Source organism: Pipistrellus kuhlii, unplaced genomic scaffold (assembly GCF_014108245.1).
Source record: "Pipistrellus kuhlii isolate mPipKuh1 unplaced genomic scaffold, mPipKuh1.p scaffold_m20_p_13, whole genome shotgun sequence".
NCBI classification, from domain to species: Eukaryota; Metazoa; Chordata; class Mammalia; order Chiroptera; family Vespertilionidae; genus Pipistrellus; species Pipistrellus kuhlii.
This window is the reverse complement of record NW_023425438.1, coordinates 30,394,927-30,467,015: the sequence shown is the minus strand read 5'-3', so window position 1 is coordinate 30,467,015 and position 72,089 is coordinate 30,394,927. Positions and strand designations below refer to the sequence as shown.

The following is a 72,089-nucleotide window of genomic DNA, read 5'->3' as shown; positions in this document are numbered from 1 at the left end:
ACATGGGAAAGGAGACAGGTTTTGTTTTTTTTTAAACCTGTGAAATAGCTGGTAATGACAGGTATGTGTTAAGCACATGTAAAATAGATATTTCTACCATCGTGGGAGGATATGTCAAATATCTTAAACTCCATAATCAAATTGGAATAATATCAAAAGTGATTTTAATCGGAGGCCGTAGGATTCCATTTCCCTGCATTATGGAGATTCCTCTGAGCAGACCCAGGTTAAATGATTGCTCTGAGGCTGATAACACACTGATTCCTACTGCCAGCAATGACTTCAGTCTGATGGCAACCTTTCCAAATTGCTTCCTGTAAATTCTTTGGGAGAATAACAAGCGACTCATTTCGCTTGAGAGTGACTTTTAGCGGCTCCACCCAACAATCTAGATCTAATAAAACAAAATACAGTTTGGTATGACACACATCTTTTCTGATATGTATGTATCCCACATAAGGTTTTGGGGGGCGGGGGGAAAGCTTTTTTTTTTTTTTTTTCCCCCATTTTCTATTCAGTGAAAACCAGATGGATGGATCCTTATGCCTAGTCAAGATTACTGAGTTTATCTGATGAGTTTGTGGGGAAGGATGGAAGGGGAAGGAAGGTCACTGAAAAGCTACATATGTGTGTGTGTGTGTTCATGTAAGATATACAGGTCAGTATTTACAGAAGACTTTTTTTTTTTTTTATTGATTTTGTACAGAGAGGAAGGGAGAGAGATAGAGAGTTAGAAATATCAATGAGAGAGAGTCATCGATCAGCTGCCTCTTGCACACCCCCTACTGGGGATGTGCCCGCAACCAAGGTACATGCCCTTGACCGGAATCGAACCCGGGACCCTTCAGTCCCCAAGCCGACGCTCTATCCATTGAGCCAAACCGGTCTTGGCTACAGAAGACTTTTTTGCCACAAACAGAGCAATGTTTGGTTATTCAATCATGTATTCATTCACTTATTCAGCACAGTATTTACTGAGCGCCAGGGACTGTTGTAAGCTCTGGGGAATACCATAGTTGAACAAAACAGACAATACTTTTGCTCTCATAAAACTTACATTCTAGTGAGGGAAAACAGATGATAAGCCAAAAATTACCTAAAGAAAATGTTTCTAAAGAGGACTCTATTTAATGGGCATGGTAGAAGACTTAACTGCTTACAGAAGAATGGACAATGGGAGGATTTATGTCTTTGTGACTGGTAGTCGATAAAATCATATTAGTAAATATTTAAGCTTGGCAATACTCAGGCACTGTATATAATTTATGACCTAGTTCCTGAGCTCAAAGAAGTTTACCATTCCAACTTGCAAGATGTTCCTGGACATCACTCAGGCAGAGAGGAAAGGAAGAACCGTCAGATAATTTGTATACCATTTGAATCAGAGCTGCATTGCCTTCCTGGTTACAATCAGTGGGAAGGTTAAGAATCCTTGGGCTTTTAGGATTAAAATAGGAATAGGAATTCTTTGATATTGTGTGTCTGTTCCTACTTGGTAAAAAAAGAAAATCAATGTAGTCATTGGCAAGACAGAGAAAGTATGTGTGTATATGTGTTAGAAAGAATGTCCAATCCACTTTGTTCATTCCAATTAACTCACTATTAAAGGAGATAGAAACAAAAGAACCTGTATTTTTCTTTTAAAGCAGCCATAAAAAAAAGAAGGACCTTGGGACTTATGAGGGAAAAATCATTAAGACTTCTTTGAGGTAACATCTCTGAAATTTCTCTTATTTCTGTTCCCACTTACTCTTTCTTCAACTTTTCTCTTTTCAATGTTCTTTGCCAGCTATAATCTTAAATCAAGGTTTTGGATTGTTTTCATAATCTCCAGACATATTGGCCTCAGAGCTCATCAAATCAAAACCACCTTATGCTCTGCTACCCTTCCGGAGCCCGTCAGAACTACAGCAATCACCTTCTTAATGTGGCAGAAGGATCCCTTTCTTAAGCACAACCACCTTAATATCCCCACGTTCAGTTGCTTGTTGTTTGAAACTGCCTTCCAAGTCTCTTGTCTCCTTGCTCTTGCAGGAACATTTGTTCACCTAACACACATACATTGGGCTCCCCCTGTGTGGCATTGTGTGGGCACCTGGGGCCTACAAAGATGTTGCAGATATGCAGTTGCTCCCTTTACGGTTGAGAAGGAGGCCAGGTTCTCAGCTACAAAAGAAGGTGGAAAGACAGCAGCAAGATGCAAGGTGGAGGGAAACAAATAAAGTACCGTGTTTGCTCAGCAAAAGCTTCTGGCTAGGAATTGTCACAATTTGGAAATAACCCAAATAGTCATCAGTAGATGAGTGGATAAAAAATGCAATACTACAATACATGGCTGTAAAAAAAAGAAGGAACTCCTACCCTTTGACACAGCATGGATAGACCTGAAGATTATTATGCTAAGCACAATAAACCAGACAGAGAAAGACATCTGGAATCTCTTATATGTGGAATCTAAAGAACAAAATAAATTGTCAAACAAAATAGGACCAGAGGCATGGCTACATGGCACAGACTGACAGGTCTCAGAGGGGAGGAGGATAGAAAGGATGAGAAGAGATCAACCAAATTATATATATATATATATATATATATATATATATATATATATATACACACACATAATCCATGGACATAGACAATAATGTGGTGAAGACCTAGGAAGGAGCAGGGTAGAATGGAGGAAGACAAAGAGGGGGAAGTGAGGGACAGTTATAATAGAGTCAATAATTTTTTAAAAAGCATGCTTAAAAAGTAAAAATAAAAGAAAAAATGAAAGAAAAAAAGAACCTTAGAATGGCAGCATTGGAGCAAGACTTTAAGGGATAGATATGATTGCAACAGATAAAGGACAGGTAAGCAGATGTGAGTTTACCTTTTTATTTACCACTTTTTATTTTTAATATATTATACAGTCCTTCCCATTTTTATGTATAGTCTTCAAATGAGGCTTTCCAAATTAAAAAAAAAATCCCTTTTAACCTCACAAACCTCTCTTCATTTTCTTGCGTTAATGTTGCTTTAAATCTTTAATATGTTTGCTTTTAATTCGGTATTTAATCAACTTTACAGTGAAAGTTAAATAAAAATATTTAAATCCCAATAGCAGCATGAAGTTCCTAAGAAAGAAATCACTTCAAATTTCTATGTTTTCATAAACCCTGCAGATTTTTTCCATTCTACTGTTAACACAAAAACAATTGTGCATTATTGTTATAAGCCAGTATTTGTCATGAATTATATATACTTTTTCTCATCTGCTATTGTTTTCTATAGTCCTTTACGCATTTTATATGTTTCTCATTATGCCTGTTTTAATGTATCAATGTATCCTACTTACTATCTTCTTATTTCCCTAAAGGTATATATGTGAGCTTTTCCTAGTTTTTAGATATATTAATGAGTGCTACACATATACATACACCTTTTCGTTCGTTTGAACTATCTCCTAGTTTTTCAAGTTAAATAAGGTAATACATGGTTAAGGCTGTGAGCACTGGCATGCTGCCTGTGTTTGAATCCTGGCTCTATCACTTGCCATCTGTGTGAACTTAGGCAAATTACTTAACCTCTCTGAGGCACATTTTGCTCACCTAAAAAAAATAGGAATAATAACAATAGCCACATCATACGATCAGTCTGAGAATTCCATGCAATAACATATACATATAAACCCTGAGAACTTAAAACATCATAAGCTTTCAATACTGTGATCTATTTATTATGTGTGGTTCTTAGTCTATTTGTTGTATTTTAAAACTCAATAAACACCAATTTCCTTTTTCTCATCCCAAGTTATTATAGCTTGGACAAAATGGTTGATAATTTCTATTAATCATGGAATTATAAGCTCATGGTTGTGAGAAACTTTGAAGTTTTAGTCTCTGATTCATGTCACGTGTGTCCAAGATGCTTTCCAAAAAAAGAGCATTAGCATCATCGGGTGCCTCCAAACTTTCATTTTTATGTATTGTTTTGGTTTTATTGGTGCAAGGATCTTACCTTGCTTTTATCTGCATTTGTTTGATACCTGTAACAGATGGAACCCTGGGTTTCAAGTAAGAAATCTCAGCCTTTAACAGGAACGAAAGGTAGAAGTTCAGCTGGGTAATATTTTTTTCCCTCTGCCTCTGGTCTCTGTTTTTCTGTGTGCGTTAGCTTCATTTTCTCAGCCTGGCTCCCTCCACATAGTAGGAAACTTGGCCATCAGGATCCTCATGCTTCATGTAAATGGTGACTGCACATCTACCAACTCCACATTCCCAGAGAAGAAGTCTTCTTGGACTGCCTTGGATAGTTGCTCAGGCCTAAACCAATCAGCTGTGACCAGGAGAGTGGGTGCTAAACTGGTGTTTCCTGTCACAGCCATTTGTCTTGAGTGGGAGAAAGAGCAATAATCCAAAGACAGGATACCAAATGAAGTTCTGATCAGACCAAACAACAGAGTCCACCACATCAAGCTATTAGAGGAGCTTGACATGTTTCACATCCTGTTTATTGTTCTGGTGTGAACCTCCTTCTCGTGTGTGAACTACTCATATCTTTGACCATTTGTCATCAAAATTAATTTTCCCTTATAAATTTATGTTATAGAAATACTACTGGGCTACTATTGAGGGAATTTAGGATGGCATCAATAAGGTCATTGTAGAACTACTAAGTTCAAGTTGTGCTGGGTGCCATGAAAAGTTGAGAGACCTGCATCACCATGGACGGTTTAGTTTCTCAGGGGGTTGAACAATAGCAATAAAAAATGAAATAACAAAAGGCTGTACAATCGTGGCTCCTCAACTATGGAGACCGTATTCTTCAGAATGCTGAGACAGAAGGACCTGTGGTTCAAGAACTTAAATCCCTAAGGTGAAAATCATGTTGGGGAAATGAGGTTTGGAGTAAACCTTCAAAAGCCATTAGGATTATGTTTTCTTATACTAAAATGAATGACTTTTATACATCTCAATTTAGTAATCATGATTACTATATAGATATTCGTTTTATACTCACTAGCAGGACCTTCTCTTCTGTAGTTCCAATAAAATGTTTACAAATCATTTTGTAGGATTGTAATAAAATATCCATAGTAAGAAAAACACTTTCTGGGATTGGCCCTCCTCTGACCAAAATCTGTCTTATTTTATGATTTCTAACAGACCCACTGCTTTCCTTTCCATATGACTTACAGGCCAGGGACTTCCTACTATAGGTGTCTGTGGCTCTGCCAGAAGGCTTCTTTCAACTGCTGGGGGGTTGGCGGGTGAGGGAAGGTGGTGGGGAGGAGGGAGGGTAGGAAGCAGGCTGAAAGCCTGGGACATAAAGTGTACCAGATCTCATGCCTCAGGAGGGATGACTCATGTGGGGCCTACAGGATATCCAGGATTTCTAGAGGGATTGGCCTCAGCTGACCACAGCAGGAATGTGGTCAGTAACACTTTGTATTGACTTCCTGGGATTGCATCTAAACAAACTTCTCTCATTAAAGCCTTTGTTTTAAGTCTGCTTTGGGGGAGAACCAAGTCTAAGATGAAGTTTAACTCCAGATTGGGCCCTGCCTCTTAAATATCTGGGTCCCCAAGAAATGTTGGAGGCTTGAGATGAAAAAGCCTTTGAGAATTGGTCTCCCCCCAATACCCAGAGTTTTGCAGCCCTGGATCTGCCTATGGTAACTCTATGCCAAGTACAAGCATATCTCTCTGTTTCCTCCCCACTGATGTCACATAAAGTGCTTCCAAAGCCCAGGATTATTCCTGCTGGTCTTGGACCTGTCCAAATCTTCATTTCACAAATCTCGACTTTGTCTCTGTTTTAAGACCTTTTCTATGTTCAACCTCCATTTCTCTCTTTTTCTAGCTATCCCTGTCCCCAGAAAGAATGACCTGAAATTTATATATCCCAGGACTGAAATTTTGCAGTTGCTGATAAAATATAAATCTATATGCATTGAATAAAAATGATGCCTAAGACAATGTCATGGTTAGGGAGTTTTAAGTAGTGCATTGAAAAGGAAGCAGAAATACAATCCAAGTAGTCGGGGGAGGCCTCTCAGAGAAGCTTGGAACCCCTGATCTAGTCCAGTCTCCCATTTTACAGATGTAGAGACTGAGACCCATGATTCAGGATCCCAAGAGTTTAGGAGTGGCGAGCTGCCCCCATCCCTCACCCCTCAGCTCCCTCTGGTCTCCACTCCATGCTGCCTACTCACCATGGGTCCCGGGCAGCCTTGCCTCTGCCTTTGCCTTTTGTCGGCCTTGAAATTTGCCAGGAGAATGAGGACCGGAAAAGGATGAAAACGAATAGCACCTTCTCCTAAGCACTCTTCACACTGTACACGACCAGTTGTCCTAAGAAATGGAGTTGTCCTTTGAAATGGGTTGAAAATATTGTTTGTTTTGTTTTAAATCTTGGAAAACATTCTAGTTGCATGGAATTTTTCTCCCCAGAATTAATCACGAGTAGCATACTCTTTAGCTTTGTTCTTCTGTGAAGCAGAAAACAACATAGCCATTGTAGGCCCCTTTGTTAAACCCAGGGCCTGGTGACGTGTGCACTCCTCCCATCGAGCAGCCCTCGGATATTGGTCTCTCTGGAGAGCACTGGGCACCCAGGGTGGCGGAATGCTGCTGAGTAAGCCCTTCCCAACCCAAACTTGGGACAATTCCTCTGTCTGTTCTTCAGCTTAGCCATATCAAATATTCTCAAAGAGTTCTTCCAATGTCTGTTTTTAAAATAAAAATAAAAAGACCAGCACATTCCTTTTATGTTTGTGCAAATGAAGCAGAGGCAAGAAGCTGGGGAAACTAGCAAAAAAAAGAAAACCACAAATCTTTTGATATGCAACCGGAGCGATTTCCTACTGAAGTCCTGAAATATGAATTAAAAAAAAATGTTTACTTTGTTTCAGATTCCAAGATTGTATTTTTGGCATTTTTCTACAGACTGCAGGATCAATATGCTAAGCACAAGTCTGTCTTTACCAACCTCCATTAATAGTAACTCGGGTGTACTTGGGATCCATCAAAAGAACTTCCTCTTCCCACGTTATATTTTGTTTTAAAGGAGGGAGCATCATTAGCTCACATAGTGTTCACTGTAGAACAGTGCTATTCACCATGAAGTCATTTAATTAAAAAGATAATTTCCCATCATGTGAAATTTCAGGCAACTCAATGTCAGTTGAGCGATACACTGACAGTAATATTATGCACACTGTACTGCTCTCATTTTCGGCATTGATTCGTGTTTGACTCAGATCTAATCAGGAATGTCTCACTACAGAAAACCCTCTTTTTCTGTAAAGATTTTAAGGTCCTGGAGTGTATATTGCTGCCGGGTATGGATGTATGTATTCACGTAAGGCTCCCAGTGGGCCGCAGAACCTGCCTTGTAGCTAGAGGTATGGTCCATAACCAAAAACAAACAAACAGCAAAAGGACAAAACCAGCATTGCATTGTCCCAAGGTCCCTGCTTCTCCTGCAAAAAAAATGATTGGGGGGGGGGGGGGGGGGAGTAGAACCTCTAGAAAAATCAGAGGCACGTACTAGGTAGTAAGGGAGCAGAGGTCAGGCACGTGCAGGAGGCAGCGGAGCCATGTATCACTCTCACATCAATGTTTCTCCCTTTTCTTCCTCTCTCTCTCTCCAAAGTCAATTTTAAAATCTTAAAAATAAATTTTGTTATTGTTCTCTTCTGTCTCCTGTCTATTGAATTAGAGACCAGCCAAAGAATCTTGAGGTAGAGGGAACTTTCCCCCTCCCCCACACTTGTTAAAAGGACCAACAGCAGGTAATTCCAGTGCACAGTAGCCTCTGGAAGTGGGCACAGGTGTGTGCACACAATGAGGGCACAGGACACCTAGAGGCTTAATCACAAGGAACAACAACAGCCTGTAATTATTGGAATCGAGAGTCTAGGTCAATGGTTGGCAAACTCATTAGTCAACAGAGAGGCAAGCCACAACTCGCCAGCCGCAGTTTGCCGACCACTGCCCTAGGAGAAAGGTGTTGAAAGAAGGTTAAAAAAAAATGCCAAAGTAAACATCATTCATTAATTTCAACATGCAGCCTAAGAAAGGAGTTAGCACTGCCCTCTCTCCCTCCTTCTTCATCATCTTCTCCTAAGGCCCTCCCTTCCCCTTCCATTTGAGATTTGAGTCTTGCTCAATCCTTGCTCCCAGGAACAAAAATTTAAACCAACACGACTAGTACAAGAATATTAGCAGCATTATTCATTACATTGGCTCTTCTGGAGTATGCTACCAAGCTACAGGCCCCAGCAAGTAATAATCATATTATTACTAATGACTAACAATAATAATTAGTATTGTCACATAATTATCATTATCATTGTAATTACTCATCATGTAATTATTATCATTCTTTTTCATCTTCTTCCTCATAATCATCATCATCAAAGCTTTCTTTGGGATACTTTGTGCCAACTTCTAAACTTTTGTCTACTGCAGCTCCCCGGTTGAACGACGGGAGAGTGTAAGGACAGCGGGAAAACAGGCAGGGCTACTGCGGACAGACCTGTGCAGGTTGGACCCTGTACTTCAGGGTTGGGCGCAGAAGGTGAGTGGACTCCGATATCTCATCTGTGCTCTGCTTTCCCGGCAGAACGCCTTGGCTCGCAGCAGCATCTGCAAGGAAGACGAGGCATCTCTTCTCCCTTGCACCAAGGCTTCGGGCTGGCCCTGAGCCCAAGAGTGGCCTCGTGCTAATCACCAGAGTCAGGGAAAACAAACCTAAGAAGACGCTAAGCCTTTCAGGAGAAGTTCCAACACCATCACTTGGCAGTGTCAAGGCCAAGGGGGAGAAACACGTGCTTGGGGACACGGTGAGGAGGTGCACAATCTAGTGTTTAGATTCAGGACTGTGACTTCAGCCAAGGCAGTTTTCGTTGCATTACCATCACCTCTTGGTGTCTTCATGGTTTTTCTTGGCTTGGGCCATTAAGACTTTAACCCTAGATTTTTAGAAATTTAATTTGGTCATATGCTGGGTCCTTCCTGTTTTGAAATAGCTCTTGGAATTTCCTCTTTATCTCCATTTACCTCTTTAAAGTGACTAACGTGAAATTCGGTCCTTTTAACACGTAGTCTGATTTGCCTGCTTCTTGATTTAATCTGAGAATATATTTAAGCGAAACTTGTTGGAAAGTGAGTTAACGTGTGGCTCATTAGTCTGGAGCCTGTGAAGGATGTTACAGCTGCTGCAGCGAGACAAGCAGGCTTTGTTTGGATTGAACCGCAGCAGTGTCTCATGCTCTTCCTTGCTCTCTATTTAGCACTCTATCTTTATCTAATCTTTAACAAAGCATAGTCTGTGCAGGCAGTCTGCATTTTGTAAGCATTGTGAATCAGCTGAGCCTTCTGAAAGTTGGCAGCAGTGTCGAGTGTCTAAATACTTATTTCAAATATAACGTATCCTGTGGTCTCCCACATCCAAAGACTTTCCAGTTTAAAATACCTGAGACTGTGCCCAGCCAGAGTGGCTCAATGGTTGAGCGCCGACCTTTGATGAACCAGAAGGTCATGGTTGTTTGAGTTCAGGTCAGGGAACATGCCTGGGTTGTGGACTCAATCCCCAGTAGGGGGCATGCGGGAGGCAGCTGATCAACAATCCTCTCTCATCATTGATGTTTCTATCTCTCCCTCTCCCTTCTTCTCTGAAATGAAATAAAATATATTTAAATAAAATAAATACCCGTGACTAAATAATTCACATGGCGTTTGCAATAAGAGGCCATGCCAATGGACTCAAGGGTCACCATCACTAAGCTAGTGTGAACCACCCAGCTGGCCCTCTTAAGGATGGCTGAGGGGAAGAAGAGCACTCTGCTTTGAGCAGGATGGCCTCGATGATTGTGCATATTGGTAGGGATGCCCTGTGGCATGGATGGCGGCAGATGGGAAGTGTAGTAGACAGAATGGACTAGGTCTATAGTAACAACAGCCCCAAAGTCTCGGTAGCTCAACACAACAGAAGTTGACTGCTTGCTCGTGCTAAATGCATGGCATGGATAGGCAGGGAGGTCCCACTGCACCTCAACATGTGCTTTACAGTTACACCAGCTGGGAGAAACCAAGTGAGCCACACACTGGCTCTCAAAGCCTCTGCTTGCCAGTGATATGTGCCACTTCCCTTTCCACTTTATTAGCTAAAGCAAGTTACATGTCCACACAAAGGAGGCAAGTACATGCAATCTTACCACATATCCAGAAGGAAGAGAGAATGGAAATATTTGGAACAACTCTAATGATTACAACCAGGGGTCACTTAGGAGGACTCCAGTGCCACCTTTGTGCACTAGGAGCTGTCAACAGAGATTAGGAAAAACGATGTCCGCATTTATATGTCAGGTGATTACCCTCACAACTTGGGTGTCTTAAGTCCAGAGATAGGTATTCTCTCTAGAAGGAAAAGCAGTAAGTTCTGACTCTTCCATGTGGGCTCACTATATTTTCATCTTAAGTAAAGAATTTCATAAAACACACAGATACCATTACTGAGAAATAGGATATGAGAGAGACTGATTCTCAGAGACTTCAGAAATGACACTGACTCCAGGTAGCAGATAGGCATTGCCTGAAGGGCCTATTCTTTCTGAGTATCGTCCTTCCATCTACATTTAAGTCACTTGTTAAAACTGGTGGGAATCTGGAAGCAATTCTTTTTAACAGGAGCCTGTATCCAACACAGAGCAGGTTGGATCACAGTAGACATCTGACCAAAGCTAGGCCAGAGTCTCTTCCCTAGGAATGTGGTTTGGACCAATAGAAACACTTCTAAGAAACAAGGAGTTTGACTAATTGGTCTGGGTTGTCTGTTGATTAGAGATAAACTGAGACTGTTAGTGCTCACTAACTATCCATAAGCTCCTCCTGTTCTCCAGTTTCCCTTGCAGGTAGATTGGAGCCATGTGGCTGACTTCTGGCCAATGGGAACTAAATAGGAGTGATTTCAACCACTGTTGGGCTTGGCTATTGAAAATATTCCTGCTATCATTTCACTTTCTGTTTCCAGCAGTGACCCTGGAGGTCTTATGTTCCAGATGGCGTAATTATAAGATGTAGAAGGGCTTCCCATCCCATAGAAAATTGTGACATGAAGAAAGAAGTCTTTTTTTAAAAAATTTTAATATATTGGTATTGAAATTTTTAAAAAAAGATTTAAGAGAGGAAGGGAGAGAGAGAGAGAGAGAGAGAGAGAGAGAGAGAGAGAGAGAGAGAGAGAGAGAGAGAGAAAGAGAGAGAAATATCAATGATGAGAGAGAATAATTGATTGGCTTCTCCTGCATGCTTCACACTGGGGACTGAGCCTGCAACCTGGGCATGTGCCCTGACCAGGAATTGAACTGTGACTTCCTGGTTCAGACGGTCAACCACTGAGCTATGCCAACTGGGCTTTTTTTTTTTTTTTTTCTAAGAAATATTTATGGTTTAGAATTTATTCCTTGTCTCAGCATATCCTAGACTATCCTAACATAGCACCAACACAGAAGCAGCCTCACTCTGCTGAGAATTAAAGATAAGATCTGCAAAGGGGAAGAAAAATTATGTACATGAGCAGAAGGGAACAGAGATAAGAAAAAGAGACCTTGGCTCCTTCCAATTTCTAGTTCTAATATCTTCTTGAAGGCAAATCATACATCTGTCCTTGGTTTCTATGATTCTCTTAAGTCCTTATTATAGTATATTTCTTATTTTTAGTAAGCTGTACCAAAAACATTTTGTCCTTTTAAAATTAAAAAAATTTATAACTAATACTGCTCCTTTCTCAGTGCCTCAGTTTATTCTTTAACTCATCATACCATGAAAACAACTAACAAGTTAATAGGTATGGTTCTGACTTCATTTCCAATTCCATCTAATTCCATGCCAGAAATGCCAAGATCTAGAGCAAAATCTTGTCCAGATGGGATTCCACAATAGTATAGTCAATCCTCAATACACAATTCCAGAATTACAGATCTCTATTTATATAAGATTTAAATAAAGGCAGATAATTTTTTCAGTTTTATTGGTTACAAATGACCAGCTGACAAGTTACTCAGCTTCTACAATTGCAGCAAAAGAGCTATCAAGAAAGGGTTGCTTGTTCAAGAACAGCTAAGGAATTGATTGGCTCTTCAGAATCTGTGCCAGCTTCCTCTCTGCAGGCAGGCTAAATAGTGGATACTTTTTATAGAAAGAAAGCCATCATCTTAGGAGAAAAACTCTCTCTGCTGTGAACAAGCTAAATCCAATAACAGAAATTGCAGACAAAAGAGTTTTTGATGACAGATATTGCTGATGCCTTGTACCTTCAAAGGCATTCCAGGAAAGGTGAAGGCATAATAATGACTAATCACAACTCATGTTTCTTCCAGGATATTCCTCACTGGACCAATGGATCACTTGAGATATATGTCAGTGAGTCAGCTCATATTTTTTGGCAAAAAGATCCCAGGTCCCCAAGCTCTTTGCATCGAACTGAGTAAACCCTAAATGAATACACCCTAATGAGAAGTAATGGCAGTGAAGTTTTGAGAGTAAAAAACAAACAAATTTTGCTCTTTCAGTTTCTACTGCCTCACCCCATATATCTGAGCGATATCAAAATTTAAAAAATTTATAACTAATACTGCTCCTTTGAAGGGTATGCTTGAGATTTTCTTCATTGGCCTTGATAATTTCAGATATCAAGGAGGAAGAAAAATTATGTACATGAGCAGAGGGGAACAGAGATAAGAAAAAGAGTCTGAAACCAAGGACAGATGTATGATTTGCCTTCAAGAAGATATTAGAACTAGAAATTGGAAGGAGCCAAGGTCTCTTTTTCTTATCTCTGTTCCCCTCTGCTCATGTACATAATTTTTCTTCCTCCTTGATATCTGAAATTATCAAGGCCAATGAAGAAAATCTCAAGCATCCCTTTAAAAGATAAAGGATCCAGATGAAGGAGAAAAGCAGAAATACCAGTAGGAGACAAGGAGAGTCTAACAACTCACCAACCTCTGAAATGTGAACTTATAAGTTTATGTTGCAACTTACATGATACAAGGACATAACAAAACCAGTTAAAATAATAATGGTTACAAATAAAAAGGAGGTTAGACTTGATGGCATAGGGGCCTTTATTTGAAATTCCATGATGAAAGGACTATGTGTACTGATGTAGCTCAAGAGCCAAATGTGGCCTTGGATGAAATTTATCCTATTATAATGACATTGATATTCATTTTCTTATATTTTAGTGCATTGTGCATTCAGAAGAGTTTATTAAAACATAGGTACAGTTTAAGAAATAACAATAACACAATATCCATGTAATCACCACCTAGCCTTTATGGTTTTACTACCTATATTTATATACCCAAACAACATATTTTGTTCTGAAAATTTGGTAGCTACATAAAGAAAGATTAAAGTTACACTACTAACTCAGGGATGAACACAACAAAATATCTTGTTGACAACTCCCCTGAGAGTTTACAAGAACCCTTTTTAGGGAAGTCAGTGGGCAAGATTATAAGCTACTCCTTAGTGCAAACAGGGCTCTGCACACTCAGGACATCTGGCAATATGGCCAGGTAAGCCAGGTCCTGGAGTCAGGTAGAAGTATGGTCAGAGGATTTGGGATGCTCCCTATTTTCCATCTTAGATGTAAGTTTAAGCAGAAAGTTTGATGAGATGTATCCTCAGTTGATCCAGGCATTAGATCATGGAAAGGGAGCAGAAACTTGGTCAACAAATAATCGCAAGAATCACAGGTAAGGACCATCCATTTCACTTTCCACAGAGACAAAAGCTTCAGATTTCTGTTAGGATGGGGGGCCAGACAGCCACCCGGTGCCACGAAAAGGGACAAGGCAGCTAGGAAGCCAATTGTTTTTCAAGTAGATTTTTCTTCCTTATTTGAGACCTCTCATTTACCTCACTCCTAGCATACTGAATGCTGCCAGTTCCTGAAACTTCTGAGCCTCTGTGGTTGGAAGCCAGGTGGGGACTCCGCTTTCTTGGGCCTGTTAAGCCAGTTATCAGTGGTCCACCTGCTTTCCAGCTTCCAACATTTAATTGCTCTTACCAACGCTACTATTTTCCTTGTACTCGTGTGTTTATGTCTTTTGTTAAAATCTCTGTAATGTAGTTTTAGCTTGCTTCAGGAGGAAGTAAAATTAATACTTGCATGCAATCCACCATCTAAACCCAGAACCTCCCACCCGCCCCCACTCCCCAGCTTCCTTTAAACAGTCTCCTTTGGAACCTGCTTTTCACTTACTTAAGTGTACTGATGATGATGCTGCTCGTGCATTGGCATGGCAGTGACAGCTAACCCTAAATCCCAGGCACGGCTTCTGCTGGAGGCCTGAGATGGGAAATATCTATTGGATTATCTGTTCAGCACTCCCTCTCCTCCAGCAGTCCTCCAGCTTAGCATCTTAGGAGCTGTGATTTAGGAGATAGTCCTTTTTTTTGGGGGGGGGGGGTGAAATTATTTAGTATTAACATGCAAGTTTTAATAGCAATTAAAATTTTTCATCAGGAACCTCTTAGTGAAGTAGGAAAGGTATTGACTTTGAATTTTAAAAATGTTGAAATCGCTGAAACCGTTTTTGGCTCAGTGGATAGAGTGTCGGCCTGCAGACTGAAAGGTCCCAGGTTCTATTCCAGTCAAGGGCATGTACCTTGGTTGCGGGCACATCCCTAGTAGGGGGTGTGCAGGAAGCAGCCGATCAATGATTCTCTCTCATCGATGTTTCTAACTCTCTATCCCTCTCTCTTCCTCTCTGTAAAAAATCAATAAAATATATATTTTTTAAATGTTGAAATCTATGTTCAAATGCTGTAACTGCTCAAGTTATTTGACCTCTTTCCCCTCAGGTTCTTCATACGTGAATGGGGAAGGAAGGTGCAGGGATGAAAAAAGACCCAGTTTAAAAGATGCCTGGCCTGGGAGGGGTGTCCCCTCTCCACACCCACTTTATCCACCTGCAAATGTATTTTGGAAAATAAACAAAAAGAGATGCATGGCGTATGGTTAAGCTCTATGAATGTATATCCTCCCCCTGTTTTCCCCATCTGCTAGCCAACAGCATCAAGATAGCACAGTTTGTTCTGTGAAGTACATGTTCCCAAGAGCACATGTGTCAAACACAAGGCCCGCGGGCCAAATCCGTCCCGCCAGGCCTTGCAATGTGGCCCGCACCGCGCTGTCATCACTGCACTCTGCTGCGTTTCCATCACAATGACAGTTTATGACTGTTCAGTAAACCATTCGGCCCGCAATTTAGGCTGGATTTTAGATTTTGGCCCCTTCTCTGATTGAGTTCGACACCCCTACCCAAGAGTATCCACAAAGGCAAAAATTATCTATCAGCAGCCTGGGGGAAGTGTTGAGAAGGGTACTCTTTACAGATTTTTATTTGATATAAATAATGATGCCAGCTGCCAAGGTACCTGAGAAAACTGTTCTCTTTTGTTCTTTTCTGACCAACCAATAAGGATATCTATGCTTTGAGCTGTTTATGTATTCCCCTTATGAACTGGCTCTCAGGATTTAAGATTGCAGTCTGAAACTCGATATTGTTTTCTTTTTTGAATTTCATTGGACCTATGCTAAGGGCCTGGCTAACCCATGTTCAAACCTTGTGATCCAACCCTGGCATTACAGACAAATGATGCACACTCCCTTAAAATAAACACAGACGTTAGAGTTACCTTGGGCACTTAACCATCAATTATCCCACTGTTCTGCAGGTACTTAATGAGTACCTCTGCCTTTCCCTGCACCAGTCTACTTTCTCCTTTGACAGTTATTTTTTTCTCAGACTTGGTTAGGGTCCATTTATGACTCCTTTGCATAAAAACCCCCAGAGGTTTCCCACCATCTTCAGGAGGAAGACAAGACTTGTCATATTAAGGGCCCTGCCTGTCCTTGCAGCTCTTGAATTTGGAGTAGAGAAAAAGTGAAACCTCGACATAGAGCCAAGTGTTTTATCCAAGTATGATTCTTGTCCTCAGAGCCTAGGAGAGAATAATCAGGGTATAAAGTATAAATAGCAAATTAAATCCTTCAATGCTTAGCCCACACTTGACCTGAGAGAGTTTGGTGCTCAGAAAGAAATGTGGGCTGCTTTCAGGGAAGTGTTCATGGCTTGTTTCTTTCTTTACTTCCCCTTAAGAGATATAACCTATTCCTGTCTCTTACGGGGAAATGAGCCTAGCCCGAGGAAGCTTTGGTGGAAATGTTAACTAGAAATAGAAAAGCAGGACTAAAGGAAAAGGTAATATTTTAGGTCTAAAGGTCATTATCGTTGCCAGATTCATGCTGGATTCCCTGGCAGCTAGGGCAAAAAGGGAAGCAGGGTATACTAGCACGGTATTATTTGAATTTTGTTGATAGAAAAGAGAAACCAGTTCTTGAAAATAGGAAGGTATTTTATATTTCTTTTCATTGCATTTTAAATTATAAAATTAATGCATGTCTTTTGTAAGACAAAAAAAAAAAACAAACCCTCAAATAATACAAACTTATATATGCTGAAACATGTGTATACTCGCCTTACTGATAGCTCCACTTCCCTTATCCAGAAGAAAACTCTAACCCCTGAGACTGGCCATTCTTTCCTAGAGGTTTATTTTTACTTTTGCAATTAGAAGTACTTACACAGCTTTTGTAGAATGTGAGTTTTATTTGTTTGCTTCAAAATTTTTTATCCAACTAACCATAGTATTTTGTATCTTGCATTTTCACTTTAGAGTGCGTTAGGACCATTCTTCCACGTCATATAAATAAAACTACCACTTCAATTTTACTGTCTATAATATTCCAGTATATGGAGGTAGTATAATTGACTTAATCTCTGTTTGTTTCTGATTTTACAGTCTTATAAGTAATGAACATGCTTGTGTTTACACTTTTGTAAAGAAACCTATTTCTATAGAATACATTTCTTGAAATGAAACCATGGGATCACATGGTTTGCGCATTTAAAATGTTGATGACTTGTCTTTAAAAAGACTGCATCAATTTATACTCTCACCAGCAGTGTTAGAGAGTGCCATTTCCCCATTCCCTTGCCAACATTTGATATGATCAACCTTTTTTCATTTTCTGGCACAAATTTCTAAATGGAATTTCTCCTAGCACGGTCAGTATATTTTAATCCAGAAAAGAGACCAATGAGACAGCCTCGTTTCTCCTGTTCTAGGGCGGTGGTTTTCGGGCTGTGCTCTGTGGAGCCTGAGGAATGCTAACGATGGGAGTGGGAAAGCACCAAAGACAGGACCTCCACCCTCTCAACCAAGGCAACTGAGTTTTAATGTTTTACATGTTGCCCTGTGGGACTAGGTTTTATCTTTAGATAAGATTTTGTTGTTAAACACAAGCTTGCAAACTATGCGTCTGAGCCTTGTTTCTCATCGAACCATAAGCAACGTAAAGAGGAACTGGAAATGTAATCCTTCAGGGCAAAAAAGAAGGGATGTTAAGCAGTGACTTCTCCAGCTGAGCCAAAATAGTCCCACTTACACACTGTGTGTTTGTCTGCGAACGATCTTGTTCACGCGAGGCCTCGCTCTGTTCTGTCCAATTGTCATCCTGCAACCAATCCGAAAGCAGCATTTCTTCCACGATTCGGATTAAAATTCCCCTATGTAATCACCCACCCCTCTCACAACACACACACACACACATACACACACACACACACACACACACACACACACACACACACACATGGATCACATCCCTCTTTATTTGTGTAAACTTGATGTTGCCTGGGCTTCCTTTCTCCTGGCCGGAGTTAAACCCCACGGCCCATGACCCGCTAAGGTTTCTGTGAGTTCCTTCAAGCCTCAGGCTCTCATGGTCTCCTTTGCTTTCTACTCCTTCTGGCGCTCTCTTTGAGTTCCATCACGTGAAACTTAGCTCCTTCTTTGATAGTCACACACATAAATGGTAACAATAAACTACCCCACTACACAATGCCTTCTTGAGAAGAGTTGTATTCACTGTAAATAGCAATGCTCGGAAGGTCAGAGAGAGATGGGTTTAAGCCACAAGGATACAAATAATTTCAAAATGGCACAGGGAGCAATCACTGTTGACTTTCGTGGTCTAACGGCCTTCCAGCAGTCCTTCTTTACCTTGCCAGCTCCTCTCTTCTCCTAATTCTTTATCTTCACTCACTCCCCGCTGGACTGAACCAAGAACTTCCAATTATTTTCCTCTATTCAGCTTTGTAGCTCATTTCTTCCCAGCTTTTACCCCCAAACTCAGGTGGCCAATCTCTTCATAGTGCTCATCTTGTTAAAGGGGCTTTCCATGTAGTGGAATCAGACCTTTTTTAGGAGGCTGTTTTCTTAAAAAATAGCAATAGAAATATTGCTTTTTCCTCTATATCCTGTTATTTCTTCCTCACTGAGACATTGTCACTGGGTTGCTTTTGTCCTCTAATCATTTTGTACGCCTGGCCCCTGCAGCTGAATGCTACGCAGCCCAAGAGCAAGAACTCTGCCCTTTTATAGCTTTAAAATATCCAGTCTTTGGTATATGTCTCACAAATGCATAATCAATAAAGTAAGCACTGATTATGCAATTAAAAGAAGAGTAAACAATAAGTGAATATGAGACCCTTGGATATTTTGTAACATGTTAAAGATATCTCCTTGCAAAGATAATAAAATTAGTAATCTTTAGGAAGTTCATAAAACATTCAGACATATTTTCAAGTTGAATTTATTTTTTTAGGAGACCCGTAATGCAAGATTATCCTACTCAAAATATTCACTACTTCACATTTCTTTTTTATGTTGGCCTTTATTCTCCTAAAATGTCTTCTCTACTTCTCCCATGAACTAGATATTATTTTTGTTTATGCCCACCCCACCTGGCCAGATAGGAAGGAAGCAGAGATGATTATCTGTATATCAGTACAATATCTCATCTTGCGGGGATCTTAAGAATAAAGAATACTATATAAAGTAGCATGCTATGTAAACCAAGGCTTAAAACATTCTTTAGCAAACCATCATAAAATATCACTTGAAATTCCTACAGGATCATCTGCCTGCTATGTTTAATTTCTAAATCTCATGTTATTAAAAGAAGTCTGTTTACTCTTTTATCTACACTCATATTTTACTTTTTTTTTTTTCATCAAAACTGGCTTAGTTTGGTGTGAGGAAGCTGGAGCATATGACAAGTTAGAATTTCTGATATTTGACCCTTTGCAATAAATTAATGTCTAAGAATAACCCAAAGTTCAGAAACCAGACCCAATTTAATTGTGGAAATATACTGTTCTATTCTGCTCATCTGTATGAAAGAATTTTCCCCAAAATATTCAAATGAAAAAAGTTTATCCCAACTATTTGCTGTTTATAAGGACTCATTTCAGATTTAAAGACACATATAGGCTCAAAGTGAAGAGACAGAAGATGGAAAAGGCTATTCTTTGAAAGTGAAAATCAAAAGAAAGAAGGATTAGCTATACTTATGGCAGACAAAATAATTTAAACCAAAATGGTAACAAGAGAAAAAGGTTATTATATCATGGTAAAGGGGTTAATTCATCAAGGAGATATAACAACCATACATATATATGTACCAACACTGGAGTACCTAAATATATTAAAGAAGTATTCACACATCTGAAGAGAGAAATAGACAACAATACAATAATGGTAGGGGACTTTAATGCCCCACTTTCAGCATTCAGACAGAAAACCAACAAGAAAATGTTGGACTTTAACCATATATCAAACCACATGAACCTCACAAATATTTGTAGAATAATTCATCTAATAAGAGCAGAAAGTACATTCCACTCAAGAGCACATGGAACATTCTTCAAGGTAGATCATGTGATAAACCACAAAACAAGTCTTAGCAAATTTGGGAAGATTGAAATCCTACCAAATCTCTTTTCTGACCACAATGGTATGAAACTAGAAATCAACAATAAAAGGAAAACTTGAAAGCTTATGAGCATGTGGGGACTAAACAACACATTCCTGATCAACTGTTGGGACAAAGAAGAAATTGTATTTAATCTGTAAAATAAGTTTAAAAACCTATACTATTCACAATAGCATCAAAACAAATAAAATATTTAGGAATAAACTTAACCAAGAAAGTGAAAAATCTGTACAGTGAAATTTATGAGACTTTGATGAAAAATATTAAAGAAGATGTACATGGAAAGACATTTCATGTGTACGGATCCAAACAATATCGAAAATGCCCATATTACCCAAAGCCAGCTATAAAGTTAATGCAATCCCTATCAAAATTCCTGTGGTACTTTTCACAGAACTAAAAACAAATGAACACATGTGTGGAACCACCAAGATTCCAAATAGCCAAAGCAACCAACAGTAAGAAAAAACAAAGCCAGAGAGGCATCACACTTACTGATTTCAAACTATACTATAGCAGCTATGTATTATTTACTATTGTAGCAACAGTAATTAAAACAGTATGGCACTAGAGTAAAATTAGACATATAGACCAATAAAACAGAAATGAGAACCTGAAAAATAAACCCCACATAAATGGTCTCTTTTCTAATATTTGAAATAAGGGCCAAGATTACTCAACGGGGAAAGAATAATCTCTTCAACAAATGGTGCTGTGAAAACCATAAAACTGCATGAGGGAAATAAAAGTGGATCCCTATCTTATACTACTCAAAAAATAACTGAATGGATTAAAGATTTAAACAGAGACCATAAAAGTCATATAAGAAAACATAGGGGGAAAGTTTCTTGATATTGGTCTTGGCAGTGATTTTTTGGATATGACACCAAAAACATCATTGAACTAAGAGGCTTCTGTATAGCAAAAGAAATAATCAACAAAATTAAAAAGCAACCTACAAATATAAGAAAATATTTATAAACCATATATTGGATAAGGAGTAATATCCAAAATATATATATAAAAAAAAACCTCAAACAACCCCGTTATTGTGTCTTTAAACTTTTTCCCAGAATCGCTCCTGCTTTCAATTTTATTGAAACATCAAGAATACACTCATACCGCGCTCGCTGATTTGGCTCAATGGACAGAGCACCAGACTGTGGATCAAAGAAAGGGTCTCAGGTTCGATTCTGGTCAAGGGCACATACCTTGTTTGCAGGCTCCTCCCCAACCCAGGCCCTGGTCTGTGCTTGTGCAGGAGGCAACCGATCAATGTGTTTCTCTCACATCAATGTTTCTCTCTGTCTTACCCTCTCTCTTTTACTCTCTCTAAAAATCAATGGAAAAATATCCTTAGGTGAAGATACTAAATAAGAGAGAGACAGAATACACTCATACCCTTGAAAATAATATGTTAAGTGAAAGAAGCCAGTCACAAAAGACCAGATGTTGTATGATTCCATTTATATGAAGTTTCCAGACAAAGCAAATCCATGGACACAGACAGTGCATTAGTGGTTTCCAGTGGCTGAGGGGCCTGATCCCTGGGTGGAGGCAGCCAATTAATAATTCTCTCTCATCACTGATATTTCTACCTCTCTCTTCCTCTTTCCTCCTCTCTGAAATCAATAAAAAATATTTTTTAAAAGAAAAGAATATATTTATGTCCTGCCGTACTGATGTCTAAAACTACATTTTTAAAAATTTCACTTTCCTTTTTAAACAATAAAAACAACTGAACACACATAGAAAAATAAATGTATCGACTACTTTAAATTATACCTAAGTTGCCGAAAACCGGTTTGACTCAGTGGATAGAGCATCAGCCTGCGGACTGAAAGGTCCCAGGTTCAATTCCGGTCAAGGGCATGTACCTTTGTTGCGGGCACATCCTCAGTAGGGAGTGTGCAAGAGGCAGCTGATCTTTGATTCTCTCTCATCGATGTTTCTAACTCTCTATCCCTCTCTCTTCCTCTCTGTAAAAATCAATTAAAAATATATATATACATATATATATATATATATATATATGTATGTATATATATTTTAATTATACCTAAGTTGATATAATTTATAAAGTTCAGTTAAGGTTTTCATTTTCTACATGTAAAATAGCCAATATTAAACATAGTCCCCAATTTCAATGAGAGCAGAACTTGAGAAGGTTTGGTCATGGGGATAACGATCTGGCCTCTGTGGTTGGCTGGCACACACGGTGCAGGCGGGAGGCAGAGGAGCTCCTTATGCCCAGGGGTGATGTTCAAAATATTTTAAAACTGGAAGGAATCAGGCTCTCACCAATCAGAACGGATGCCAGCTGGAGGCTGCTTAGCTGCTGGAATTTGGAGGAGCCTGGGGTCCAGGAGGAGGGGCCAGGGAAGCTCAATGGGGAAGAATTAGGAAAAGGGGGCACTTGGAAGCCCAAGCAGGGATGTTAATACGTGATACAGAAGAGGTTAATATTTCAGCAACTGGCTGGAGCTGTTCCGGGCCATATCTGCCTACATTATCTCTGGTGTGCCTTCAGACTGTCACCTGACTCTCCGAACATGGCCTGGAAAATCTTAGACATTTAGTGGTGATCTATTCTACTCCTGACATTCTACAGAGGTTGAGAAAAGGATGGGCTTGTCCACGATACATGAATAGTATGAGTCAAAACAAGGATCCATATCTCTAAATCTCAATCCAGGTCAAATGAAGTAGGGAAAATGGGCAAAACATCCTTATAACAAATTAACTTGCCCAGTCATCATTTTTTAACTATTTCAAAATCAGACTTGAAATTTATTTTTGTTTTTTGCATATGTATTCTTCACAAGAGTAAAAGAACTTGGACATAGAAAACAAGGGGGCAGTAGGTCCAGATTTCTGGATAATTATTTTTTTTATTACGTTAATGGAAAATACCATGGCACACATACATGTAGCTTGTCTCAACAGAACCCATGCATCATTGCCAAAACAAATTTGAAGAGAATAAATCAAAGGCCTTTAAAGCTTTAAAATGCCATCATAGCCTCTAGCCAGTTTGGCTCAGTGGATAGAGCGTCTGCCTGTGGACTGAAGGGTTCCAGGTTCGATTCCAGTCAAGGGCATGTATCTTGGTTGTGGGCACATCCCCGGTGAGGCAGCTGATAGAGAGTTCCTAACTCTCTATCCCTCTCCCTTCCTCTCTATAAAAATCAATAAAATATATATATTTAAAAATAAAGTGCCATCACATAATCTCATTTGGTAACTCTTGTCTTCCTATTGTTATACAGAAAAGACCAAAAGAAAAATAAGATAGACTAAAATGATTCTACTTATGATAAGTTTTGTTTAGAGAATTGCCAATAGAATGATGCAGAATGGCTTTTCTGGGTGCTTGGGTTTTTGTGTGTGTTGAGAAAAAGAAGAATATATACACTCATTCATGTTTTATTGGAGGTAATAATGACTACTGATATTTGAATGACCCTTTTCAATTCTAAAAATGCTTTCCTAAACACATAGGAGAAGATTATTGACATGGGAAATATTTTTCAACATATTTCAATTTACAAAGTGTATGCTATTTTTGTTTAAAAGAATGTGTAGTGTGTGTGTGTGTGTGTGTGTGTGTGTGCATATATATTAAAAAATTGAAGACATATTGAAATACCACATCTTGCCCTTGGTTGGTAAAATTCTGAATACTTTTTTGCTTTCCTTTATCTTTTTTTCTTTTTAATCCTCACCTGAGGATATGTTCTTATTGATTTGTTATTGTTTTGAGAAAGAGAGAGAGATAGAGAGAGAGAGAGAGAGAGAGAGAGAGAGAGAGAGAGAGAGAGAGAGAGAAACATTGATGTGAGAGAGAGAAACACGGATCAGTTGCCTCCCATGTGCACCCCAACAGGGATTGAACCTCAGCCTGGATATGTGCCCTGACTGGGAATTGAACCCACCACCTTTCGGTGCATGGGGTCGATGCTCCAATCAACTGAACCTCCCAGCCAGGGCATCCTTTGTCCTTTTTTGTTCTCCAAGTTTCTTGCATTGAACATGCATTACTTTTGTAATTAAGAAAAAAAAATTAATCTACATTTTATATCCATTATAACTATCATGTGATGCATCATGCTGCATTTTATAGAAAAGGGTATTGAGGCTCAGAAGAACTGAGTGACCTACTACTTGACAGGCAGCTGTAGAGCTTGGGTTTTCTCTTAGCCATCTGACTCTAAATCTTAGGCTTTCCTCTACATGGGACGCTCAGCTCTTAGAACTGGCTTGCGTGGTGACTCACTGCAGCCCATTCAGGGATATCTGTATGCTCTCCTGCAGCAGAGCTCCGTCCACTCATTTGTACCTGCCAGTCATTCTGTAGAATCAATTTTGCAATTAAAATTGGTAGCTGTTTCGAAAGTGGCACCAAAGGCTTGAAGCAATTAAGCTCCAACAACAAATCCCTGCGGCTTTATTCATTTGAGTAACCATTATGGCCAAGCTGTACACCGCGCACTGCTCTCAAATGTTAAACGCTTCCCAGAGTTTCTCCTGGACTCAGTCATCTTCCTCCATATCCAATTTCTACTCTCATCAGTTTTTCAAGGTATGAGTTTTTGTGACCTTTTTCTTAAAAGCTACTTCTTGCTTCCTAATAGGTCCTGTTCCATTATAAAAAAGAAAACAACAACAACAACAAAAACAAAACAAAAAGCAAAGACCATTGTGGGAAGGTAGAGCTATGGAGCCTAATGTGACCACAAGCTCTGTTGGGAGCTCTGAAGACCTAACCCACTGCCCCATTACCTCGCAGATGAGCTGGGAAGGAGTTCTCAGTCAATTGCAAGTCTCTGCCTTGGGATTTTCTGAGTACTGTTTTACTCTTTGACTTCTCAGGCAAATTTCACAGCATTGAATACATGGTGTGGACAGGTGGCATTGTTACATTGGAAATATTTGGAGTGAAAGCTCTATAACCATTTTGTGAGGTACATAGGGAAGTTCTGGGGTAAGCCAAAATCTGAACTTGGTGTACTTTTGCCAGACGAAACTCTACCTTCATCCTTCAGAGCCAAGCTATATTATTCTGAGCCCAATGATGACAGTTTCCAGGTGTTTATTTCTTTATTCTGCTTTTAAATAAGAATGTATATCTTCCGTTGAGGATGCTGATATTTATAAGTAATGTGACCCAGATATGCCTGGGCCTCCCAGCCCTGTCCTGAGTTCACAGGCACCATGAAGTAGGACTCAGCAGTTCTACACTTCTGAACAGGATCAAATCCAACTCCCAGAAGACACCAACAGGAAACATGGGTTTTATTGTAGATTTCTTGAGTGGAGCATTAAAGGATTATATCAAGCACCACATAGCACACTTTAATATAAACTCCTATTAAACAAACTTGGGTCTCCCCAGAAAGTTTCCCTCAGCTACTTCTTCACCCTGGAATCTTGTCCACATATATTCAATAGGTTCTAAGTTTCCCTGGGTTCTGGATCTCACTGTATTGTCCCTTAGCTCTGCCCTCCTCCTCTACCTCCTACAAAATATATTTTCTTTTGTCTAATGCAAAACAAATTAGTATACTCTCTTAGCCTTGCATCCTCATACCCATCACTCTGTTCAGCAAATGAAGAATTTTTTTTTTAAATCAGTTGGATATTATAAATTGCAAGTCATTTTTCTTTCTCACAAATCATTTTCCCTTTGTCACCATAGTGTTGTTCAACATGAATAATTAGAGAAATGCAAATAAAAATCACAATGTGATATTACCTCACACATGTAAGAATGACTATCTTCAAAAAGGTGATGGATGTTAACTAATTTTATTGTGGTAATCATTTTGCAATATATACATATAAATCAAATCAGTATGTTGCACACTTTAAACTTATGCAATGTTATATGTCAATTATGTTGAACTAAAACTAAAAAGAAAAAAACACAATTGTGTTGGCTTACCATGTAAACTTCTTCTGAAACTGTTGGTCCAAATTTCAAGATGCTTTTTTTCAGGAGGTTCAGCAAAAGCCCGAGTCTTTCTTTAGCAGAGTCATTTGGTGGGGATGCAGAGAGCAAGGGCCTGAGATGGAAGGAACCTAAGGAATTTAAGGTGAAGAAAAGAGAAACTAAAACTTACATAATTTACTCTATTTTTTTTTAAAAAAATGTTATTTCATTGCATCTTCAGCACCACATTTTACAGATGGGAAAACTAAGGGCTTAGAGAATTAAAAATAAATTTGAAAAGTGTCATTTCTACTAAAAAGCATAGCCGGGATTCTAAGCCAAGTCCACTGACTCCGCAGTCTGATGTCTTTCCTTATACTCCATCTCCTTCCAAGGGTTGGGGATTTCCAATATTCAGAGAGCCACCTCCTGTACCATCCCTTTAAGCTCTTTGACAGCTCAGAATTGGGTCTATGCATAGAAAGCCATTCTTTTCTTACACCAAACTGGCTCAACAATAGCTGGACTTAATATCTCCTGGCTCAGTCTCTCCCTGTCCAATTGCAAATCCTATCCAAGCAGCCGCATGAATCTCTGACATCCCATTGGAAGATCAAAATATTGGTGCTATTGAGAAAGGGATGGTGGCTGAGTTTGAGTGCTGTAGTAGAAAGCACCCTGAACCAAGACTCAGGCTACACAGACTAACACAGAATATATCAGTGTGCACCTCTCAATCTCTTTGGAAATAAATTTTTGCACAAAGTGCATTGAAACAGAAAATACAAGAGAATTCATATTTGTGGATTGCTCTCATAATGCCTCTCAAACATTACTACAGTAAACTTTTTTATTTTATATCCGAATGGTTTAGAAACTTGACATGAACAGATTCAGTCTTGTATAAAGTAGGACAGAACATATTTTAATTCTCTCCGTCATCTCCAGGAAGCATTATTTTTATACATACAGTGCAGACTGTATGTGGACCTACTTCAGTGGCCTATTCAGTGCCTGAAGTGTCATTGTTCAAGTTACTTCATTTCTTCCTACCCTAATTTCTTTAACTACAAAAGGAGGAATTCAGGCTGCATACGTTTCCTTCCAGCCATGTAGTTTATAAAGTGAATATCTGCAAAGAACCACTTACCTCGTGGAAAACACTATTCCATCCTGTAAAGAATCCCAAATTCAACACATTTACCAGCAATCATAGCTCCCATAAAGTTACCCCAAATTGCAGGTGGAAAGGGGACAGAAGTAAGGGTGGAGGGTGAAGGTAAGACTGAGGGAAATGTAATTGTGGTTTAACATGACTTTGCAAAGTTTTTTAGTGTGTGTGTGTGTGTACGCGCATGCCACCTATTCTACTGGTTTATCTCCAAGCTATATTTATTACATTTTACATTATACTACCCTAGAGAGTCAACTGTAAAAAAAACCTCCTGCTTTTGGTTTTTAGGAAAATCACATTAGAGAGAGCTTTAGCTGCTTGCCTACACACACACACACACACACACACACACACACACACACACACATATATATATATATATATATATATATATATATATATATATATATACACACACACACAATATATGGAGAGATTTTTCAATAATTAGCTGTTTGGTTTTTAAACCTCTTTAGATATCTATAAAAACTCCCCATGACGTAGCAGATCACTGAAAATTAAAGGTGCCATTTTCTGGTTAATTTTGTTCAGTTACACATGAGGTTTATTCCTGGACTAGTACAGAAAACATATTGATTAAATCAAAGACAATCGCAAACAGCTTTTGAACATTGTCACGGACAGAATGTAGACCTACATTTTGAAGACACTTTTCAGACTGTGACCTCTGCAACATTTAACATCCCTGCTCCCTCACCCCTCCTTAAACCACTCTCTTCTCTTGGCTTCTATGACACCATCTTCTCTGTTTTCTTTCTCTTTGTCCTCCAATTCTTTTTATACGATTAGCCCACTGACTCTCTCCAGGAGCTGTCATTCATTCCATGCTCAAGACATTGATCACCACCTCTTCCCTGATGAGTCCTACAACTACACCTCTAGCCCAGACTATGTCCTAACCTACAGGCCCAAATGTCCACTGCTTACTTAACATCGACACAGATGGCCCACAGGATCTCTGACTCAGCATATCCAAAATGAACCTCATCGCCTTCCCTCTAAACTTGACCCTCTCTCCTGATTTCCCTATCCCCATGAATGACTCCACTGTCCACTCAGTTGCCTGAGCCGGAAAACTGAACAGCATCCTTAACTCTCTCTCTTGCATACCCAACACCCATTCCATTAACCATCCAATAACTAGAATCTAAACCCGTATTATCTCTGGAATCTGGCCACACCCTTCCATCTGCACTCTGCTCACGTCACCCAAGGGAGCTCTTATTTGGAACACTCTAATGCTCTTCTCCTCTGTTTCTCCTCTCTGCTCCTCTTCATACCATTCTCCACCCTACAGCCAAAGTGAGCTTTTAAAAACAGAAACGTGATGGTTTTGCCCATGGCCCTTAAATTAAAGTGCATAGTCCTTTAGATAGCTTACAAGGCTCCTCTAATTTGCACTCTACACTCAGAGTTAGTATTTCCCCCCCAGTTCTCCAAGAGATCCGTGGTCTCTCCCACCCACAGGCTTTTACATATATTAGTCTCGTTTCCTGAACACTCCTACTTTCCTAACACTCAGAAGTCTTTCTTGACTCCCTTCCCCCTCCACACACTACTAGTTATTACAATGCATGGTAATTACCTATTTAAATATCTTTCCACTAGACCACACAGTCTATGAGGAACAGGCACCATGCCTATATTACATCCTAGCACTTAGCATTGTGCCTAAAACATAGGAAAAGTTCAATAAATATTTGTAGTATGAATAAGAAAATAAAGGTATCACTGCTCTGAACTAGCAGCAATATCAGTGTTCTAAACCTACTTTAATTATATGCAGTGTATGCTAACTACTGAATAAAGAAAAAGTATTCTAGTTGTTTATTTAAAAAGACATTTTTTTAAGCACTGAAACCCTTTCTTCTCTTCAAGCGAATATGTGTTACAGCCCAATTTACATAAAATGGACAAAAACAGAGCTGCTCATATTAGAACTGGGGTGAGGATACTCATTTATTCCTCTCTTGATCCTGAGGGATTTCCAGGAAACCCATGAGGACGCTCAGAACTTAGTTTGAAAACCATTGATCCAACCAATCCTACTGCAAATAGGCAGAAACATTCATATCAGCTGAGCCTTTTGTTCTTAAAATCCTCTAAGAAGTGCCCAGAGATAGGAGAAGGTGCTTCTCTGGAGAAATAAGGAATCTAACAAGTAACCCTATTTCAGCTTTCCTGTGGATGCTTTTCGAACCTGCAATGAAAGAGTAAAATACTCTTTCAAAGATTTAGAGGCTCAAAGTACTTCAGGGAATAGACTGAATACATTTTACCATGAACCTTGACATCTGAGGGGTGGTTCAGAGCTGGTTAAAGCATAAGAGGATTTGCCTTGATGCCATCTTTGCTTTGGTTGGAGCCTGAAGTCAATCACACATATAAGGTTCAAATCCTCATACAGTTGTGCTTTTTCTTATGTTGCTAGCACTCAGCACCGAGGTCTGGGATTCTTTTCATTAGGAAAATTTTCTTCGCGAATAGTGTTTTCTGCCAAAAGGAACCAACTTGCTTCAGACAGAGCGGCACTGAGAAAAACATTTGTCAATAGGAAACCACACAATGAAATGCCTTTAGGGCAGAGGAGGTACAGTTGGAAGTAGTTGAGAAGAAAGTCTAGCCAAGGGCTCACACAATACACTGGGCGAGGCCGTGGCACACACTATTATCAGAGGGCCACCGACACGTAATGTACCCGTGGAAGCCTTCACCTTAAAACCAGCAAGAGCTCATTTCCCCTAGATTTCTTGGGAGAAAATAGAAACACTTTTCATGTTTATAAATGTTTATTTTTGCTGTGGGGAAAAAACTTGAAGTATGAATAAAATGCTGGGTATCTTAATGACTATATGATGGGGAAGCACAGAACAATCTCAATTAGATAAAAATTGTACAATAAAATGTATTCTTTTCTTTCAATGGCTATATCATTAAAAAGGAATTGAGGACAAGAATATATGTGATGATGGTTAAATTTAGGAGCTGTGGCCATTGGAAAGAGACTACATCTAATTTTGCTTATATTTAGCACATGGTTAACTGAACATAATTGTACTACAAAAATGTATTCTTTGCTAAAGTACATGAGGCAAATTGGTCATTTTTTTTAATAGGTAATATAGACTATGAAGCATTTATAAGATGTTAAATTCAATTTCTTGCTCAATAGCTTATAATCTAGCTTTAATGTCAGAAACAGGCAAATAAGTGAACTGTAGAGATTAAGGTGGGCATTGCAATAGCAGTTAACACATAAGATGAAGACCTACATTTTTGCATGGTTGAAAATTATTACAATAAAACAATTTAAAATAAAATAAACACAACAAAAAAATGGTCTGGTCTTAATTTTTACCTTGTGAGATAATTTTAAACAACTGATTTCTTTAATTTTTTTAAATTATTTTCTTTTTCTTCTTAAAGAAGTTTTATAAGTTATATTTTTGTAGGAATTTATCCATTTCTTTATATTTTCCAGTTCACAGTCTTGAAGTTGTTTGTAATTATCCTTGATAACCATTTAATTGTCAGCATCAACTATAGTTATGATTTCTTTTGTTCTAATATTGATCTGCAGAAGGCTTTTTAAAGAATTGTAGGTCTTTTTAATCCTCTCTTTTGTATTTTTTTCTACTTCATTGATTGCTACTATTACTTTTATTATTTCCACTCTTTTATTCTTTATTTTTTTTAACTTCTTAGCTTATTAATTACTAGCCTTCCATCTTTCCTAATAAAAGTATTTAAGAATGCAATTTCTCACTAGTTGTTGCTTTATTTGCATTAATACTTCTTGATCTATAGTACCGTGTTTCCCCAAAAATAAGACATCCTCCGAAAATAAGACCTACTAGTTATTGCTTTATTTGCATTAATACTTCTTGATCTATAGTACCCTACCTTATGAGTGAAATATAAGGCATCTCCCGAAAATAAGGCCTATCTCCAGACTCTTGATATTGCAATAAACAAGCCATTCAAAGACAATTTGCACATGGAAATTAATGACTACATTGAAAATAACATGGAGAGAAATCAGCATGGAAACTTTGTGAAACCTAAACTGCAAGAAGTTGTGACTTGGGTAAAGAATTCATGGGAGAAAATCAATGACAGTTGCCTTGCAAATGCACTGCGAGCAGGCTACCTTGACAAGAAGTACTCATTTAAAGACAGTGCTATGCTAAACATGAGAGATTTGGTCCACTGATTTTGAAAAAAACGGAGTCACAAGAAATTCACCAGGAAATTCAGAAATTGGATTGTTATGATGATGTTCCAGAAGATGATGACATGATTGTCATTGAATAAATGAGTAAATTCTTGATACTGTAGGATTCACAGTTTGTCTGGTTTGTGTTGACAACTACCGTACTACCGTACCGTATACAGGTAATAAATTTCCTTTATTTTCATTTAACAATAAATGTGTACCGTATTCTTCTTCATGGAAAAATAAGACATCCCCTGAAAATAAGACCTAGTGCATCTTTGGAAGCAAAAATTAATATAAGACACTGTCTTATTTTCGGGGAAACAGGGTAGAATCAGATTAGCTATTGAAATTACTAGGCATAGAATATAAACTAAGTACGTTAAATGTATTTTAAGAAGTATGAGAATAGATTGACAATATGTATAAACCATGACCCAGCATTTTTTAAAAAGACTTGAAAGAACCTCTAGAAGTTTAAAATATAAATTTAAAATTAAAAACACAATGGGTGGATTTTTATCTTTGTTTTACTTTATTTTTTATTGATTTCAGAGAGGAAAAGTGAGAGAGACAGACAGACAGACAGCAGAGAGATCAATGATAAGAGAAAATCATTGATCTGCTGCCTCCTGCATAACCCTCTACTAGGGATCAAGTCTGAAATCAGGCATGTGCTCTTGACAGGAATCTAACCCAGAACCCTTCAGTCCTCAGGTGGATACTCTATTCACTGAGCCAAACCAGCTAGGGCACAATGGGTGGATTGATAGCAGAATAACCACAGCTGGAGAACGGATTAGGAAAGATAGATCTAAATTTTCTTTTTACATAATGTATCACAAAGAGGTGGAAAATATAAAAGAGAGGTTATAAATTATGGAGCTATTGTAAGAAATATAACAATTACCAAATTGGAATTCCAGGAAGACAGTAGAGGCCAGAAGGAGTAAAAGCAATAATTGAGGACATAATGGTTGCCAATTTCCAAGAAATACAAACCATAGACTCAAAAAGCCCAATACTGTTAAGTAAAAGGAAATTTACACTTAGAAACATTCTAATTGCAAGCTGAGTTATAAAGCAAATATCAAATATGATAAAGAAAAAATTTAAAAGCAGCCAAAGAAAGAAAAGACATTACTTTTATCAGGACAACAATTAGACTTTGAAACAACTATGGAAGTCAGAAAAAAATTTAAAATCTTCAGTATGCTGAAAGAACATTTCTATCAACCTAAATTTGTATATTTTAAGAACAATGAAAAAATCAGACATCTTCAAACAAGCAAACAAAAACAGAATTTGCCACCACCAATAGACCTTCACTAAAGGAAATTCTAAAGCTCTCTAGGTAGGAAGAAAGTGAACACATAGGAGGTTAGAGATGAATAAAGTAAGAAAAGTGCTAAATATGTAGTTAATTGCAAATAAATATTGGCTAAAAACAACACAATAGTATTCTCTTAAGAGGTTAAAAAAAACTAGCTAGAAATGAAATACATAGCTATCTATAATAATAAAAACATAATATGCTAATGAGTACAGATATCCCTCTGGATGACCATCCGTAAGAAGCTGGGGTTGTGAGGGAAGCCCAGTCTCAAGTGCCAAAGGGAAGCCAGTGCCGGCAGCTGGGGGAAGGTAAGTCTACTTTTGCATGAATTTTATGCATCAAGCCTCTCGTCTCTATATACATGTAAGTTGGGAGGGAATAATCAGAGTTAAATGTTCTGCCCTTTTTATTGTTTGGGAGAATGGTAAAAATATTAAGTATGCAAGTTAAAAATTTTAGCATAACCATTTTAAGGGAGTGTGGCTTTTTAACTAAAAAGGAGAAAAGTGGAAAACATAAAATAATCAAATGAAAACAGAGAAAAAAGAAATATTAAAGATTTAAGACTCATAAAAAGCACAAAATAGGATGGTAGGAAAACAAATTTATCAGAAACTAAAATAAAATAAGCAAAAATAGACTAAGTGCCCAACTTATAAGGCAAAAATTTACAGGTGGGGTGTGTGTGCATACATATATATTCTGTTTTAAAGAATTCAATTATATTTTGTTTAAGTCACATTTAAAACATAATGATTCAGAAAAATTGAGAATAAGAGTATGAAAAAATTTATACCATGCAGACACTAATCAAAAGAAAGTTGGGCCGAAACTGGTTTGGCTCAGTGGATAGAGCATCGGCCTGCGAACTGACAGGTCCCAGGATCGATTCTGGCCAAGGGCATGTACATTGGTTGCGGGCACATCCCTAGTAGGGAGTGTGCAGGAGGCAGCTGGTTGATGTTCCTCTCTCATCGATGTTTCTAGCTCTCTATCCCTCTCCCTTCCTTGCTGTCAAAAATCAATAAAATATATTTTAAAAAAAAGAAAGTTGGTATTGCTATATTAGTATCAGACAAAATAGTCCTTAAGACTGGAGGCTTTAAAAAGAATAATTTCACAGGGATAAAAGATGTAGTTCTTCAGGAAGATGTAAGAGTTCTCTAAACTTATAAGTATTTAGATCAAGCTGGCAAAATCAGTAGGGAGAAAGAAGATCAGAACAATACAATTAATAAGCTGGCTCTAATTGAATAAGTAGATAGAGCACTGCACCTAACAACTACACAATACACATTTGGTTCAACCAACATGGGGTATTTTTTGAAAATTAACCACATGCTGAGCTATAAAGCAGATATCAACAATTTTCAAAAAACTGAAATCAATAACAAAAGGATGATTAGAAAAAGATCATATGTAGAACATTAATATATCCTCTACTAAATAACCTATGGGTCAAAGAAAAAATTATGACGGAAATTAGAAATACTTAGAATGTGTGATACAAAAATACCGATATTGTTTGTTCCTTCTGCTGGTCCTTGCTCATGGTGTATTATTTCCTTTTCTATTTTGTGATTTTGACCATGACCTCGTATTTCTTTAGCATTTATTTTTTTAAAGACTTTTTTAAAAAACATTTTTATTGATTTTTTACAGAGAGGGAGAGGGATAGAGAGTTAGAAACATCGATGAGAGAGAATCATCAATCAGCTGCCTCTTGCACACCCCCTACTGGAAATGTACCCCCAACCAAGATACATGCCCTTGACCAGAATCGAACCTGGGACCTTTCAGTCCACTCTATCCACTGAGCCAACCCGGTTTTGGCATCTTTACGTTTATTGATGAAAAACTCTTTGAAGTCTGGGTTAAAGAAGGGAACCTCCAGGACAGATTTGCATTTATTTCTGCTAGGCGCCCAGGAACTGCACATAGAGGTTCACTGCAACCTTAATGCTCGGCTTGCTTTGGGACTGCCAGGTGTGGTGTGAATTGGGGCTACAAGCCTGTGTGAATGCCCATTATGTTGCAAATTCCCAGGGGATTTATTTCTTCTCTCCCTCCATTTAGAGTCCTTCCCAAGGCAGACAATTTTCCTTGCAATTTTCTGGAGGTGGAGGAAAGGCGGTAGGTTTATTTGTAATTCATCCTTATAAAAAAAAAAAAAAAAAAAAAGAGAGGGTCCCAGCTTTAAGCAGAAGCAGAGGGGTCCAAAATTGCACTTTTCACTTTGCAGACATTCACTCCTTTGACAAATGCCCTCAAGGCAAAAGTCTCTCAGTTTATTTCCTGGGTTCCCCCTTGCATTTAGTCCTGGCTTCTAATAAGTATTGCTTATTAAAAAAAAATAATAATAATAAATATATATATATATATATATATATATATATATATATATATATATACACACACACACACACACACACACACACACACACATACATATTTAATTTATTTCAGAGAGGAAGGGAGAGAGAGAGAGCTAGAAACATCAGTGATGAGAGAGAAACATTGACCAGCTTCCTCCTGCACGCTCCACTCTGGGGATTGATCCTGTAACCCAGGCATATGGCCTGACTGAGAATTGAACTGTGACCTCTGGGTTCATAGGTCAGCACTCAACCACTGAGCCACGCTGGCCAGGTAAAGTATTCCTTATTTTTGCTGCCACCATAAAATGCATTTCAACTTTGTCAACTAGTTTAAGTTGCTTTCAGTGAGGGGATTGTTGAGGATATCTAGTCTGTCATATTGACAGAAATGGAAGTCCCTCTGCCTCTGCCTAAGGGTTAAGAGTTAATCTCAAGGCTTCCTTCCTGGGTCTTTCTCTCTCCTTAGTCTACATGCTCTCTCGCCCAGACAACTTTTTAAAAATATGTTTTTATTGATTTTTTTTAGAGAGGAAGGGAGAGCCATTGAGAAGTTTTGAGTATGAGAGTAACATAATCCAATGGATGTTTTAAAAGATTATCCTGGCTGCAACAAGGGTAACATAAATAGGGCAGGAGTATAAATTAGGAGGTTGTTGCAGGAAACCAAGAGAAAGCTCACAAGTAGCTAAGTTAAGGCAGTGAGGATGTGGATGAACAAAAATCAGATGAATTTGAAAACTATATAGGAAGTTATGGGAGAAAAAAAGAATATCAGAGAGCTGCTCCGCAACTGGTTTTGGCTGCTGAGAGGATGGTGGAGCCGTCTCTGAGAAAGAGATACAGAAAGTGGTCAGCCATTGGGGAGTCAGTTCAGTTTAGAATGTTGTGGAGCAGTGCTTTTTATGCCCTACTTTCTAACCTGTTGGCTCATCTGTCATTTCCATGTAGCTGTGGGAAACAGGTTCCTGTATTCTGACAGTGTCCCACCTCTACTTTTCTGCCTCACAACTTTCTCCACACCTGGGGAAGGTCATTAAAACTGGCAAAGGTACAGGCCACAAGTGCCCCAGATTACCATTTCCTGGAGACAATCTACAACCAATGGGCGCTGGTGGATAATGCTCCAGCCTCCCTTCCTTAGGAGCAGGGGTGGGGAACCTTTGTTCTGCCAAGGGCCGTTTGGATATTTGTAATATCATTCAAGGGCTTTACAAAATTGTCAACTTAAGAAATAGCCTGCTATATTTGGTCAAACGTTTCATTAACTCACCCCTAATGCCTTGGCAGCGCCAGACCAAATTTTTTCCTGGGCCTTATCAGATCTGAGGGCTGGATGTTCTCCACTGAGCTTCAGAGAGGCAATTCTGTCACATGGACAGTGAATACCAGTCTATGTCCACAATGATTACCAACTCAGTAACATATACTTTACTGTCTTTCCCTCCTTCTGTTTCTTCATAATTCATCACTCCTGCCTTCTGGATTATCTTCCCAAATAAACTTCATGCATCTAATTCTTTATGTTTTAAGGCTCTGCCTGAGGGAGGGAAATCCTAACTGAGAAATCATTCAATGACTGAGAAATCATTCAATGAGAACAGAAAGGGGTCCATGAGGGAAATTTGAGAAACTACAGGTAGAGGAAGAAATAAGAAGACTGAGATCCAGAAGAGCAGAGAGATAGGAGAACCACCAAGAGAGTTTGCAGACATGAAAACCCAGGGAAGGGGAAAATTTAAGAAAGAGAAAGTGGTCAGAAGTATTAAATGCTACCGAGAAGTCAAAAAAAAGTATAGAGAAGTAACCACCGTATTTAGAAAATAGAGGTCATCTGTGACTTGGTGAGAAAACAATTCTAAAGCATGTTGAGGCTGAAGCTAGGTTACAAATATTTGAGCTGGGGGGAAGTGAGAATATAAAGAGAGTTAATATGGGGAACTCTTTTAGGATGTTTGGCTTTAAGAGGAGAAATATGAGGAGATAATTGAGTCAAGGGAGTGTGTGTGTGTGTGTGTGTGTGTGTGTGTGTGTGTATGTGTGTTAAGATGAGAGAGACTTGAGACTGTTGAGTCTCATAAGAAGCAGGTAGGCAGAGAAAAAAGTTGAAGGTAGGAAGGAGAGAGTGTGGAACAATGAAAATAATGAATTTCTGAAAAAGAAAGGAAAGGGTTAGTTTCAGGTAGGTAGATTAGATTCAGTTTGAAGGAGGGCATATTTTCCATTGAAACAATAACATGGTTACTTATCTATTTCAGAAATTATATCGGTAGATAACTGCCTACTTCTTTTGCATGAAATTGTCTTTATCTGAAAATTTTTAATTGGATTTAACTAATATTTGATAACATATAATAGGCCCAGCAGCAAATTGACTTGATGCTGCCATGATATTAAGATTGGAGTCCTTCAGATGTTACATATGTATTTGCTTGATGGTCTGTGAAAAACATGTGTTTCTCAGGTAAGGGAGATAAAGGGAAGCATCATTAAATGTCAGCCTAGCAATCTGGCATTACGTGACCCCATCTGCTCTTTTTGGGAAAGTCAGCAAGTAATTTACTGCTTTGTGGTCTGTTTTTCATTTATAAACTGGGCCCAATTAAAATAGGTATTTATAATTTATTCCTAGATATTGTTCACAAATTGAGCTTGCATAAATTAAGCCTTTGTTATCTATAAGGTTATAAATGAAGTAAGTGTTCTGGAAGACCCATTTTATACTCTAAAATACCAAAATCAATCATGAAAAGACAAATACATGTTTTTACAGTGATCTAAGCTTGTAAAGAAAATGTCAGTGTTTTAAATAACCATCTTGGAGAATTCTTCTTCAATCAACTGGCTGAGGCTTCTTAACATACCAGTGCAAAGAGGTTCTGACTAAATATATTCTTCTGGTAAATCTCCCTGACACAAGTAAATGTTTCATTGCTCTAAGGACCTTCAAACTATGGTCAAAATTAGGGCCATCTGCCTAAACACTACCAGTGGGTGGAAATTGTTGTGAAAGTTCAAGTTTTTCTTATTCTGTGTTCTCCTCCTTTTCTTCTCCACCTGCATCTCTTCATCTCTGCTGCGACTGTATCATCATTAAAGATGCACAGCACATAGCAACCTTCGTCCTTAGCAGACTTTGTGGGCAAATTATTTGATTATGCCCTTAAGGTTAATGTTTTGCCAACTGTATTCTAAAAGCAACCCAATGAGCTTTTTGCTTGCAATAAAAACTTCTTCCTTTGATGTCCCTGGGTAGCTACTTTTCACTATAAATGGGCAATGCTTTTGCAAGAGTGTTGACTAATTCAGATGCATATGGATTCGCTTCATCTATACCTGCATCTATAAAATCAAAAGTTTTTCTACTTTATACCTAGTGCCAATCAATGTAGGAGCAGCCTCAGCTTTCTTGTAACCGAGGCAGTCACAATGGCGATATTTGGCCAATACTGAGGAGAGTCTATTTACAATAACAAAGGTCATAATAGCAGTAGTCTAAAGTGAACCTATTGTGAGTCGGGTACATTTCTATCCATGTTTATTGTGAGGATTAAGAGCACAAAATGCTTAAAAAACTACAAAATCTTATACAAAAGGGAGGAATTATTGTAATCCAAACCTGTATAATATATACAAAAACACCCAAACCAAACAGCACTAACCCATGGTTCAATACAGGTCTGTGTACTTAGAATTTGAAACATTTCTTTTTTTCCTAAAAATTACAGGCTTCTTCTTACTGAGTCAAAGAAGTGTTTTGGTCACCACCGAAGTTTAACACCGAGAATCCACCCATGAGTAGGAAAGGAGCCGTTCTCCCTCCAGCCTTCTCCCTTCTCCCCTCCATCTCTATACACTGACCTGTATTGGCCATTTGTGGGGCTCACTGCTTGCCACTCAGGAATGATACCTTTCCCCTCAGAGTTTTCAGGCTTGAAAACTTCTGACAGAAACCTATGAAAGCATACAACAGCACCGTACCATTCAATTCCGAACCAGTCTCCCACCTCGGAGACAGACTACTAAATAAAAACTTGTGCCCCTCCCAAAAGCTTTGAAAGGATCAGTGTTCCTTATATTTAAGTACAAAATAAAAAGAAAGAAAATCCCAACTAGCTTGTTGTAAACAAAGCAATGTGAAAGTCTACTCACATACTGCAAAAAGCCAAGAGGTCATTTTGCCACAAGTCCCCTTATGCGACTATTGGGAAGGCTTCCGAAATTCAATCTGGGGTTTGCTGTCCCCCCTACTCCTGTAGTGCAAAGTGCCGGATCAGAGCAGATGAACAAAGCCTCGAGGCACATGCCAAGCCATTTTTCTCTTAAATTTCCGAAGACTAACATAAGATGGTGATATTGGGTACATTCATATGTATGAATTCAATAATGTTTATTACGTTCCAGCCACGCCTACGTATGCTGTCCCCTTCTCTAAGTTGCCTGTGATTTGCTTCTAATATTTCCAACATCACTAAAACAACAGCTACAATAGCAACCACAGGAATTTTCACTGGAGCAAATATGATCAGAAGCCCTCATCATGCTCCATGAAAGCTAAAAGCAGAAAAAGCAGAAGAGAATTTTAAGTAACATATGTTTCCCCTGAGCCCTGCCATGATGCATTTCCATGCTCGTGTCCATGCTTAGCTACTTGGTATTTCCCAGTCTCAGTTAGAGACTCACCTGGGAGAAATGGATATGACTTTGGTATGACATCTCACAGTTTACACAGCTTACCTTTATGTTCATGGTTTCCTTCCATCTGCACAAAACTGTTTGGGGAGGTAGGCATTATTTATTGTAAATGAAAAGAGTGAATCTCAGAGACTTCAACAGACACAGCTAGGAAGTAGTAACGCTCAAAACCAGACTATCTGACCTTACACCACCCCACGTTTCCTTAGGTAGATGAATACAAAGTTAATAGGATGTAAGGAATGAGAAATGTTCAACCATAGACAATATATAAAGATAACAAAGAGAGATAAAAAAACACACATATTAAAAAGACAGTCCTCAATGGGGAAAACAAAAGGAATATCTGTAATACTTTCAACAATAAAGAGAAAATTTTAAAAATAAATAGACAATCCTCATTTTTACACACACAGACATCACTGCTCATAATTTTTAAAATTATAATCCTTTTTTTATTTAACAGGTCTCATGATGTTAACCAATTGGAAAAAATAAACAGAAACCATTTAATTAATGTGTGTGTTTCCACTGATTTATTTGTGGTGTTATTAACATGGGAACTGCTCACAGGCTATCTTCGCACTCATAATAACTATTATTTACTGATAGCAAAGCTCCGTGGATGTGACTAAAGTGTCAGTGACATAAAGAAAAGCCTGTTTAAATGATCCGCAAAGCAGGGCCACAGCTGTAACTGTGCCCTGGCAGAGCCTGTCAAGTAAATAGCATGATCTTCTCAAACACAGCCACATTATTTCCTCCCTGGCATTTGTAATTTGTTAAAACTCTCAGAGTGCATGCTTTTCCTCTTAATAACAATGGCAAATGGCCAATCTCTGTCCTTATCTCGTGCACACACATTAATGTATACTGGAGTGATTTTCTATATTGGAAGGATATATGTATATATACATGAATGTACCTCGCTGCAAATTTTACATAGCATTCTGTGGCTGGTATGATACAACCTATAACTCAGTGATGTCACATTTGGAAATGCCAAACAAAAGAATTTTGTTTGAGATGCTATGAAAGTAGCCCAAGATCAACTCTCGGATCTGCTTAGAAAAAAAACAGAAAAAAAAAACAATAATCATGATGCTTCAAAACTGCTATTCGGTTTTGTATGACACACACATCTGATATTTATAGGCTCAGTCTTATTGCCAGAGCATCTGTCTGGGATCCCAGCATTGTCTCCAAACGTATTTGTTCCTTGGTAGATATGTGAATATCCAACAGCTTTCTAAGGATGGGTGGATTTTTAGGAACTTTTATTTTATTCATAATTTAAAGATTAGGTACTAAAACAGGAGCCACCTAGCATCACTGCCAATAAAATTAATCTTTAATATAAATCCCTTTAGGCATAATTTTTCTCCCCATATAACTATACTAACTATACAATCTTGGGATTTGTTGGGGGGAAGGGGGTTAGAGGGTTAAAGTGCTATACTCTTTATACCCTTTCCTCTCCTTTATGGTGCTTTCCATCTGATGTTAGGACAGGAGGAAGAATGGGGAAGAAGATAATTTGCATGACTCCCTTTCAGAAGATTGCAATTTCTTTCCTTAGGATGATGCTGCTTCTCTAATTAACCCTGAAAGATTTCTGATGCTCTGTATATAGAAGCGACTCCAGTTTCTGGCTCCCTCATTGGTGAGGGTTCTTGAGGTGCCTCCCTGCCACCCAGTTCCTGGAGGCATATCTTACAGCTATTTGACCTCTTCCACAAGGGGCCAGCTAGCAGTCTTTCTTCTGGGAGGGAGCAATGTGAACTACTGTGGTGCTCCTTCCCTCATCTAGGCATTCTCTCTGCTGCTCCCTTTCCTTGTCCTGGAATATAGAGCACTCTGCTGGTCTGGGATAAAGCAGAGACTAAACAATCACCAGTCTCCAAACTAGTAGAGGGGGAAGACTGAGCATCTCTCAACTTCATGAGCAATTCTCTTAAGGGCTCTTCTCTGGGCTTTGAGAGGAAAAGGTATCTTCCATCTCCTCCTTTAACACCGGTGGTCTTGATCTGGCATCAAGAAGGGTTCAGAAATCTGGAGAACTGCTGTGTGTAAATTAAATAAGACTCCAGAGACTAAACATAATTTCGAAAGGCATCATGGGGAGTCAGAAAAGACTTAGCTAAAGGCACCAAGTTCTCCTTATCTCAGAACCCCTTGCTTTTTATTAACACAATTTCCCTTAAGGTGAGGTAGAGATATACACATCAAAGGGTAGGGTTAGGTACAGAATCCATTGTCAGATTGGGGAACTGCCTGCAGCTGTTCTGGTGTTTGGCCAACAGGAGGCAATAACATGTAGATTGAGGTGCCCTGAGCTGTCTGACAGCAAGTAATCAATTTATGTATCTTTTTCAGGTTTGGGGAAATGCCTTTACTCATTCCCAGATGATTCAGCCCTGCTGACATGCTGGAATTGGCTCCAGGCACTCCTTTACAGTGAGAATGGATGAAGAGAGAGATTATTCTGCTTCACAAAAAGCTAACCCCCTCTCTATTCATCCTTTCCTTATATTTCAAGGAATAGGGATGGGGTAGTTTGGGACTGTTTAGTGGTAGGGCTGTTTCCCTTATACTAGTCCCCCCTTATCCATGGAGAATATGTTCCAAAACGCCAAGTAGATGCCTCAACCTGCAGATAGTACCAAACCCTGTGTATACAAATGTTTTTTCCTATACATATGAACCTATGATAAAGTTTAATTTATAAATTAGGCACAATAAAAGACTAATAATAACCCTATATAATAAAACCCTAATATGCAAATCAACTGAACCGCAGAACAACTGCCAGAATGACAGGTTGCTATGACATTCACTGACCACTAGGGGACAGATGCTCAACACAAGAGCTGCCCCCAGCCCACAGGCCCCGACCTGCAGCTGCAGGGGAAGGGGCTGGCAAGCAGATGGCACCAGGCCAGCTAAGGCGGGGCCAAGCAGGGGCCCTAACACCCCACTGGTCACCCCACAGATCAGCCCTCATCACCAGCCAGCCTAGGGACTCTACCCATGCACGAATTTTGTGCACCAGGACTGTAGTAATTAATAATAAACTAGAACAACAACAACAATAGTCTGTAATAAAAGTTATGTGAATGTGCTCTCTTTCCCAAATATCTTATTGTACGGTACTCACCCTTCTTGTAATGACATGAGATGATACCAGTGTGGTTAGAGGAAGTGAGGTTAGTGGTATGGGGATTATGATGTAACTTTAGCTACTATTGACATTCTAACAATCCATCTGAAGGAGGATCATCTGCTTTGGTGAACCTGGATCACCAAAGCAATGACAAATGTTCATAGTTGTATGCGCAGGTACTATTTTGGGACCAAGGTTGACCTTGAGTAACTGAAACTGTGGAAAGTGAAAAGATGGATTAGAGGAGTGGGCTGGCCCAACCACAGGCGGTTCCTGAACCTAAAATACATGAGCTCCTCACCTTCTGTGCACAGCTTTGTAGCTGAGCCAAGGCCCAGGACAGCCCTGTTGACCTCCTATTATACCTGTTTCCAACCACCTAGAACTTCTGTTAATCTTCGCAGCATGTGTTAAAAAAAGAAAGAACAATTCTATATCAACTAAAAAATACAGCGGGAAAGGGAATGGGATGCAGGAATAATAGCATGACTTTCTATTTTACAAAGCAAATTTACCTCCAAGAAAATTTGGAGAGCTGTGTTATTCATCTACATAAATATAATAATTCAAATGTACCTGAACTCTTTACTTGTGTGTACACCTTTCATTTCAATACCAAATTGTCTATCAGATTTCTACTCTTACAACTTTGATGTCATTGGGCTTCAAAACGGAGTATGACTAAGCAACGTACAGTACGCTACTGAAGACAATGCGTACTATTTGAAAGCACAGAACCACAATCCAAAACAAGTAAGAGGGTACAATGCATCAATATTTATGGGACGGGGCAGGGCAATATTTTATTATAGTCAATTAATTTTTTCCCAGAAAGGAGGACAGAATTAATATTTTAAATAGTGTAATATAAAAATATGACTAGTACAGTAATACTGTTACTACTAAAAATGGAACTATTACTTATTTAATAAGATGGTCACTTGCTTCTAGCCAGTATCACAATTCGCTTGACAGAGCTGAGGTTCCCGTGAGCAGGTTTTTCTTTGCTGATCTCCCTGGGCTTGCCATTCCCGTCTCCCACATCGCTGGATGCAGCTTGCTTTCACAGATGAACACTGTGGTAGGCTAACACAAAGAAATGCCACAGAACCAAAAAAAAAAAAACCCTATAATTAAGCAGCATTTTCAAGGGGGGGGGGGGACTTTTCTAATAAAAATGCTCAAGGAAGATGTCTTTGAAGACTAGATATTCAAGTCAGCCTTAAAATATCACTTCCTATAGTAAGGAAAATTCTTTTCATGAGACTTGACTTTCTATGTAATCCAGAGTCTGGTTCTTTTTTTATAAACCTGAATAGAACGGATTATACTAGAGATTCAAAAGGCTTTTTATTAGCCATCAACAACTTGAAGATTATTGGGTTACATTTCAGGTTATTTAGAATAAGATATTTTTTTAAAATATGGAAACTGACGTGGGGTCATATCATATTAGAACTGTCTCAGTTCATTTTAAGTCAATATATTGAATATTATGTTCACTTAAAAATGTTTGTTGGCAAACTCTTTATTAATATCAAGTAGAAAGAGTTTATATTTTTATTATGCCAAGGAGTAATTTAAATAATCATGTCACATAGTGTAATACATTATTAACAGGCAACGTTGCCTCTTATCAAAGGGAAACAAACAATTGTACTAGGCTCAAAATTTTTGTGAAAAAAAATATTTAAGAAAGTAAGCCATAAATGTAATTAAACCCCATTGAAATTAATTCTTGGGGAAGCAGCTATTATTCTGACCATCAACATTGTCGTAAGAGTAAACAGTTTAACTTTATAGGGTTATTTAGTAATCCTGCTGGGAATGATTCTCATCATTTTAAGCACAAAGACTCTGTACTTCTCTCTTTAGATTCAGAATAATAGGTCTAGAATAGGGGTGTCGAACTCAATCAGAGAAGGGGCCAAAATCTAAAATCCAGCTTAAATCGCGGGCCGAATGGTTTACTGAACAGTCATAAACTGTCATTGTGATGGAAACGCAGCGGAGTGCAGTGATGACAGCGCGGTGCGGGCCACATTGCAAGGCCTGGCGGGACGGATTTGGCCTGCGGGCCTTGTGTTTGACACATGTGGTCTAGAAGATGGGAAACCCAAATTATACTGTTTTTTTCATTCCATGAAAGTGGATTCCCTTCTCTGTTCTTCAGTAGTGAACTAATATGATTGTTGTCCATAAATATTATAAACATCAACTAACAATTTTTGGAAAGTTTTTTAGCCTTTTTGACCATTTGTGACATCGATAATGACAGGATTCTTGGCCTGGCCGGTGTGGCTCAGTTAGATGGGCATCATCCCATGCACCAAAGGTCGCTGGTTCAATCCCCGATCAGGCCACATGCTAGGGTTGGAGGCTCTATCCCTAGTAGGAGGCATGCAGGAGGCAACTGATGGCAATTGATAGATGTTGCACTCTCTCTTCAATATTTCTCTATCTCTCCCTCTCCCTTCCTATATCTCTAAAAAAAATCAATTAAAAATACTTTTAAAAAAATTTAAATAGTAATAATAATGGCAGGATTGTTTCCAAACCACAATTTTTCTAACTCTAACATATTTTTGCACATCATTGTTTCTTCCTCAATTTATTTTTAATATTTGTTCTGAATTATGACAGGCATGTTTATTATAGGGAACTTAAATAATAAAAGGAAAAACTATAATTCTGATAATTTTTTTCCTCCAGAATTCTGATGAAATAATTTCAGTCAGAACAAGGTGTTTCACCTCTTTATTTCAATGCTAAGAAAATATGGTTAAAATTATTCACTCAAGCCCTAACCGGTTTGGCTCAGTGGATAGAGCATTGGCCCGTGGATCGGTTCTGGTCAAGGGCATGTACCTTGGTTGTGGGCACATACCTAGTAGGGAGTATGCAGGAGGCAGCTGATCAATGTTTCTCTCTCATCAATGTTCCTAATTCTCTATCCCTCTCCCATCCTCTCTATAAAAAATCAATAAAATATATTTAAAAAATAAATAATTCACTCAAGTTTTTGGTAAACTTGGTTAATATTATTAATTGCACCTTCTGTCTTTACTGGAAGAACAATAGAGATATTGCTTCACAGGTAATGTTAAATTCAGAAAACTAAAAGGTGGTATGATTTCACATTCTCATCACACCTCCTTCCCTGTCACCCCCGCCCCAGGTAGCCCGCAAGAGGTCGCAGCCCATTGCCGATGCCCACCAAGTTTCACACCACCCCCTGGTGGTCAGCACGCATCATAGCGAGCGGTCAAACTACCGGTTCAATTACACGCCCAAGGGAACAATTTGCATATTAGGCTTTTAATGTGGTTTTTTTTATTAAAAATACTGTTCACTGCACATGCATCAGAATGGATGGAGAGGATGGAAAATAGGAAGTGTTGGTAAAGGATGCGGAGCAACAGGAATGCTCATACATTGCTGGAAGGAGTAGAAAACGGTGCAACCATTCTTAAGCCAGCAATTCCACTCCTAGGAATAAACTCCAACACAAGTGCATGCAAATGCTTACGAAGAGGCATACTTTTACCAAAAGTGGCACTATTTACAATAGTTCTAACTAGAAAAGACACAGATGCTCATCAACAGTAGGATGGATAAGCTTAATGAGTTAGGGTCCCATGCAGCAAGAAAAATGACTCTACAAACTATATGAAGGAATTTCATAAAAATAATTTTGATTACTACAGAGCTAGATTTTTTAAAGCACTTACTGTATTACTTTTATGTAAAGCATAAAAAGAGGCAAAACTCTCTAGTAGAGGTCAAGAAAGGTCAGAAGTGGGGGTTTAGTGACTAAAAGGATAGGAAGGGGGAGCTTGTGGATGTGCAGGAAGGGTTTCGTTTCGTGATCTGGGTGCTGCTTATACTGTAAGTTCAGTTTTTGCCCTTTTTTGCATGTACAGAAGACACTTGAATAACGCTGGGTTTAAGGGTACTGACCTGCCCCCGTATAAATTGTCATCCTTCTCATATATGGATTCCCAACTTCAGATTGAAAAGTATATTGTACTTAAGTAGGTGTTTTTTTAATAAATTTATTTCTTCACTTATTTAAAAAAATACATCTTATTTGAGAGGAAGCTGAAAAATACAAAAATGTTTTGAAAAATTTAAATCACCCAAAACCCACTTATGCTACCTCCTCCCCTTCTGCTCCCCAACTATTTACACACACATTTTGCTAAATTAGGCTCATTTCTATTTAGTTTTACTTCTGTTTTTTTTATTTTTACTTGAAATTAATCCTTATCAAATATTCATTGCAAGCATGTTTTTTTTAAGCTGCAGCAATGTATTCCATCAAATGTGTATGTAAATATATACATACATTACACATATAGTGAATATATATATATATATATATATATATATATATATACACTTTTCTAGGAACACTTCCTATTATATCTGATTAGAATATTATCTGTCACACATATGTAGTCCTAGAACAGGAGCTACTGGGTCGTGAACATTTTTTAAGCTCTGCATTCGCCCTCTACTTCCAACCAGAAAGGTTGCATCTATCTCCTAGCAAGGGGTGAGGGAATCTCTCTATCCCAATCCAAACCCAGGTCATTTATTATTATTCCTACTTGTTTTTAAGATATCGGGGCTTACAACAGGACGAAGGAATCTACCCTCCTGCCTCCGGCCAAGGCTCCCCGCAGGAGCCGGCTTCCTCCCAAATCCTCGCTTCCTCCCAGGCTCCAGGCTCAGCACTGGCGCCGGCGGCTGCGCGGTGCGGCTGCGCGCGCCCCGTTGCCTTGGGAACCACACAGCCGCCCCGGTGAGAGGTCCGGAAACCGGGCCATGGAGCTGCCGGAACCGGTCCGCCTGCGGCTGGGGAACTTCAGCCGGACCGTGTTCAGGGACTCAAACCGGACCGACCCCGAGTACAGCGAAGGCCCGGGTGAGTGGCCGCCGAGGCCCAGCTCGGATGTTGCCAGGACCCAAAATGGCGGCCTCGCCTTCAGCGGGCGCCGAGGAGCGGGAGCACCTGGAGGAGAGGCCAGGGCTGGGCCGTCTCAGGTCCCTGAGGGCCGCCGGAGCTGGGCTGGTCGTGCTGAGGCCTGGCCCGCCGATTCCCAGCTGGGCCGCTGAGGTGGAGCTGGCCTAACTCAAAAAATAAAATATGAATGCCATAAAAACCGCCTTCGCAGCTCCTGTCAGGCCCGCGCCCTCTGCGGAGGCGGCCCTGGCTCCGTTAGCCCTGATGGAGGGAATGGCCCCTTCCCAGTCCTGCACCTCAGCCCCCACCCCGGTAAACTGTGTTCTTTACAACTTTCCTAGCAGGACAAGGACGTTTCCGGCGGAAGAGATGGGAAGAAGTTTTTCCAATGAGTCGTTTTAAATCGCTGTGACAGTGGCCACCCTGCATCGCCTCCCGCAGACCGCCTGCTTCCCGCCTTCTCCTGCCCCTCCCTCCCCGACACAGGGCTCTTCCCCAGACCTGCCAGCAAAATGCCCTGGTGCTACAGCATGCAACCTGGCAACAAGTCATAGCCATTTCCTCCAAAGAGTTTCCCCTCCTTAAATCATGATGATGGACAACAGACGGTCAACCACACGCTTTTATCCCCAAACTCTGCAGGAAATGGAAATCTTTTCCTCTTGTCTCGGTTTAGGGATTTTTAAAAGGATCAGAGAAAAGTAAAGTCAGTTTCCATAGTTGTATTTTTCAACGTCATTACTTGCCTGTTCCCCCAAGTTTAGGATGAACAGAAAAAAACAAGACAACAACAACAACAAAAACATAATGTGAGAAATTAGGTTTTTAACTTTTCTGATTTCTAAAGCTAAGGCTTAACAGGCTTTAGAATCTGATGGTGCAAGGTATCAGGTCAGCAAACATTTTCTGTAAAGGGCTAATAGATAGTAAATATTTAGAGTGTACGTGGTAGATCTCTGACAGTTATAGATGATGATAATTAGGTCGACGGCAGTGTTTCAATAAAACTTTATTTGTGGATACTAAAATTTGAATTTTGTAAGAATTTCAGTGTCAAAAAATATTATTCTTTGATCCCCCCCCCCCCCCCCAACCACTTAAAAATGTGAAAAAGCTCACTTGGTATACAAACCCAGGCAGCTGGCTGGTGGTTTGCCTATCTCTGATTTATATTATATTTATGTTTTAATTTAAATTCTATTTACAGAACTCAACTTGTACTTTTGCAAAATTTAGTGAATTCATGTCTGCTTTCAAGGTTCATTTACATATTAACTTGATTTTCAGTTGCATGATTATAAGTTTGATCTGCTGAAATACAGAGCATAACTCTTAAAATGTTATTGTACAAAAATTTTTAACACAAACTTCTTTGCTTTGCAAAATTTGACTACAGTTTCCTCTCTAAAGATACTAAATTTTCAGCCTAACTAATTTATCATTGTTTTTCCACATTTTCTTTGTGGATCTGGAGTAGGTTTACTTGTACTGTAATTACAAGTGTATATCATTACCATGTCCACAGCTGACCAAGAGTTGCATTATTTTTTTAATATATTTTATTGATTTTTTTTACAGAGAGGAAGAGAGAGGGATAGAGAGCTAGAAACATCAATGAGAGAGAATCATCGATCAGCTGCCTCTCGCATACCCCCTACTGGGGATGTGCCCGCAACCAAGGTACATGCCCTTGACCAGAATCAAACCCAGGACCTTTCAGTCCACAGGCCGATGCTCTATCCACTGAGCCAGTTCGATTCCTAGATCCCCAGTAAGGAGCATGGAGGAGGCAGCCAATTGATGCTTCTCTCTCTATCCCTCTCCCTTCTCTCTAAAATCAATTTTAAAAAGATAAACATATTTAAAAAGTAGATCATAATCAGGCATATCCTTGGAGCTGAAGAAAACCTTGCTGTGAGATCATGATTATTCCTTATATTTTTAAATTATTAAATGTTAGATATAAAATACTAAGTTGTGGAGAAAAAGGAAACAGTCTGTTCTGAATTTATTTTAAGAACCTTTGTAAATTCTTGCATTTAGAGCAATTGATTTCTAAATATGTGTCTGTTCCTATTAGTAAATTTAGGATGCAAACATAGGGGTTAGTTTTGTTAAAAACTTTAATTTAGGACCTTTCTCCCTTACACAAAAACAAAATATTATGTCATCAGCCTTATATAAATGAAACTCATGCACCACAGATAGCTACACTGACGATGTCCTTATGACAATGTTTTCATAATTCCTTCTGCTTATGTGTATTTGATATTTACCAGTTTAGAGTAACATGCTAGGTTCTCTGGGGATCTCAAAAGTGGGTAGAATGTGGTCTGTGTTTACAGTGAGCCTGAACATCAGTGAAAGAAAAGGAAAGGGAACATTTACTGAGTGCCTCCTAAGGGCCAGGCATGATGCTAGGGGGAAATAATTTGTATTCCCTCTAATCCTCACAAGCAATCTGTGAGATAACTTGAGTGTTACCATTTTTAAGATGAAATTGACAGACAAAAAGGTTAAATAGCTTATCTCAAGTGTGGCATCCAGAGTTACTGGGGAGTTTGGGGAATTCAGGGTTTACTTGGACTCCAAAGCTCGCGATCTCTTCAGTACACCAGACTGTCTTAAGTGAGGGACGTATGGTGCTTTGCTATGTACACACGTTAGAGTGATAAATACCTGCAAAGGAACGAGATATCTACTGGAGTTGGGGAATATAATCAAGAAAAAGAAATTTATGGGAAAAGTGGCATTTAATTGGGTATTAATGAATGGGTGGGATTTGGGTATGCTGAAAAGGGGTGTGTCTACTTACAATTTGGGGAGATTCTTTTTTATATTTATTTGTAAGAGTAATTTTCTATATTTTATTTTATGTTCTTTACATAGAATTCTACAAAGTTGGTAAGAATAATTATTGTGTCTCAGTAGGATTTATATTGATAGTAATAGCAGACTAATGGCAAAATGCTAAAGTAATTGAAAAGCTTGAAACAAACCCCCAGTAACAAATATATGAACTAAATAATATGATGGTGAATATTTCCTTGTACTGGCAATTGTTATAAAGATGCTTAACATTTGTAATTTTGTTGAGCCAATATGATAGTTTTTCTAGGGCACTGAAGGCTTTATAGGGCATAGACCGGGAATAAGAGTTTATCCCTTTTCTCTCCGTTTCTATTGTAGATAACGAAGTGGTTTCCAGTTTAGCATTGCAGATGTCACTTTATTTTAATGCTTACTTTTTCCCACTTTGGTGGGTGAGCAGCATCATGATGCTTCAAATGAAAGTAAGTCTAAATTTTAATACTTCTGCTAAGGTCTCTTCTGCTCATCCCCTGGCATTGTTACATTCTCAATAAAATCCAGGTTCTTAATATTTTATTTCTTACCAGGTCATTTTTACTATATGTGAGATTTTAAAAGCATGTTTATATTTGTTTTCTTTAGTATCCAATTCTGCCTGATTACTACAAATTCATTGTGGTCACCGTTCTCATCCTCGTAACCTTAATCGAAGCTATCAGGCTGTATCTGGGCTACATGGGTAACCTTCAGGAGAAGGTAGGCTCTCCTTCCCTTTCCTTCAGCGCCGCACATAGATGCAGTAAGGCTTCCACGGCGAGGAAGTGGCAGTGCACTGTGGTGGAAGGAGCAAAGGCCTATAGTTGAGGCCTGGCTCCAAGGTTACTTTTTTTTTTTATATACATATATTTTATAGAGTTTTTACAGAGAGGAAGAGAGAGGGATAGAAAGCTAGAAACATTGATGAGAGAGAAACATCATCGACCAGCTGCCTCTTGCACACCCCCCCACTGGGGATGTGCCCACAACCAAGGTACATGCCCTTGACCGGAATCGAACTGGGGACCCTTCAGTCCCCAAGCCGACGCTCTATCCACTGAGCCAAACCGGTTTCGGCTCACGATGGTCTATTTACTTAATCTTGTTAGCCTTGGTTTCTTCATATGTAAATTGAGAAAAATAAATATATAAATAAATAATAAATAAATAAGATGGAGAAAATATTTACTTCACAAGTTGGTTGGAATTAAATGAAATCCTTATATAATAAAAGGCTAATAATCAAATTGCCCCCTCCACTGAGAGTTTGACCAGGGAGCGGGTCGAACCAGCCAGTCACCTGCAGCCCCTCTCCCCAGCTGGCCCCACCCCTGACCAACCCCTCTGCACCGATTGGGCCAGGCCAGCCCCGGGGAGGGGACATGGGAGGCTCGAGGGCTGGCCAGACCCCACCTGTGCATGAATTCGTGCACTGGGCCTCTAGTAATATATATAAGGTACCTGACCATAGTAAGCACATAAGAATTGATTATTTTCCCTGTTCTCACCAGTCTTGAAAATACTCAGTCAATTAAACATGTTCATTTGGATCCTGAATAAGAAAATGGGAGCCCTGGCTGGAGTGGCTCCGTTAGTTAGAGTGTCATCCTGAGCACCAAAAAGTTTTGGGTTCAATTCCTGGTCAGGACACATACCTAGGTTGCGCATTTAATCCCTGGTTGGAAACCGATGGATGTTTCTCTCTCACATCAATGTTTCTCTCACTTTTTCTCTCTCTCTCGCTTATTCTCCCTCTAAAAACCGATAAAAACATATCCTCCGGTGAAGATTAAAAAGAAAATGAGGAGAAATTATAAACTCATTTACTATGCTGAGCACATGTTGTCTGAATCATCAAGCTACCTAAGCATTTACAGGTAGTTACCAGAGTTTTGGGATAATGCCTAAAGATTCCTAAGGTTTTCTAAAAGGCCCTTCATAATTAGGCCCCACCCAGCCTATCTCACTGTATTTGCTGTTTCCTAAACTAAACGTATTCCAAGCTGACATACTGATTCCCAGTCATGCTCATCCCACATCTTTGCTTAATTACCTTCTTGTGTCTTCCTCCTTCTACCCAGCTTTAAAAGCCTACATCCTGAATTCTTTCACCTGCTCTGATCAGCCTCTTATCTTACATCTTGTAGCACTCGGTCTATATTTCTAAGTGACACATTTAACTATTCACTAAGGTGTAGTATTCTAGGGCTGTCACATAAGTTAGTTTTCTCTTCTAACCTAGACGATAAGTTCTCTGAGGACAAGGACCATGTTATACTGCTTTTGAATGACAGCTCACAATGTAGGTTCACAGTAGTGCTAAGGACTTGCTTATCTGTATGAACAGAAGAGTGTACTTTACTGATCTGATTGCTTTCAATGTGTGTCATTTCAGGTTCCTGAGTTAGCCGGCTTCTGGCTTTTGAGCCTTCTATTGCAGTTGCCTTTAATTCTCTTCTTGCTCTTTAATGAAGGCCTAACAAATCTGCCCTTGGAAAAAGCGGTGCACATTGTCTTCACTACGTTCCTTACTTTCCAAGTCGTGTCTGCGTTTCTGACCTTGAGGAAAATGGTAAACCAGCTGGCCACTCGTTTCCACCTCCAAGACTTCGACCGGCTCTCCGCGAACAGAGGCGGCGTGAGGACCATGAGAACCTGTCTGGAAGAGATTTGACCCAGTGCTGTCCGTGAGGACGGAAAGCTCATTCCAGAAGACTCTGAGGTTAGGGACACGTCAGAGACGTAGCAGGAGAAAAAGGACGAAGCAAGTGTTTGGACCTGTAACGTCTCAAGCTCCAAAAGTCCAAGTGGTAACCGGGAACATGAGCCGAGGTGTTTTCCCCGTCGTGTCTCCCGACGCCCAAGCATGAGGTGCTCGGGCCAGAAGATTAGCAAAAGTGTGGAAAGTGTATTACAGGCAGCTTCAGACTCCCCGCGCGGAGAGGGGAACCGATAGTGGGCTGCCCGTCAGAGCCTGTAGCCCCGGGGTATATGTTTGCTACAAGCCTGCTCCGTGTCTACCTGTGTCGTCCCCTGATGGATTCCCTCTGTTGTTTTTGCCCAGCAAGGGGCCTGCTCCTGTGTGTTCTTTCTCTGTCCCCATGCTGGACTTGCTCTGTTTCTATACGTTCGCACACCTTGTGACTGCAGGCCCTCCCTTGTTTTCCCATGCCTCCTGCTTTGAGTCCAGAAACATTTTATTATCTCTACTTGGTTGGTTGGTGTAGGCTGGCTCAAACTGCCATGTCTGCCCCTGCCTATGCCCCACTGGACCCTGCCTATCTGCCTGCGTTTCAGGTTAACCCTCTCACAAGGTTGAGGGCAGTGATAGACTCTACAGTATGAATGCAAGTCAACCCTACATCCTAGATGATGTCCACCTGATGCCAAATGTCTTCATTTTTTTGTTTTTGTTGGCTTTCTCAGGTTTGCAGATTTCCGTGTTGGCGGTCACAGTTTACCAGCTTTACTATAATATTTCTAGTTAGTAATGTGTATATTTCTTTTAAATTTGTTTTTTTTTTTAATCTTTATTGTTGAGAGTATTACACATGTCCCCTTCTTTATCCCCCATTGCCTCCCTAAACCAAGTTTCCGCATCGTCCCTGGCCTTCACCACCCTATTATGTGTGCACATAGGTAATGTATACATGCATATAAGATCTATGGTTGGTCTCTTCCCACCACCCCCTTCCCTCTGAGATGCCTCAGCTGTCCATATCTTGGCAGTTCATCTGGAGCACGTGGAAATCCTTATCAATATTCTGGTGTGTTAGACTATATTTATAAACAAAGACACCACATTTTCATGCTGCTAGGGTTAAATTATAACTTAGCCTCAGCTGTTATCCTGAGGTTAAGAAGAAAACAAGTAGATTATCATGGCATTTAGGAAATATTTTTATAATAAAATTGTAACTTTCATAAAACCATGTTCAGTATTTATGGTGGTTGTGGTGGTGTGCTAAATGTCTTTACAATACATTATAAAATATTTATGTTAAAAATATTTATAATAAATCATGCTTGTCTTGTACCGTTCTTTTGGGCATGATTTTATTTTTATAGAGTTGCAAAGGATGGAAGGAGGAAAAAATAGAGAGCTTCTATGTAGTAGGCACTATCCAGGGGTCCTCAAACTTTTTAAAGTGGGGGCCAGATCACGGTCCCTCAGAGAGCTGGAGGGCCGGACTATATGAACTACTAATTCCTACTGTAACACCTCGGCTGCGCTCACTGCCCAAAAAACCTGGCGGGCCGGATCAGACTCCTCTTGGGGCCGCATGTGGCCCTCGGGCTGTAGTTTGAAGACGCCTGTAAGCACGTTAACCCTTATGATCTCATCTACTAAATCAGTATTCACTGAAGAACTACTTCATACTCAATAAATTCATATGAGGGTTGATTCAAAAACCAGGTGCCTATTAGTCCATAGCGAGAGCTAAGGTGACCAAAGGGACTATACTCGTGATCTTAATAAGCATGCTCCCTTGCTAACAGGAAAAACATTTAAGGAAATTCAGGTAAGAGCAAATTGTTTGGGTGTATCTGAACATTATTTTTAATTAAGTATAGCATTGTCTTGATGGATATACAGTAGTCTCCCCTTAAACTCTTTATCATAGGTATATGATAAAGTTTATAAATTAGGCATAGTAAGAGATTAGTAATAATAAAATAAAACAATTATAACAATATACTGTAATAAAAGTTATGCAAATGTGTCCTCTTAAACATTGTACTGTATTCTTTTCTCTTGAAAGCACTCATAGCTTCTCTTTGGCATAGCTTAATTGTCAACATCACTACTCTTGCACTCTGGGGCCAATATTAAGTAAAATAAGGGATACTTGAACAACACTGCAATATTAGTTGATCTGATAACTGACTAATGATCGGTAGCATCTTCTGTGTGGAGACACCGGACAAAGGTAAGATTCACATCCCAGGCAGAGGGGGGCAGAGCTAGATTTCATCATGGTGTTTAGAGCAGGGCACAATTTAAAACTCATGGACTTATTTCTGGAATTTTCCATTTAATATTTTCAGTCCATGGTTGACCATGGAAAATTGGAACTGCAGAAAGCAAAACTTAAGATAAGGAAGGACAAATATAATATCTTCTTTACTATTAAAAAAAAAAGTGCCTTTATACTGAGAAATGGTTATAGCTACCTTAAAATTTTTTTTTCTCCAATTTCCCATCTCTGTAATTCATGCTCATCTTAGGTTTTCCATGCTTTGCATTATTTATTTTTATACTGCTTACTTTTTGAAAATGTTTTTACTTCCCATTCTCATTTACACCCTACCAAACTATTTATGCTAATTTTATTGCTGTGGGGTTTTTTTATTACACAATTCAGACACCACCGCCTCCTCTTCCCCAGTCCTCCACATGCACTGGTTGATTAAACTTTTCCTCATACCAAAGTAGTCACTAGGTATACTCCAATAACTTGAAATTCAAAATAGAATTCTGTGTGGAAAGTTTTTTAGAACTTACATTTCTCTGGATTTATTTTCAGATAGGAATTGATGGATGAATCTATAAAAAAAAATATAAAATAAGAACACTAAATTTACTTAACATAAACTAAGGGGATAATAAAAAAAAGACTTTTTAATAATTGTTTCAAAGTTTTATTTTAAATAATGGAGACTCTGACACACTTAAACTTTAATTTAGGATTAAGAGACTAATGGCTAAAATACTGGAGTCAAAAAAATTCAAAGACTATAAAAATTTTGGAAAAATAAATTTGGCCTATTTAAATTCTCCAAAAATGTTTTTGCTAAAACAATATTGCTTAAAATACAAACATAATAAGGGTGGGGTAAAAAATATTAAGAAAGTCAATTGAGAACATGACAAAGTCATTTGTTTTTCATCCAAACAGTAAAACCATGATTTTGTGTTAAGCTTAACCAATATTTGATATTAGAATATACCTATGTAAGCATATGAAAATTGAGGTTGAGAAGATATTTACATGCCAACACACTTGGAATTTAGAATCCATTATTTTATTTGAATAAGTTTGTTTATCCTTCTTAATTCTATTACATCTTTCTCTCTAGGGCTTCATAACACTTTTCTGAACTTTTCTAGTTAGGATGTTGAGCTCCACAAATACTTTGTGTTTCACATTTTCCAAAGTCTTCCTCATCACAAAATAGATGCAAATTTTGTAAATCAGAAAGATCTTTTAAATTGGATTTTAATCAACTTGTTTGAATGTCTAATATGTGCAAGGAATAGTGGAGGGTACAGACAAATAAGATGTGCTCCCATGAGGAAGGTAAAATATTTGTAAGACAATCTTAAGACAAAATAGAAAAGTCTGACTTCACCAGAGAGGTGCACTGAATGAGTTTCTACCTGAGAAGTATCTTGGCTCCCCACATATCTCCCCTCTTTATTCCTAGCTCTTACGTGTGCAGGACTAGTACACTGGCCCTTCATCTTCATCAGTTAGCATTCACTATTCCTCTCATTGTCAGAGCACAGGGAAGATGAGGAGGCAGTTAAACATATATGTTCATTGCAGCATTATTCACAGTGGCCAAGACATGAAGAGAGCCAGTGTCCTTTGATAGAGGATCAGGTCAAGAAGACTACTCGGCAATAAGAAAAGATGCATACTGCCATTTGGGACAACATGGATGGACTTGAAAATACTCAATAAAATAAGTCAGTCAGAAAAAGCTAAGAACCATATGATTTCACTCTGATGTGGATATAAAACTGAAACTCATAGACATAGACAACAATATGGTGGTTACCAGAGGGAAGGGGATGGAGGGACAGCAAAAGGTCAAGGAAGCCAAACGTGGTGATGAAAGATGATTTGGCTTCGAGTGGTGGGCACACACTGCAATATGCAGACCATGTCCCATAGAACTAATACACTTGAAACCTATATGATCTTATTAGCCAACGTCACCCAATAAATTTAATTAAATAAATAAACCCATACACACTCATTGGAACTTGCCTGCCCACACAATAGTGAAAGTTTAATGCCCAGTGGAAAAAGCAGATAAGCAAACCATTGACAGCACAGTGTGATGGGGGCACTGTAGGATTACAGAGAAGAGATTTAGGAAAGATGAGAAATCTGGGAAGCCTTCCTAAACAAAGTTCCACTTGAGATTTGGAGAAGGAATGGGTATTAAGTGTCAATTTCAGTATTAAGAGTCAGAAGTCATGGTGACTGAGCACTGTTTCAGGAATGACATGTGGTCTGATAAAGCCTGGTGGGAAGGGTGCATGAGAAGAAAGGGCACAAAGTAAGGCAGAGAAGCGTAGGAGGAGCTAGTAAGCTATGCCAAAGGTTTAAATATTCTGAATCTCTGAGTGGTTTAAACGTCACAAACAGATTTAGATTTCAGAAAGATCTCTCTCTGAAGACAGTGTGGAGAACGGATTCAAAGGGTTGGACCAAAGGAAGAACTCGATGCAGTAACTTCAGACGGAACACGCTGACCTAGATAAAGTCAGTGGCAGTAAAATAATTTAAGTAGGACCTATTCAAGTTTCAAAATTTTTTATTTTACATTTAAAAATAGGTAGCAAATGTCTTTCCCCAACTAATTCTTTTGGGGATTACACACAACAGTAAAAAAAATGACATACTCATTGTCTTATTGAACACTCCCTCAAATTGTTAGGTTATTAGACTTAAATAGAACTCTGTCTAAAATAGTTTTTATTTTATTTTATAATATATATATATATATATATATATATATATATATATATTATTGATTTTTCACAGAGAGGAAGAGAGAGGGATAGAGAGTTAGAAACATCGATGAGAGAGAATCATCGATTAGCTGCCTCTTGCACACCCCCTACTGGGGATGTGCCCGCAACCAAGGTACATGCCCTCGACCGGAATCGAACCCAGGACCTTTCAGTCTGCAGGCCAACGCTCTATCCACTGAGCCAAACCGGTCCCAGCAATATATTTTATTTGACACTAGAGGCCCAGTGCATGAAATTTCTACACTGGGTGGGGGGAGGGAGTGTGTCCCTCAGCCCAGCCTGCACTCTCTCCAACCTGGGACTCCTCAGGGGATGTCCAACTGTCCAAACTGGCAGTCAGACATCTCTCTCACAATCTAGGACTGCTGGCTTCCAGCCTGATCACCTAACCACTCTCCGCCAGCCTGATCGATGCCTAACTGCTCCCCTGCCAGCCCAATTTCCCCCAACTGCCCTCCCCTATTGACCCAATCGCCCCCAATTGCCCTACCCTGATGGCCCAGTCACCCTTACCTGCCCTCCCCTGCAGGCCTGATTGCCCACAACTACCCTTCCCTGCCAGCCATCTTGTGGGGGCTATCTTTGACCACATGAGGGTGGCCATTTTGTACAGTGTGAGGGTCAATTTGGAGAATGAATGGGTATTAAGATATTACCTCTTTATTATATAGGATAATCTACCTAAATTATTCTTAATTTACAACAGTTAAGATGATAGTTTTTAAAAACAAATTTTTAAAGAAATTGAATCAAGATTTTGAGAGTAAAGAACAGAAATCTATAATTCCACAACCTTAAAAGAACAACTATTAGCAAATGCCATGTTCCCTTGCAGTTTTTACTTTATAAATTCTTTCTAAAAATATTTTTTTTTTATTGATTTCAGGGAGGAAGGAAAAAGGATAGAGAGAAACTTCAATGATGAGAGAGAATCGTCAACTGGCTGCCTCCTGCACACCACACCACACACGGGATTGCACGCACAACCTGGGCATGTGCCCTGACAGGGAATCAAACCCTGACCTCCTGGTGCATAGGTTGACGATCAACCACTGACTGAGCTATAAATGCTCTTTAAAAACATAGTTGTGGCTGAAACCGGTTTGGCTCGGTGGATAGAGCATCACCCTGCAGACTGAAGGTCCCAGGTTTGATTCTGGTTAAGGGCATGTACCTTGGTTGTGGGCACATCCCCAGTGGGAGGTGTGCAGGAGGCACTGATTGATGTTTCACTCTCATCATTGTTTCTAAGTCTCTATCCCTCTCCCTTCCTCTCTGTTAAAAAAAAACAAACGATAAAATATATTACAAAAAGAAAAACATAGTTGTGATCATCAGCACTTTCAATTCTGTACTCTGTTTTTCTAAGAACATTATAAATATTTATCCATCTTTCTCCATAGTCACACAACCATCATCTTTAAGGATTGCACAATATTCCACCAAGTAGATAGGCAGTAATTTAACTTCTCTCCTATTGTTGGGTATTTGCGTTGTTTCTTCTTTTACTTTTATATGTAACATTATAATGAATAGCTTATGCATAAGGCTTTTTCTATATCTTATTCTTTTTCATGAATAAGCTATCAAAATTGCAAGATCATAGGCTATGAACATTTTTAAGGACCCTTGATGCATACTACCAAATTGTAACATCCACTTTCTGCCACTTACCACCTACAATTCTAAAGATCGTATAATCCAAAGTTTGATAAGGACAGACTATGGACCTCAATTACCCATTCATCTTTGTTTTCGTGTAGCTACCACAGGAACACTGAGTCTCCCAAGGAGGAAAAAAATCTAAAAGCTGCTAAAGGAGAAGTGCAAAGAATTAAAAAAATATATATTTTTGAATTAAGGGAAAACTGATAAGGGGAGGGAAAAGGATTAGGCAGGCTGGTCACAGTCAGCAACAGAGAAATGTGACACAATAAAAACTGGGTCGTTGAGTTGGGACAGCCCTAGGACATAAAAAGACTGAAATGAAGTAAAGCTCTGGATTACTTTGTTCTTGAATATTGAATTTTTTCAGAAGCATGGAGCATGAAATATTATAGTGATAAGCCAAGATTGGAAACACAGCCAAGAAAAAGAAGTCTTTAAGGGATTGTTTAAAATGTGCTGAAGGAATAATTTGGTTTGGTCTTAAACGGCTCAGAAAGTAAATTGACATAAAGCTTCTGCATAGCAAAATAGGCATGGAAGCAGAAAACAATGAGGCAAGCAGAACACCCCATAAATTTGTTACAATATAAAATGTTAGATTTTTAGTTCTTAAAAAAAGGCTTATCAGAAGACTTAAATGCTGTGTTTTATAAGTGCAATTAACACTAACTTGTTATGGGTATATATATATATATATCTTTATTCTAGGTTTAAAAGACTTAATTGGGGGAATTTAAGTCAAGAGAAAACTAAACATTTAATTATGAGAATCATTCTAAAAACCTACTACCACTACCACCACCACCACCACAACCACCACCGCCACCACCACCCCACCACCATAGCTACCACCCACCACCCCACAGTGTTTAAGCATTTAAAAACAGTCAGCCCCTGAAAAAATGTGTTTAAACACAGGTTTAATCACATTTAAATTGGTCGTGGAGCTCACATAGATTTACAGTACCTCTTTCTTAAAATGAGTCCAGGCATCAATGTGTAATCAGTAATCATTTTAACTAAAGTTAAGAAAGTACAGCCGAAACCGGTTTGGCTCAGTGGTAGAGCATCGGTCTGCGGACTGAAAGGTCCCAGGTTTGATTCCAGTCAAGGGCATGTACATTGGTTGTGGGCACGTCCCCGGTAGGGGGTGTGCAAGAGGCAGCTGGTCAATGTTTCTCTCTCATCGATGTTTCTAGCTCTCTATCCTTCTCCCTTCCTCTCTGTAAGAAAAATCAATAAAATAAAAAATAAAAAAAGTTAAGAAAGTACAGAACTCTTAAAAAAAAGATACCGTACCAGAGAATAGATGGGGTGTGTGTGTGTGTGTGTGTGTGTGTGTGTGTGTGTATATATATATATTTTCTATGAAAAACCAGACACTTAAAATGTATCTTATCTACATGCTCAATCTAGGCATGCTGCACAGCAACACTCTTGTTTAGAAAAGCTTATGAACTTATCAAGATGCATTACGATCACAATGTATCGATAGTATATGTCACAGCAATTTTTCTTTCATCGCTCCACAGACCTAAGTATTTTGTACTTGGCTACATTAAAAATGTAGACTTTAGCCAAAACCGGTTTGGCTCAGTGGTAGAGCGTCCGTCTGCGGACTGAAAGGTCCCGGGCTCGATTCAGGTCAAGGGCATGTACCTTGGTTGTGGGCACATCCCCAGTAGGTGGTGTGCAAGAGGCAGCTGGTCGATGTTTCTCTCTCATCGATGTTTCTAGCTCTCTCTCTCCCTTCCTCTCTGTAAAAATATCAATAAAATGTATTTTTTTTAAATGTAGACTTTAGCCAAAACCGGTTTGGCTCAGGGGATTGAGTGTCGGCCTGTGGACTGAATGGTCATATGCAGGAGGCAACCAATCCATGTATCTCTTCACATTGATGTTTCTCTCTCTTTCTGTCTCCCCTCCTCTCCCTCCTTTTCCACTCTCTCTAAAAATCAATGGGAAAAATATCCTCCAGTGAGTATTAACAAAAAAAACAAGCAAACCAAAAGACACCATTCAAGAAACTTTCATGTCTTTGAAACTTCGGGGTGCAGGAGAGAATAATGAAGGGGTGCTTGGTAGGGAGAATTCTGGGCTTCACTGGATGAGAGTCTGTCCCAAGGAGTCTAGAGCATGAGCCATGTTGGAGCCAGGAAACCGCGAGCTTTTAAAGCAGCCTGACATACACACTCTCTTTTTCTATCTCCTTCCTTAGAATAAAGCAAAATTCCTGCAAATGCAAACTAAATAAACTATAAACAGCGCTCTAGGCTCACCTCTTGGGGCTAGGCTCAGCTCTCAAGAGATGCTGACAAAGGAGAAAAATAATCATTCATATGAAGTGGCCAGAAAAGGATTCAAAGAGAGGCACCTTGAATCGTTGGCCGTCTGTGCCAGTTAAGGTGCCCACTTACTTTTCTGTCTCTCCCAGTCAAGGGCATGGTTATTAAACTTAAAAATAAGAAACATTTTCTACAAACTCATAACTTCTTGAGTCCTCTGAGTCTAAAGCTGAGTGTTTCTAAAGTATAATCTTTAAAATATGAGAAGTGGCCAGATCTTTCTCAGTGATTACACCTCAGCATTTATAATGTGTGTGTTTTTTAATATCAGAATAAATATATTTTGAAATCAATATTAGCGCCTACAGAAACAAAAAGATTTCACTGGTTCTGGATTTCATTGATTTGAAGACTGTGGAACTCAAATGTTGCCTCCTAGCATTTTGATTGAGGTTTTTGTTTTGTTTTGTTTTTTCTTTGATTTTTAAACTTCTTTTTAAAACAGAGTTAAGGGTGAGGCACACGTGCACGTGGGCTGGTGTTGTGTGACTCCATATCACACAAAATCTTAATAACACCTACCGCTTGCCAAATTTCTTCTGAAAACTTGTCTTCTGGGTTACAAAAACAGCCCCCAGTAAGCTGCTGATTTTACTGTGTGGAATGGAATGAGCCAAATATTTCCTCCTTTTGCAAACAAGCCCAAATCAACACACGGAATGAGGAGTGAAAAAGCCACAACAAAAATAAAAGAATAATCAAGCCCCTCACAAAAATGCCCCCTCTGATTGCAAGGTAGAGGCGGTCTCAAGTCAACGTGATCCTCACTAAAGACAACAACAATTTGCTCACAGCAAACGCAGCTGCAGTAAACAACATGAGCAATATTCAGAGCAGATCTGAATGCACACATGCCAGGGAAGAGATTTTCATGATTCCAGTAGAGAAAACTCCACCTTCTACCCCACTCAGGGCCAAGAGCAAAGTCTGGCAAATGGAAAATATGCTGGAAACTGTGTTGGGACTCTCCAACGAAAACATTCCTTCCCTTCTCTATTTAACTATTTGATACAGCCAAGCTTTGGAGCTAGATGATTCTAAGTCACCACTTGCCCTTGGGGCAACCCGCCCTAGGAGTGTTTTGCCATAATTGCTTTGCTGAGATGACAGGGCCACTGGTAGATGTGTTTACTATTTTCAAGCCTCAGGGAGTGTGTGTGATGTATGCTGCCAATCTCAGTCATCTGGTAAAGGTGTCCATTTGTAAAAGGCACATTGTTTTCAAGTTTAATTCCTGACTTAACAGTATAAGTGCCTGTATTATTGACTGAAAGATAGCCAAACACCCCAAAAGGGTGTGTGTGTGTGTGTGTGTGTTTTGTTGTTTTTAAATCTGGTCTCTGAGCAGAGAAATTGTACTAAGGTTGGGGAAGTACTTAATTCCACTCAAAAAAATAAAAATTTAAAAAATAATAATAAAACAGAGAGGGAGTGCCAGCCAGCAGGAGCTCAGAGTAAACTTTTAAATCCAGCCTTTTAATTGGTTGGGGACTATTTCTTTCTTCCTTGATTTCCCTAGATTCAGGATTCAATTCCTGGGCTTCCCAGTGAAACGGCAAAGGGAACTTAGCCTTTAGAACTGCATAATTGGGTTTGATATATTTGGATAGCAATCATGGGCCAGCAGTCAGAGTTTCAACTTGTCAGTTGTTTTTAGGATGAAATATCACAGGTTTTCAAATTCTTTTTCAAAAAGCTTGTTAGTTATCAATAAAAAGTTTGTTTATATGTTGATTGCTTGCTACAAATAATCTATTACTCCTTGACAGAAATTTTTAAAAGGTCAGTCCTGGGGCCATGGCTTTTATTCTCCACTCAGCATCTTTCTGTGGCATTCACTTAAAAAAAATTATATATATCTATATATATATATATATATATATATATATATATATATATATATACACACACACACACACACACACACACACACACACATATCTTTGCATTAGGGTCAGACCTCTATCCAGCAGCCATCTGTGTTAAAAACTATCATCTTGTTCCATTTCAAAGCTACTTGGGTGGCTTTAAAAACAGGGAATCTTAGACCAGGGAAGTGAAAACATCATCACCAGAGCAAGTTCCTGTGGGAACAAAACATGATTCAGTTCTGACAGCTGGCCACACAAGGCCATGCTTTCTCCATACCCTTTCCCTTCAATATGCATTGTCATCTCGAGTATGCCCAGAAATGAACTGAAGAGTGACCTGTATCTTAATCACGTTCTAGCCTCTATTTCAAAGTAAACTCAGCTAGATCTGTGCAAGTTTTGTTTACTTTAGTTTTCTGACTCTTCCTTCAGCTTCCTCATCTATTAAAAACATTCATACCCCTCTCCTCAACCCCCCTTACACACACACACACACACACACACACACACAAACTCACCTATCTCACAGGCATTTTTTTAGGGTCAAATGAGTTCTATAAAAAGACTTGGAGAAAGGTGAGTGTTCATTGTTAACAATGGTGCCTCAAAGATGTCCACATCTCATCCCTGCAACCTATGAATGTGTTGGATTATATGGCAAAGGGGAGTTAAGTTTTCAGATGGAATTAAGGTTACTAGTCAGCTCATTTTAAAAGAAGAAGGTTAGCCTGGCGGTGTGGCTTGGTGATTGAGTGTTGACCCGTAAACCAGAAGGTCACAGGTTCGATTCCCAGGATTTCAGGCTTGATCTCCAATGCGGGGCATGTCATCAATGATTCTCATCATTGTTGTTTCTATCTCACTCTCCCTTCTTCTCTGAAATAATTACATATATATATGAAATTATACTGGATTATCCAGGTAGGCCCAATGTCATCAGAAGCATCCTTAAATGCGGAAGAGGGAAGCAGGAGAGTGAGTGTCAGAGAGATATGATATGAGACAGATATTTGCTGGCTTTAAAGGTGGAAGGAGGCATAAGCCAAAGAATGCAGCTCTTCTAGAAGATGCAAAAGGTAAGAAAATAGACTCTCCTGGAGCCTGTAGCGAAGAACACAGCCTGCTGACACCTAGATTTCAGCCCAGGGAGATCCATTTGTGCTGCTTTAAGCCACAAAATTGGTGGTGATATGTCACATAGCCATAGGAAACTAATGCAATTAATAAAATTACTGAACTTCCAAAGACTGAAACAAGTTCTAGATGGATTATGAGGGCTGAATGAAATAACACTGAGTTGCTCTCCCAGAGTCTGCCTTGTAGGTCAGCAAAACACATCCAGTAAGAGAAAGAGGTGGCAGGAGTACACAGCCAACCAGCGAGCGGCAAAGCTCAGACTGGAGCTGCCCCAGGAAGCGCTGAGGAGGGGCATGTGATAAAAATGACAAAAGATTGATATTCCCATCTGTTAGGTGGGAATCCCCCACCCACTGTCACCAAGCTGGGCAGAAGAGTCCTCCCCATGGTGGTCGCCCCTCCACTGGAGCTGCATCCACTGTGTCTCTTTTGGGTCCACTCCACCCTTTTTTTTTGGTCTTTATTTTATTGGTTACTTCGAGAGAGAAAGACATCGATTTGTTGTTCCAATTATTTATGCATTCATTGCTTGATTCTTGTATGTGCCCTGACTGGGGGATCAAACCCACAACCTTGTCGTATCAGGATGGCTCTCCAACCAACTGAACTACCTGGCCAGGGCCAGGGCCCAAATGTCTTTTATTTCATTTTATTTTTTTTTCAACAATTTTAAAAATAATTCTTTATTATTGAAAGTATTACTTGTGCAATGCCCTCTACCCTTTCAACCACTTCCAGACTGTTGTCTGCACACTGCCCTGGTAGCAGGAGTTGGAGCTGGCCTTGCTGGAATCCAGGCCCCAGGGTCATCACCGCTGGCCACCAGGTTCCAGAGTTAGGAGTGGGGGCAGAGTAACTGAGCAACTTCTTTATCCTATTCTTGCTGGAAGATCATTCCTACTTCACATATGTCTCATCCGAGGGCCTCCAGGGACAGAGGCAGAGCAAATGCAAAATTGAAAAATTATTTTCCTCCAGCTGTGCATTAATATTTTATTTCCATCTTGCCCCAGAGCCTGCTCAAGATGAAAAGCTTGAGGGGTTCCAGAGGTGGATCAGAGCCAAACCGATTTTTGCCCGTGTCCCCAGGCCCCAGCTCTCTCCCGCCTCCAGCAGCCTCATCATTAAAATGAAAATCCTGCCCCGAGAGTCCTCTCGCACTGCAGATTGCACACCCCCAACACCCCGGCCAGGACTGAGCAGCCCTTTCCCAGCCAGTGCCACTTCCATGGGAGCGTCCACTCTGACCCACATTCCTGGAACAACTTCTTTTGCAAATCAGCAGGTTTTAAGCAAACAAGGGCACATTTCAGGACACTGAACTCTGCAATTAGCTGAGGGTAAATTTGGCAAAGCATCTGGTCTGTTTACCAAAATGGAAATACAAAAAAAAAAAAAAAAAAAAAAGAAAGAAAGAAAGAAAAGAAAAAGTGCAGCTTTTAAAAATGAAACTGCGTAAGGTTAATTTTGTGCAAGTCTACTGAAGTGGTACAGAGAGACCCTGGCTCTGTGCAAAGGGGTGAGAGACCAGGATTGCTGGGGTTGCTAGGAGAACCGTCAGATTGGGAAGATGCTGAACACGGACAGACATAGTGTAGTAGAGCCAGAAAATGAGAGCAAATAGCCAGTCATCTCCTAAAGTCAACTTTCAGCAGGTTTCAGCATTTTACTGTGAGCATTAGAATTGCTCAAAGGCCCTAACCAGTTTGGCTCAGTGGATAGAACATCGGCCTGCAGACTGAAGGGTCCTGGGTTCGATTCCCAGCCGAGGGCATGTACCTCGGTTGCAGGCAGGCTCCTCCCCAGCCCTGGTCGGGGTTTGTGCAGGAAGGAGGCAACCAATTGATGTGTTTCTCTCATACCAATAATTCTGTTTTTCCCGCTCTCCTCCACTCTCTAAAAAAATCAATGGAAAAATATACTCAGGTGATGGTTTAAAAAAAAAAAAGTTAAAAGGACACACTGAATTAATCAAATTAAAGATCTACTCCCTGATATTCTGGATCCCAGAACACATTTTATGTAAAAGCCTGTCCCACTTTTCTCTGTGTAATGCAAGGTCCAAAGCACAGGCCAATGAAACAGTAGAAGGGCAATGGAGAGGAGAAAGTGGTGGTAGCAAACATATCCACTACGGAACCCTTCAAGCCACTTCCATTTCATGAATATTTCTGAAATTTTGGAATCTTCACTTCCTCCCTTTGAGAATCAGAAAGTCCAGTTTGACATAATATTTCCAAACATTACGGCAAAATAATATATATATAAAAATCAGGCAAGCAGGGAATCATGAAGTAAATATTATCTTTGCCCCACTTTTGCAGCAATAGGAAGCCCCTGATGTAACAGAAATTATGAATCCGTTAGCAAAATCATGTCTGCTCACTCTCCTTTCACTCCTCCTTCTGCTCATCTGAGGAATGTCTATGTAATTCTCCACCAGCTGCACCAGTTACAGTGTGACTGTCCTTTTTGGTCAAGACAAACTATTCTAAAAAAAATATGAGACATGGATAAAAGTGGGATTTTAGTAGTTATAATTACAAACTTAGGTGCATTAAAAAAGATCAAAGCATTCAAATGTAGAAGCTGGAGACTATAAAGAGACTAAATAGAGTAAAAGATCCTGGTAGACCACAAACGGAACAAAAGTCAACATATCTTTAAAGAACTAGGATAATACGTGGGAGGCCAGAAATAGGACCACAACATGTATGTGCTGTATCTGATGGGAGAGTTAAATACATGAGACTTTTTAAAATTTAAATTAAACATAAACAATATTTAGAATTCAGTCCCTTAGTCACACATTTCGAGGGCTCAAAAGCCACCCATGGCTAGTGGCTTTCTGTATTGGACACCACAGATACAGAATATTTCCATCACTGCAGAAGGTTCCATTAGATGCTGCTACCGTAGAGAGAGGAGCTCTGGAAGGGAAAAGGTGAGGAGTGGCTAGGCTTTACAACGATGGGAACTGTTGAGTCAAGACTGGATATTGTCCACTTGTGTGAAGAGCTAAAGCAGGAAGCTGATAAGTTAGTCATAAAGAACCCCTCAGTGAAAGGGGACTGGACACAGAGAGAATAGAAGGAAACACTGTCAAACATGTAAATGTGGGAAAGATTTTAAAATAGCATAGCAATTTTTTAAAAATATGTTTTTATTTATTTTAAGGGGGAAGGGAGAGGGAGAGATAGAAATGTCAATGATGAGACAGAACCATCAATCTGCTGCCTCCTGCACATCCCCAACGGGGATCGAGCCTGCAACCTGGACATGTGCCCTGATTGGGAGCCAAACCATGACCTCCTGGTTCATACTCAACCACTGAGCCACACTGGCTGGGGGCATAACAACTTTTAAATTAAACATCTTGGGGTGACATTGGTTAATAGCAGCATAGTAATTTGATATCCCGGATTTTGTATTGGGGGATTAACTAGAATGAACTTTGTCTTAATCACAAATTTGCCTCGATCAGTTCAAGTCTAGTGTATAGTACTTAAATGATAGGCACAAGTAAGGGTTGCTCCATGCATCCCCTCAGATTTTGTTTTGTTTTGATCCTTCATATGCACGGTGGCTCTCATCCCAAATCACATCCTTAGATCTTGACCTCAAAACATGGCCACTTTCACTACGCTCCACAGTCTACTTTGTTTCCAGCTCCCCTCAGGCCTTCCTTTGAGCAGCCCATTGGATCTTTGAAAAGCTACGGAGACAAAGCCTTCGGTAACCTCACATGCACTGACTAGGTTGGTGTCTCTGTAGAATGGCTCAGAGAGTAAGTGTGGAGGCTTTGGAATTGAGAGGTCCCATATTTGTGTTCTAGCACTTACTCTTACTGGCTGGGCAACCTTGGGCCGGTCATTTAACCCTTTAGGCTACATGTGTCAAACACAAGGCCCGCGGGCCAAATCCGTCCAGCCAGGCCTTGCAATGTGGCCCGCACCGCACTGTCATCACTGCACTCCGCTGCGTTTCCATCACAATGACAGTTTATGACTGTTCAGTAAACCATTCTGCCCGCGATTTAGGCTGGATTTTAGATTTTGGCCCCTTCTCTGAGTTCGACACCCCTACTAGGTAGACATACTCTCTTGGTTGGAAGTAACACTTTCTTTTTTAAATACATTTTATTGATTTTTTTACAGAGAGGAAGAGAGAGGGATAGAGAGTTAGAAACATCTTTGAGAGAGAATCATCGATCAGCTGCCTCTTGCACACCCCCCACCGGGGATGTGCCCGCAACCAAGGTACATGCCCTTGACCGGAATTGAACCTGGGACACTTCAGTCCGCAGGCTGATGCTCCATCCACTGAGCCAAACCGGTTTCAGCGGAAGTAACGTTTTCTTGAGAAAAATTGAAAACGTATTGGTTTCTGTACTGGGAGGCCAAGGGTCTGCTCCCCACACATAAGGAATCTACATTTGAGGATCTCTCATTTCCAGTACTCTTCTTTTGTCACCAATGTAGTTTATTAGTCTTGTTTTGGTGGCAACTAATAAAACCCCAACCCAAACTAGCTTATTATAAATAGGAAATGTATGGGCTCATGTAACCTGGGTGGTTCAAGAGGAGAGCAAACTGTAGAGGTGGTTAAGTGGAGGGGAAGGGCCTAAATAATATCTTCCTCTCCATCCTCAGATCAGCATGTTTCACACGGGAAGGAAGATGACTGCCAGAGCCAAGTTACAAACGTACCTTGACAAGCCACCGAGAGACAAAGATCCTATCTTTCCCGGTAGAAAAGTCTCAGGAAAGTTTCTGGTTGCTCCGGCCTGAGTCAATGCCCATGTATGGGCTAGTCATGTGACTAAGAGCATAGAGTGCTCTCATGGATCGGCTTGGGTCACATGCTCTTCTCTTTGCCCAAGAGAAGACTGGATAGCTCATACCCAACCTGCAGGGATTGAGTTTCTCACAGAAAAGAGGAGTCTTGATTGATTATAATGTGCTCATGATAATTTCTCAATCTTGGTTTCCTCATCTTTAAAATGGGAATAGAACACATTTCTCATAGGGCTATTATGAAATTAAAGGAAGCTACTTATGTAAAGACTCTGGAACACTGCTCAAAAGATGGTAGCTCAATCATATTTTTGCCAAACAATGATTTACTGTTATTTTGTTTAGAACACATGGTGGCTTTGTCATGTGTCAACTTGGCGAGGCCGAATTATATTTCCCAGAATTCCTGTGTGTTTATAATTAAACTGAGCTTTAAGAGAGATTCTTGGGTGAGATTTGGAAGGTGGAAGTGAGGTAGCAGCTATTTGGCAGCTCACATATGTCACCTGCTGGCTCACCTCATTGGTGTGGGGCAGCAGCTGAGTCTACAATAGTTCTGCCTTCCCTTGGAACCTTCTTCAGACCCTCCATCTCCTGGGCCGGGAGGGTGTTTGCTTTGTGAGGGAGGGTGCCAGCTCCTCCTACAGGACATCCACACCATCCAGTCAGAGGCAGAAAGTGACATGGGTTTCAGTCCTTTTTGGGTTCACCTCATGCTTCTGGGTTCCAGCTTGTCCTTATTCTCTACTGCTTTACACCCACCTCCCCTTCCCAACCATCTTCCCTGGGGACTTCAAGCATTAGACCCAAAGATAATATAGAGACTTCTTAACCAACTTCCTTAATGCATAAGGTCAAATCTTCCCCCTCCTTCCCCCATTACCCCTTCTCTCTCTCTCTCTCTCTCTCTCTCTCTCTCTCTCTCTCTCTCTCTCTCACACACACACACACACACACACACACACACACACCTACCTCTAAATGGTTCTGCCTCTCTCACTGGATCCTGATGGATGAAACCAGAACCTAATTTTTCTAAACTCTCTTACCTACTTTTGGTTTTAAAAGAAAGAATTCTCTGGTTCAAGAGAAGCATACATTAGGATAAAATGAGAGCTGACAGTTAAAGTCATCTTCAAAATAATAAATTTAAAAACACACACAAATAAAACAAGAAAATAAATAAAAATACCACAATACCAACTACATTCTAACTGCCTCCCAAAGGCACAGTAAATGGAATAAACAGAGACAGCATCCTTTATTATTGAGCTGGCATTGGTTCGTATTTGCCCAAGATCAATGACAAAGCCAATGCAAGAGGCAACAATTTGATTTAAGTAATCAGATTTCTCCCCTTGGGAGAAATCAGAATCTTTTCCCGTCTAGTTACGTACAAGCTTAAGGCCCCTGTGTGAGCAAGTCCATCGCACCCATGTACATGCACCAGGGGAATCTCTTGCCATGTGCCTCTCTGTGCTTGGAGACTTGGCTGGGTCCCTGGTGGCAGCTGCCCAGGTCAGTGTTCTCCGGGCTTCCTCATTCCTGCCCTCTCTGTACAGGAAGCAACAAGCAGTACATGCTGCTCCCTTCTCTGTGCTTGCAGGGAACTCACAACAGGCAGCACTAGCTAAGAAAGGAAGCATTCCCATCCCGTCACGTGAACGGAGGTGGACTGAGGGAAAAGTGAGTTCATCTGAGGACGCCTCTGGGGAGGGAAGCTCTCTGGCTTCTTGACCTACCCTCCCCACTCCGCCTGCAAATCTCTCCTCCTCATGTGTGCCCACCTGAAGTTGACTCGTCCTTTACTGTGGACCCAAGTCACAACCAAGTTTAGTTATCTTTTTACCTTCTCACAGTACGTAGAGATC

The 72,089-nt window shown here is 39.6% G+C and overlaps 1 protein-coding gene across 1 annotated transcript; it reads left to right on the top strand.

Moving 5' to 3' along the window:
* The first annotated feature begins 47,461 nt into the window (after window positions 1-47,461).
* Window positions 47,462-54,629, top strand: TMEM17 (transmembrane protein 17). The gene is made up of 4 exons (XM_036435468.2): window positions 47,462-47,744; window positions 50,973-51,076; window positions 51,237-51,350; window positions 53,026-54,629. The coding sequence occupies exons 1-4, from the start codon at window positions 47,645-47,647 to the stop codon at window positions 53,302-53,304; spliced, it is 597 nt and encodes a 198-aa protein (XP_036291361.1). The 5' UTR covers window positions 47,462-47,644; the 3' UTR covers window positions 53,305-54,629.
* The last annotated feature ends 17,460 nt before the right edge of the window (window positions 54,630-72,089 follow it).

Bases quoted from the DNA above. Each gene is read 5' to 3' on its own strand.
- TMEM17 (XM_036435468.2), top strand. From the start codon at position 47,645: ATGGAGCTGCCGGAACCGGTCCGCCTGCGGCTGGGGAACTTCAGCCGG. The intron at 47,745-50,972 runs GTGAGTGGCCGC...TTTCTATTGTAG, and splicing joins CGAGTACAGCGAAGGCCCGG to ATAACGAAGTGGTTTCCAGT. The intron at 51,077-51,236 runs GTAAGTCTAAAT...TGTTTTCTTTAG, and splicing joins TCATGATGCTTCAAATGAAA to TATCCAATTCTGCCTGATTA.